At 35.3% G+C, this 72,089-nt stretch overlaps 1 protein-coding gene across 4 annotated transcripts; it reads right to left on the reverse strand.

Annotated features, from left to right (window-relative positions):
- Positions 1-25,022: 25,022 nt before the first annotated feature.
- On the reverse strand, positions 25,023-51,438 carry LOC149571848 (2-oxoglutarate (2OG) and Fe(II)-dependent oxygenase superfamily protein). Of its 4 annotated transcripts, none has more exons than XR_016359878.1 (5): positions 51,182-51,438; positions 26,253-27,597; positions 25,776-26,159; positions 25,629-25,687; positions 25,023-25,509 (listed from the first exon to the last, which is right to left on the reverse strand). XR_016359878.1 is itself a non-coding variant. In XM_089813263.1 (5 exons), the coding sequence occupies exons 3-4, from the start codon at positions 27,307-27,309 to the stop codon at positions 25,810-25,812; spliced, it is 1,407 nt and encodes a 468-aa protein (XP_089669389.1). In that variant the 5' UTR covers positions 27,310-27,597; positions 49,981-50,202; positions 50,382-51,164; the 3' UTR covers positions 25,023-25,687; positions 25,776-25,809. The 4 variants fall into 4 exon arrangements, 3 of the variants coding, with proteins under 3 accessions (XP_089669389.1, XP_089669387.1, XP_089669388.1); XM_089813263.1 differs by lacking the exon at positions 51,182-51,438 and adding exons at positions 49,981-50,202; positions 50,382-51,164 and having other exon boundaries at positions 25,023-25,687; XM_089813261.1 differs by having other exon boundaries at positions 25,023-25,687.
- Between the last annotated feature and the right edge of the window lie 20,651 nt (positions 51,439-72,089).

A 72,089-nucleotide genomic window follows, 5' to 3' on the forward strand; every position in this document is an offset into this window, starting at 1 on the left:
TCTCTATACTTAATACTTTGTCCCTTGGCTCTTCAACTAGGGTCAACCCTTGCATAAGGATTGAAATGAAGAACATTACAAATGAAAAGAATGTAATTCTTAAGGTCCTTAAGATTTTTGCAGTCTTCCACCTAAAACCATGTAAAAGAATAAAACTCTAGCTTGAGCCTTCATCCCCTTATGATGCCCCTCCCCCTAATTCCCCTGTTCACTTTCCTAGAGTTAAATTACCTAGAGTGTGTCTTGTATAGGGATTTTCTTCAACATATCAAAGTTCATAAACCTAGCAAATGCCTACTTTGCAAAGTTTGCAAACAAAAATAATCATCTCCTTAATAATTGTCCTTAATATATGAAATTTTGGAACATTTGAAATGTTGGCCAAGACTATATCAACTACATTATAGGCTAAGATCTAGTATTTGTCTCCATCCAAAATAGTTTGGTAACTCTATAAAGAGAAAAACAAAAGGATCTTTATTATGTAGAAACCACAATGGATATTATGATCAAAAGGATTGAGTTTATAATCCTACAAACGTTGAATGCAAAAAGAAGGTTAAATCCTAGTTCATACTTCACATGTTGGAACAAGGAAATACAAATAAGATTAAAAGGCCTTAGTGTTAAAGGAAGCTAATGTGGCAATTAAGGGAAATAATGAAATTGGCAAAATAGGCAAGTGTGCATGGACACCCAAAGTCAAATTACATAAAATAGAATATTTCAACATGAAGCATCAAAGAAGAAAATTGTATTTCCACTTCCAAGCTAGATACCAAAATGAAAGATTCCTAGAGTATTCCTTATAATGTTTTCAACATGTGTCAATCTCTTATAGAAGTTACTATGTTAGGACATAGCTAAATATTTTCTAAAATAGACCCTAAACACATTAAATTTATTTTCAAAACATTATTTGACATTGCATTAAATTAAATACCATTTTTTTGGTAGATGCAAGTTGCCCTTACACCGCTCTTCCTTCATTATTATCCCAAGATGCAAAAGAGGTCATGGAATGTTGCTTGAATGCATGGCACAGTTGAGATGATATTCTCAATAAGGAGTGAAAGGTGGGTAGATTGGGGTTGATAAGTTTAATCTTTCTCACAAGTTATGGGACTTGTTGACAATGCTCCTTATGCTTTGTGAATCACCATAAAGGCAAGCTAATTGAACAATGGTCCATGCAGCTAACCACTTCCACTTATGGTTGGCCTAATTGGGAGTGTCATGGAAGGATTGAGATAAATTATTCGTCTTCCATGATTCTTATCATCTGGTAGAGAAACCATTCTTGGATGGCATCATGTTTTTCCTTTTTTATTAGCTCTTTCAAATCTTCCCCATTTGTGGATGTATACATATGGGAAAGGTGGTTGATGAAAGAAAGGAAAGTATGGTAAGACTGAAAAATTCCAAAGAAAAGGGCATTTGTAGAAAAGATTCCAAGGAGGACCAAGTGTGGGTGCTTTTAAAGTTGGATACGGATACAATGCTCCATGACTTTATTGAGATTCCTTAAAAGGTTGAATGGGATTTCTCACACTCCATGATGGTTGTGTATGAGCTTTTCTGCTCCAACATTGCAAAAGTGATGGGCTCAAAGATGTGGGGGGTAGATGGCCATGCACAAAAAAGTATCAAAAACTAATGCAAATCTATTGTGGTTGCAAGCCAAAAGATAAATAAAACTCCATTTGTTAGAGTTCTTGACACAAATGTTGTAAAATAAGTTTTCCAAAAAATCTCTTATCTTATATAGATAAGGTCTGGAAAGAAAATATCTTGGCACATTTAGAAGTTATATCAGTCAATTTGGAGACTTCTTGTCCCTAGTACAAATCGAGCAAATTCATAAATTCACTAAAGGGATGTATTGGATGCAAATCAGAGATCCATGAGGTTGGTCTTTCTTAAAAATATGTAAATCTATTTTCTTAAAATAGAATGGAGTTTCCTCCTACAGTGGTACTTATCAAAACAAAATAAGCACTGTGCAAAGAAAAATCAAGAAAACCATCACATATGTTCTACCCACTAAAACAAATTAAAACAAGTATGTTTCATACTACACATACTAAAAATGCATACAAAAATATTAGTCCTCAACCACGATGTACAATCATGTCTTGACACCAATAGATCCAAATGACCAATGAAAGGCAAGTTGTGATGGATAGATCTATAAAACCACAATATTAAAAGTAAGAAGTAATGTCTCTCTCAATTTTCTAATTGATCAGCATTATGTCATTTTAAAGGTATGACAAAAATACAAAGCACTTAATTTGAGCAATATAATAAGATAGGTTTTCCTTCCATAATTTTTCTCTTTCTATCTAAATTAGATCACAAGGTTTTCCTTCCATAATTTTTCTCTTTCTATCTAAATTAGATCACAAGACAAATGTTCAAAGAGTGTATGATTTGCACTCTAGTTGAGAGGAAGTCATTCTGGAAACTAACTACTTTTTAATATTATTTAAATTTCAACTAGTGCACAATTAATAAAGAGGTCAAACCTATGGGTACTCACAAAACTTTGTCAAGTGTGTGTGTCTCTCCTCTTGCAGTGTGATATTATCGTTACGCTCTATCCAAATGCCAATTGTGAAGGCCATTTCACTGGATCCTTATAGAAAATGAAAACACAAAAATTGAATATTAAAAATATATGGTTGTTTTAACCAATATCAGTCTTGTTGTTTTATGCATGTGGTCTTGTGATGGCACAATATAAACATGTTGAATTATAATGTCTTGGTCTTATGGATTTAACTATACCAACCATTTTATCATCAACATTTTGGATCATGCTCCTTGATCCATCATCAAGATGAAAAAGCTTAATTCTCCTTTCAAGCTTTCTATCTCAATGATGGATCATATGGAATGATCGAGTCCACATACAATGCAGCCTACTAGATGTCATTCAATAAATTTACACGACAGACAAGGAAAGGAGATTCAATCCTTTAAAGATTTTATTGTCGTTGGAAGTTGCAAAACAAAAATGTATCATTGTTGCTAATGACAACAAAGTGTTTGATATTTGAGCCCATTTGGAAAAACAAAAATTCAATTGGTACCATAATGGTCCCAAATATCAAGGTCTAAACAATAAATTTTGTCAAATAAAAAATTCCCTCAACGCAAGTGCAAAATGAGCACACTACACAAAAAAGAACAAAACAGTGTCACCTTACACACTGACAATTAATGTTTGAGTTCTGATAATTTGTTTGACTTCCACTCTCATGCGTACTCTCAATTTGTTGCCTTAAGATTAACCGAAACCAAATTTCAAAATTTAAAATGAAATGAAGAAAGAAAATCAAAGTTGAACCTTTCTTACACTCTCTCCCCAAACCAACGTTTACTCTCTCCCGAAACCATAACCTTTCAAATAACTACCGGCTAGAAATAAAGTTGAAAGATATAATCTAAGACTGATTCTTGACAGAGGTTGTGGAAATCATTGCATAGAGAAAATGTGCAGTGAAGTTGTTAATGGGTTCCAAGAAGTTTAAAATATCTATGTGTGGCACATGAAAGAAGTATAATAAGAAAAGGTGTCTAATGTCAGCAAACCCATAAGATTCCATTGAAAGCTTGAATGTCGAGTGGTTCTTGAAAATGGTACCATGTATAGAGAACCAAATATATTATATGAGATTTTCTAAGAGCTCTGCCGCTTTCCCTAGTCGTAAAACCCATTATGAGGTTTGATAATATGCCTTCAACGAATGCAAAGAAACCGAAAGTAGCACCAGCACTATGAAGAAAGCATGATATAAAGACAACTTTCCATCTTAGGGATGAATCAAGAGGCATGGTTGGAAAAGCTTGATAGAAACTCTTGTGATCCATTATATCGACAATGCTCTTGCAGACGTACGCATTGGGTTTGGGAGAGTTCACGAAGCACACGAACTTCTTGACAAAATGTCAAACAACGCCTTTCACAACGTAATGAATGATGGATTTCACACCACAACTGAGGCAGAAAGGATGACAACCAAATGAGTAGCTTGCATCCGATTGCACATGTGACAAATCTGATAAATCATGTTCAACCGGCTACTAAAGTTGATTCTGTAATCCCCATGAGTACTTTTCAACATAAACTACTTCAAACAGAGAATAGGTGGCTGACGATACAATGGGACTGTGTTTTGGTTGTGAACACCATGGTTGATATGGGAGAAAAACATAGAAGTTGTTGGATGTATGTAATGAACCATAAAACATGATATCATAGAGGTTCATGTTGAAACAGTGATATTGAAAAATATGAAGAAAATATGGATTATAAATCGGTTGATCGAGTGCCATAGGAACAAGCAATGGCTCTGACTCTACCAGTTTAGCCAAGTATTGAATCAAGCATCTATTTTTTTTATGAATACAGAACTGTGGGAGCAGAGACCGAGCATGTGAATAGTTTGACAGAATGCCAAGAAGATATTTTGAAGCCACACAAACCAATTCATTGAAAAAGCTTTGTGAATATCAATTCAAGTGCAATACGACAAGTGTGAGGCCGACTCTAACAACTATTACTAGCATACTTCCGGTCCCAGCCAATACAAGAGCTCTATAATATAGAAAGATGATACAAGTTTCAAATTTAACAGAGAATGTATGGGACGGGTAATCGTGTATGGAGAATATGGATGTGCCAATGGAGCACGTGTTCTATCCAAAGCGTAGACAAGGCAATGAAAGTACAAGTGAGGAATTTCTAGATATTTTGCAGGCCGAAGAGGGTGATCTTGATACAGTTTGCAATTATGCATCAACAAGTTCCCCTCTATGTCCGGTATTAATTAAGTTTGAGGAAGCCTACAAATGCAAGGCAACTTGTAATGTTAGGTGGGGGACACATTTTAGCAAAGGGAAAACTCTAGAGAAATTCTGGAACTTTAAGTAAATTTTAGTTTCATATGATGCGTAAAGATTTTTGAGTTTGTATATTCTTGAATTTGTATATTCTCAAGAAGATGATGAAGAATACTTCATTTGTATGTCCAAAAGGTTCCTCTGATTGAAATCATTAATTCGTCGTATGTTAAATTGGTTATTGTTCTTATGCATTTATGTGTAGCATTTACCTTTGTGTAAAGAAATACATTCATTCCATGGTTTCTTGATTCAAAAGAATTATATAGCTTATCACTTTGTATGTTGTGATCTATTGTATTAATTTCAGCATCATTACATTTATATTCTCAAAACCCCTTTGTAAATTGTCATCTTTTGTGAGTCTCAGTTAGCAGTCATATGTCTACTATTGGGATTTATATTCACATCTACTTTTAGTTTTGTTTTCTCTCCTTTCGTGCTTTCAGGTGAAAAGTACACCAAAAAAAACCCCAAAAAACCCACATCAAACGAGGGAGTTGCCCCTCTCAAACACAGAGGAAGATTGTAAGTTGATAGTGATCACTTGTGGTCTCTCCAATTGTTGGCACAGTTGTCACTTGTTCACAAGGTGAACAGGGTAAGATTTGAAGATTATTTCACAGGGACAAATCTATTTACCAATAGATTTTTGGCAATTATGTTGGGGATTGAACAAGAAAGATTAATCAGTCGCCTATGATGAAGCAAGATATTGCCGCATGAGAATGTGTTTTCAGTTCTCTAGCCAAATATTGGTTTCCAAGACACACAAGAAGACATTATTTTGGATCTGAACACTGTCGCCTTGAGGTTTAGATGAAACACTCAGCAATATCATTAGGTGAATTGAGTTTTTGAAGAAGAAGAATTTAGGGAAATCTTGTGGAGAGCTCCTATCAGTCAAAATGTTGTGGTTGTTGAAAGGATAGTTGCTATTCCAAGAAGGAATTGGCAAAATCTTGCTCACATCCAAGGTCAAGTAAACAATAATTAGTGAGTTGGTTGATAGCAAGTACCTTCCTTGAACTGAAGGTTGGTGACTCTGTTTCAAAGATTGAATATTGGCAACTCTATCTGAAAGTGTGAATTCAAAATCATGGTTTGGTACATGGGGAAAAGTTGAAAGTGATAGTGATAGTGATAGTGATTATTATGCATATCAGAAGAAACAAACTCCTAATGAACTAATACAGGTTAACTTTTATAAGAGTTTTTAAGGTGGTGTGCAACTTGTTCGAACAAATATATATCCATCTTTGCTTCGGACACTACAAAAGATTGATGAAGAGGATGGAAGAGAAAACCAATTTTTCTCACTCACAAGTATCTTTTCCAGGAAGAAATTTCAAATGTAAAGATCAAAAAGAAATTGTTTAGAAGCATGATTTATGTGAGTCCATATTAGAGAATGGTAGCCAAGAAAATATTAAAGCACCTACACTTGTCACTCAACTAAATGAAACTTCTAATGACCTTGATCAAATTTAGTTTTTGAAAAGCTTCTATGGTAATGCATGTCATGACCCTAACAAAATACATCATTCATTGCTTCAAAAATTGTAAAATATTAACAAGAAGATAAAGGTGAGAATCATTTTCTCGCTAATGAAATATCTTATGAGAATAATGTTGAATGAAATTCATCAAGATATGTGTGCCAAGAAAATGATACAGAAGAAGTGGGTGAAATGAGAAAAGAAGTTTCTAATGAACCTCTTCATAAGCATTGCAAAGATCTTGAGAAGGAAATAGAAGTCATTCATGAATCTGAAAACAAGGATCTTGATGAAGGGCCATCATAGTCTCTACATATGTGCTTGCACCTACAATTTGAAAAGAATGACGAAGAGAGAGTTTCTGAAGATGAATCTCAAGTAGTAATTATTCCAAGTTGGTGTCTTGACACTCGAGATGATGACCTCCTAGGTGGAGATCTTTCCACTCCTCCATCACTGCTCATTGAAGAGGAAACAAATGATGGGAAAAATCAAGAACTTTCCCAAGTTCCTAGTCTTGATCATGATTCATCAGAGGCCTCATCTCAACTTGTACAAAGGTCAAGGTTTTAGGAAGTATGTTTGAATCAGGAAACAAAGAGATGTGAAAATGAAGTAGATGAGAACCCTACCCTACCACATTCACAATTGATATGCCAGGAGAGAAATCTTGTCCTAGGTACATATGATCATGAATGCCAACAAATGCAAGTTATGTACAAGGAATTTGTACTGTCAGATACAAAACATTGCCCAGGATTTGCAACAAGGACCATGATAAGTGAAGAAGAAGACCTCTACGTATTAGAAAAGAGCCAAAGGCTTTATGATGATTGATCATGAGAAATTCAAGTAGAGATCTTTCCAAATAAAGCAAATGTCTAGAATTGCATTCAAAAGCTTTAGACTCTAGTACTACAACTCTTTCCAAATGAAGTCATTAATGACACGCGACTGGAAGTAAAGTTGATTCTAACATCAGAGACATTTGATGAAGCATGGTTATTTGAATATGTTTCCTTGTCTAGAGTAGTAGACCAGGTTAGAAAACTTAGAATTGAAATTCAAGGAGCGAGCTCGTATTTGAGTTTCCAGGAACTTGGGAGTTGCCACATGTTAAGTCGCCACGACATTTACTTTTCTCAGCCAGTTAATGGATTTTCCTGAATCATTTGGAGTTGGAGCTATCTGAGGTAAGGGTTTCCTACCATGTAGATATGTTTGTTAGAAGTTTTGTTGTGTTGGTCTCATTTTTGGCTTTGTCTCCATTTTCTTTTGAGAATTATGATTTTTGGATTTGATTGTGTAAAGTTTTTTTTGCACCGTCAACGTTTATGGTTCTTCTTGTTTCTCTTGCATCTTAATGATGGAACATGTAGTATGATCTGAAACGTTGATGGTGGAAAAAAAAATTACACAATCAAATCCAGAAATAATTATTCTCATTAAATGGATTGTGGAAATCTAATAGATCCATTTTCTCCTGTCGATTCCTATGTTTTCTCCTTGTCGACTCTATGCCCCTATAATAAAGCATTGGTTTTCCAATTTGTTTGGTTCATCCTATGTCTTGCATAGTCCTTGTCCCCAGATAGAGCCAGTTGTTGCCTTGACATTAGCCAGGACCAAATTTCAAAATTTAAAATTAAATAGGGAAAGAAAATCAAAGTCAAACCTTTCTTATTCTCTCTCTGCGAACCAACTTTTACTCTCTCCCCTAACCATACTTTCAAATAACTACTGGCTAGAAATAAAGTTGAAAGCTATAATCTAAGACTGGTTTTCCAAAGGTTTGACATACAGAGAATGTGCAGTGAAGTTGTTGATGGGTTATAAAAAGCTTAAAACATCCATGTGTGGCACAAGAAAGCAGTAGAATTGGAAAAGGTGTCTAATATCATGAAATGTCCCCTTTCTAATTTTATATGATATTTAAAGCCTCTAATTAGATTTTAAAATCAAACAACCAATATTTCAAGAGATCAACCAATTTCTCAATAAACCCAAATCGGTATGCCCGAATTAGTGTCAAAACTTTACAGCTTCACATATTATTAATAAATATAAAAGTAGACATTTTTACAAAAAAAATTCTAGCATAACGGCCCACAAAAATGACATTTCTAGATCTGTATAAAGTTTATACAACAGCGCCCAAATGGAGGACAAAAACAATGCTCATCGGGCTCCTAAAAACAACACAAAATAGCCCAGAGACACCACAAAACACTAATAATCTATTACAGAAGTATAACCGCAACCCAATACCTATATTCAGATCTATTTTAATATCTAAATGTCTGCAATAAAGCAGCAAATCAAACTGATATGAAATATTGAACCAGAAACACCAAACTCTTACAATAAACACACTCAAAAACTCACAAATTTACACTATTCAGCACAAGGGCAAACTCTGCATGAGCTTGCACATGGAATGGCCTCAAACTCCCATCCTTAGCCTCCTTGGAAACCTACAAACTCTTGTCCTTGGGTCCCCTTCTCCATAGTTTTGGTAGCCTCTAAAGAACAACAAAGCAATGAGCAAAAATCAAGTTCTAGAATGAGCCCGAAATGCCTCCAAATCCCTTTAAAAGAGGGCACAACCCTAACTCATGACCAAGAGGGGTCAATAATATATATTTTAATAATAATTTTTATTTATTAATCTATTGCTTTCCAAAGATTAGCCCCTTTTGCCGAAACTTCACTTTTTTTAGTCTGCTTGTCTTGGCAATAAAAAAAATTAATTAATTATTTGAAAAGGCGACATGACAAGTGCTCCCCTCTTAAATATTGCTTGTCCTCAAGCAATGAAGGGTGGGATTCTCAAGAATATGTGCTCCTTCCCAAGTTGCATCCTCCAATGGCAATCCTTTCCATTTGACCAAATGCTCTATGATGCTCCTATTTCTCAATCTTTGCTCTCTTGTATCCAAAACCTCCTCTAGTATCAAAACTAATTTACCTTTATCATCAAGAGGTGGTAATTCTATAGATACTATGGTTTTCTGGCCTAGAACCTTCTTCAAGCAAGAGACATGGAAAATATTATGTATTTTGCTGCTTGGTGGAAGCTCCAATTCATGAGCTACCTCTCCTACCTTCATGACAATCTTATAAGGCCCATAGAACCTTGGCTTGAGCTTCTCTACCTCACTCCTCTTCAAAGTGTTTTGCTTATATGGATACAACCTAACAAATACCAAATCTCCCACCTCAAAAGATCTTTCAGTCCTTTTCCTATCAACATACAACTTCTGTTGGTTCTGTGCATGTTGTAGATTATCCTTGACGGACCTTATTATGTCTTGGCTTTGCTTGACAAAATCACTTGTTGTAGGTACTCTGCTATCTAAAAGTACTAGATCAACAAAGGAAAGGGCATCATAACCATAAAGAGCATGAAAGGAGACATACCAATAGACATGTGATGAGATATATTGTAACAATGCTCCCTTAGGTGCAACCATTTCACCCAAGCATGTTGTTGATTTGAAATATAGTTCCTCAAATATCCCTCTATCCATTTATTAACTATCTTTTTTTGTCCATGTGTTTGAGGATGATAACTAGTATTGGGAGTGAGTTCAGTTCCTGCTAAATGAAAGAGCTCCTTCCAAAAAGAGGTAAAGAATCTACTGTCCCGGTCACTGACAATGTTTCTAGGCAAGCCATGTAATATAAAAATTTCCTTGAAGAACAATTTGGCCACTTGCGATACCTTGAAATCAGATGTGATGGGAAAGAAATGTGCATACTTAGTTAGTCTATCTACCACCACATACATGTAATCCTCACCTTGAACCTTGGGCAACCCAGTGATGAAATCCATGGAAATACTTTCCCATTTTTGTTTAGGAATAGGAAGTGGTTGTAACAACCCTGCAGGAAAAATTTGCTCACTCTTGTTTTGTTGGCATACCATACATTCCTTAATGTGTTTAAGGACATCCTCCTTTATACCCTTCCATGCAAACCACTCTCGAAGTTGCCTATATGTCTTGAAGTATCCTTGATGACTAGCCAAAGGTGTGTCATAAAAGGCCCTCAATATCCTCTTCTTAATTTTTGATCCTGGCACTAAGAAGATCTTGCTCTTGTAATAAATCAATTCACCAACAACCTTGTACCTGTTATCATCCACTAACTTATCCAAAATCTTGGTTGCAAAGGAATCTTTAGCATATTCAAAGATTATGGAGACTTTCCAATTAGCAGAGATAGATGTTAAGGAACACAAAGTGGGCTTTCTTGAGAGAGCATCAGCAACCACATTATTCTTTCCTTTCATGTATTCAATATCAAAATCATAAGCTTGCAATTTGCTTACCCATTTTTGTTGACGATCATTCAAATCCCTTTGGTTCAAGAACCTGAGGCTATTATGGTCTGTCTTTACAATGAATCTCCCACATACTAAATATTGTCTAAACTTATGAAGTGCATGCATGATTGCCAACATTTCCTTATCATAGATGGAGTAACCTTTCTCTAATTGATTTAATTTTCTACTCTCAAATGCTATTGGATGTCCCCTTTGAGTTAGGACAGCCCCTATACCTTCTCCAGAAGAATCACATTCAACAAAAAAAGGTAAAGAGAAATCTAGAATTGCAAGCATAGGGCATGAACTCATTACCTCCTTAAGCTTATCAAATGTTTTTTGTGCCTCTTCTGTCCAAAAAAAAGCCCCTTTCTTTGTCAAATTAGTCAAAGGGGAAGAAAGTTTAGAAAATCCCTTGGCAAATCTCCTATAGTAGCTACACAACCCAAAGAAACCTCTCAACTGTGCAAGATTAGTGGGTGGAGGCCAATCCAAAATTGCCTAGATTTTTTGTTGATAAATCTATACTCCTTTAGAACTTATAATGTGTCCTAAATATAGGATCTCTATCATACCAAAATCATATTTAGATAGCTTAGCATAGAAGGATTGCTACTCCAAGATTCCCAAAATAGTGTCTATGTGTTTTAGATGCTCTTCCCATGTTTTACTGTAAATCAAGATATCATCACAAAATACCAAAACAAATTTTCGAATATGCTTTTTGAATACCTTATTCATAGAAGATTGGAATGTTGCTAGTGCATTAGTGAGGCCAAATGGCATAACAAGAAATTCAAAAAGCCCATAGTGACATCTGAAAGTGGTCTTCTCCACATCTTCCCTCCTCATTTGGATTTGATGGTACCCTGATCTTAAATCAATTTTTGAGAAGTATACAGCACCATGTAACTCATCAATGAGTTCATCTATGCATGGTATGGGATACCTATTTTTAATGTCTTATTGTTTAGAGCCTTGTAGTCTATACACATTCTCATTGTACCATCCTTTTTCTTGACAAGTACCATAGATGATGCAAATGGACTAGAGCTAGGCCTTATGAATCCCATGTCCAAGAGTTCCTTAATAGTTTTTTTCTATTTATTCCTTATAACCTCTTGGATGGCAATATAGAGTTGTTATAATTGGTTTGGCACCCTGTTCTAACTCTATAACATGCCCAAAACCTCTATCTGGTGGTAATCCCGGAGGCAAATCATTGAAAACTATACTATGCTTATCAAGAATATTTTGAATTTCAAAATGGAAATTACCTTGATTCTTTGGAGAGCTTATTAGATGGATTATGACTCATGCTGCCCATGCTACTTGTCCTCTTCAAAAAGTCCTCTCCATCCTCTTTGTAGTGACCATTTTAGGTGCTCCATTCGATAAGCCTCTCAATAAGACTTCTTTCCCATTGGAATGAGATTTAAACTCCATAGTTTGATGGTTCATGTAATAGCCTCCAATAGAGTGCAACCACTGAACACCCAATACAAGATATGTCTCCCCAATGCCAACAACATAGAAGTCATCACATAACTAATAATCTCCTAAGGTCATCTTGAATTGTTTCACCACCCATGTACAAGGCATAGTGAATCCATCAGCTACAATAACATTGAATCCCTCAAAATCTTCCGCTTTAAGCCCTCTTTTCATGACAAATCCCTCATCAATAAAATTGTGAGTTGTCCCACGACCAAGAAGAACTGTCAACCTTTGCCCTGCTAATACCCCTCGAATTCAAAAGGGATAGTATCTTGGGACTCCTGATAATGTTGCTAAAGTGCTATCCTTGCTGATTTATTTTTCCTTCCCTTCTTCTTCCTCCTCCTTAGTGTCATGAAATTCCTGATGCTCATCTGAATCAAATTCTGAAACAACTTCAATATAGTGCACTTGACCTTTCCCCAAACATTTGTGTCTTGGAACCCATGGTTCTCTACAAGTGGAACAAAGCTTTTTCTTTCGTAATTCACTTCTAGTCTCTTCATCTACCTTCTTTTTTTCTACATTTATCACATTCTTTGGTGGTAGTGCTGAAAAAGTTTTTTTCTGAAAATTCTCCTTATGTTGCCAAAGATTTGGGGCTTTTTGATTAGTGACTGGTTTCATAGGGACACAAGTTTCAAGTTGCAAGCTTCTTTTGATAGCTTCCTGTAAGGTTGAGGGTGAGAAAGCCTTAACCAGACCCTTAACAGAATCTTCCAAACCATCAAGGAAAAGATAAACAATCCTATTTTCACTCATATCAAGTACCATAACAGCCACTTTTTGAAACTCTTCTATGTACTCATTGACTGATTTGGTTTGCTTCAACTTTGACAATTCTTTAAAATACTCTTCATCATCCTTAACATCAAATCTATCTATCTCTCTTTGACTAAAATCATCAAATGTAGTTACCTGATCATGACCTTGAGTAGTCATTCCATGATACCACCAATCATAGGCTACATCTTCCAAGTGTAGACTTGTGAATTGAACGACATCAGTCTCCTTCATGGGGTTAAGTGTGAAGAAGATCTATAATTTTTGTATCCATGCTCTTGCTAAAATTTTATTTGTTTCATCAAATGTAGATGTTGTAAACTTGCTTATTTTACTTTTGAGCTCTCTTCCACTTATGTCATGCTCCCTCCTATACTCTTTCTTGGACATCAAAGTGTTCATCATATCCACATATTCTCTAAAAGGAACCGAACTGCGAAAGTCATCATCTAAGCCATTATAAGTAGCTCTTAATGCAATCAAGTTACCTGTAACCTCTTCCATAGGACTAAGGGTTGGATTTGGTACTGTGGCTCATCTGTAGGTAGGAAAATAGTTTTTGTTGATTTAGATGGTGTGGGTTTCAAATTTATTGGCTCCTCTGAAGTGCTCCCTTTCTCATTAGTAGATGCAACTCTTTGCATTGTTTCTATCGATATCCGCAAAGCCTCTCTAGTTTTTGTCAAACTATCCACTGTTTGCTTATGAGTATTCTGGATATCCTGAAAGAATTACTTTGCCATCTCATCTAGGTCAACTATACTTTTTCCTTCCTTGAATTTTGTACTTTTACTTTTAACTGTAAGTTTGATCAAATTTTCTTTATTATTTTCTTACTGCGAATATCTCTTTTCTCTTTCACTTAGTTGCATGCAAACTTCTACAAACCCTCAGGTTGGCAAGATCATAGCTCTAATATCACTAAAATGTCCCCTTTCTGATTTTATATGATATTTAAAGCCTCTAATCAGATTTTAAAATCAAACAACCAATATTTCAAAAGATCAACCAATTTCTCAATAAACCCAAATCGGGTATGCCCAAATTAGTGTCAAAACTTTACAGCTTCACATATTATTAATAAATATGAAAGTAGACTTTTTACAGAAATATTGCCAGCATAATGGCCCACAAAAATGACATTTCCATATCTATATAGAGTTTACGCAGCAGCTCCCAAATGGAGGACAAAAACAATGCTCATCAGGCTCTCGAAAACAATACAAAATAGCCCAGCAACACCACAAAACACTAATAATCTATTACAAAAGTATAACCACGACCCAATACCTATATTCAACTCTATTTTAACATCTGAATGTCTACAATATAGCAACAAACCAAACTGATATGAAATACTCAATCGGAAACATCAAACTCTTACAATAAACACACTCAAAAACTCACAAATTTACACTATTCAACACAAGGGCAAACTCTGCGTGATCTTGCACATGGAATGGCCTCAAACTCCCATCCTTAGCCTCCCTAGAAACCTGCAAACTCTTGTCCTTGGGTCCCCTTCTCCAGAGTTTTGGCACCCTTTAAAGAACAACAAAGCAATGAGCAAAAATCAAGTTCTAGAATGAGCCTGAAATGCCTCCAAATCCCTTTAAAAGAGGGCACAACCCTAACACACGACCAAGAGGGGTCAATAATACATATTTTAATAATAATTTTTATTTATTAATCCATTGGTTTCCAAATATTAGCCCCTTTTGCTGAAACATCACTTTTTTGAGTCTGCCTATCTTAGCAAAAAAATTATTATTATTATTTGAAAAGGGGACATGACATATCAACAAACCCATAGGACTCCATTGAAAGCTTGGATGTTGAGTGGTTCTTGAAAATGGTACCATGCACAGAGAACCAAAAGTATTTTATGAGGTTTTCTCAGGGCTCTGTCGCTTTCCCCAATCATAAAACCCATTATAAATTTTGATAGGATGCCTTCAATGAATGTAGAGAGACCAAAACTAGCACCAACAATTTGAACTAATTATGGATGGCTATGAAGGCACGATATAAAGACAACTTTCCATCTTAGGGATGAACCAAGAGGCGTGGTTGGCAAAAGCTTGATAGAAACTCTTGTGATCCATTATATCAACAATGCTCTTGTAGATGTATGTGCAAGGTTTGGGAGAGTTCATGAAGCACACAAACTGCTTGACAAAATGTCAAACAATGCCTCTCAAAAGGTGATGAATGATGGATTTCACACTACAACTGAGGCAAAGTGGACGACAACCAAATGAGTGGCTTACATCTGATTATACATATCACAAATATGGTAAATCATGTTCAATCGACCACTAAAGTCAATTTCGTAAGCTCCATGGGTACCTCTCAACATAAAGGACTTCAAATAGAGAATAGGTGGCTAATGATGCAATGGGATAGTGTTTTGGTTGTGAACACCATGGTTGATATGGAAGAAAAACATAGGAGTTGCAAGATGTATGTAATGAACCATAAAACATGCTATCGTCAAGGCCTTTGATAAAACAAGGATATTTATAATATGAAGAAAAGGATTATGAATCGACAGATGGAGTGCCACAAGAACAAGCAATGGTTCTAACTCTGCTAGTTTAGCCAAATACTAAATCAAGCATCTATTTTTTTTATGCATACAAATTTGTGGGAGCACAAACTGGGCACATGAATCATTTGATAGAATGCCATGAAGATATTTGAAGCCACACAAACCAATTCATTGAAAAAGCTTTGTGAATATGAATTCAAGTGCAAAACAACACATGTGAGGCCAACTCTAACAAATATTACAAGCATGCGTGCAGTCCCAGCCAATACAAGAGCTCTATAACATAGAAAAATGATACAAGTTTCAGATTGAACAAAGAATGTATGGGACAGGTAATCGTGTATGGAGAATGTGGACATGTCAATGGGGGAAGTGTTCTATTTAACAAAATACCAAAGCATAGACAATACAATGAAAGTATAGGTGAAGAATTTCTAGAAATTTTGTGGGCTAAAGAGGGCAATCTTGATATAGTTTGCAATTATACATCAACAAGTTCCCCTCTATGTTTGGTATTAATTAAGCTAGAGGAGGCCTATAAATGCAAGGCAACTTGTAATGTTAAGGGAGGAGACACTTTTTAGCAAAGGGAAAACTCTAGAGAAATTCTGGAACTTTGAATAAATTTCAGTTTCATATGATGTGTAAGGATTTTTGAGTTTGTATATTCTCAAGAAGATAATGAAGAATACTTTGTTCATATGTCCAAAAGGTTCTTCTAATGGCAATCATTAATTCATCGTATGTTGAATTGGTGATTTTTCTTATGCTTTGTGTGTAGCATTTACCTTGGTGTAAAGAAATACATTCATTCCATGGTATCTTGATTCGAATGTATTCTATGGAAAGTTTCTACAAATTCTTTGAACTGAATATAGATTTATTTCTACCTTCTCTATTTTCTTATAACTTGTAGTGAGTAACTTCAGATTATTGTCTTTAACTAGATTAGAAATGTAAATCAGAATTTTGTCTTTTACTTCTTCAATCCGTATGAGGGCACTAATGACTAAGGAGCAGACGTGTATTGATCTTGTGTGCTCTTAGACTTCATCCTTACCCTCTATAAGTATAGGGATTAAGAGACATGTCCTTGGAAAGGACATGTCTCTTCCAAAAAAATGATTTGCTTAACCTCTAGAAGTCGGCGACTTTCTAGGAATAATTAGATATTAATCACAAACCAAACAATGGTGTTAGGTTAGTATTAAACTAAACCTCTAAGGATAGACATCGATCTTGCAAAGGAAATAATGCAAAGACTTAAACCTTTACTTATCATGCTATATCAAATCTAATCGATCTATTATCAAGTCAGTATGTTTTAACAAGTTACAGAGTTAACACTCCCTCTTAACTTGATAATCATACTGAGAGATATCATATCTAGCAACATCAATAAAGATGACCAAGCAAGAATTGATACTCTATATCTATCTAAACCTCCTTAGCATGCGGTATCATAGAACACATGATACAATGTCATATTACTAAGCCTGTAGTATGACATAGCACTACTACTAACGATAACAGTATTGGAAAGAATACAATGTACAGGATAAATCTGAAGAGTAATTTAATTTCTTCATTTATCCAAGTTGTGACTCATAGATACTGGTATTTCTATATCACAACATGATCTTGAGTTTAAGACCTTCCAGAATACAAGATAAACCTGGAGAATACTAAAATTATTCCTTTATCCAAATTGTGACTCATAGACATAGCAATGTCTACATCACAATATGATCTTGAACTCATCTAGATCTTACAGTAGAACTCTATTATTTAGCTCATTATCTAATAGATCGTCATCTCTCATAATGTCTTTTATACAAGTGTTCATTATCTCAGAGATCGTCACCTCTTAAATAATGAATACAAATGGTGGAGCCCATAACAGTCAATAGCCTGACAAATAAAAATATTTTATTACTAATTTGAAGAATACAAATGGATTACAATTCAACCATACCAAGTCTTCTCCTGAAGTGGTCTATCTTTACTCTAGATAGAGGTTTGGTGAGAATGTTTGTTTTCTGATCTGTAGTGAAAACGTATTCTAATTTTACAGAATTCCTGTCTACCATATCTCTTACATAATGGTAAGAAATTTCAATATGCTTGGACCTGTCATGAAAAACAGGATTCACTGAAAGCTTGATGAAACTCTAATTATCACGATGAATAATCATAGGATTCATGGCTTGCCCAAATAATCACACAAGTAACTTCCTTAGCCAAACTGCTTCTCGAGAGGTCATTGCAGCTACAATGTATTCAGCTTCTGTGGAGCTTTGAGCTATAGAAGACTGCTTTCTGCATATCCAAGATATCATTGTTGATCCTAAACTGAAACATCCTGAAGTATTTTTCCTGTCTTTAGCACTTCCACCCCAATCTGAGTCAGTGAATCCATGTAAATCTAAGCCAACATTCTCGTATTTGAGTCTAAAATTAAGAGTGCCTTGTAAGTATCTCATTACGTGTTTAACCGCAACTAGGTGAATCTCCTTTGGCTCACACATAAACTAGCTTAAGGCATTAACACCATAGAAAATATCACGTCTTGTATTTACTAAGTACATAAGGGACCCAATCATCTATCTGTAGACAGTAGAATCTATGGAAGGTGATTCTACAGCTGCTTCTTTAAGTTTATGTAGATTAGTCTCCACTGGAGAAGACATAGATTTGCAATTCCACATTCCAAATCTCTTCAAAATGTCTGATGTATACTTCCCTTAATTAAGTATGACACTGTCAAAACTCAGTCATACTTCTAACCCTAGGAAGTAATAAAGGAGTCCCAAGTCTTTCATCTCGAATTCTCTAATTAGATCTTTCTTGCATTGATCTATACAATGATCATCACCTATTATTAATAAATCATCAACATTTAGTATCAGAATTACCATATCATCGTTATCTCTTTTATGATATAAATTTGGATTAGTTACATTCTTGGAGAATCCTAAACTAGTGAGATATTTATCAATTCTTTCATACCAAGCCCTTGGATCCTGTTTAAGCCCATAGAGAGTTTTCTTAGGCCTACAAACAAAAATTGTTAGGATCATGAGTTTTAAATCCTTCTGGTTGCTCCAGATATACTTCTTCTGTAATCTTTCCAGTTAGGAATGTTTTTTTTACATCCATCTGATGTACTGTCCATCCCTTTGATGTGGCAATTGCTAAAACTACTCTTACGGAGGTATATCTAGCAACTGGAGCAAAGGTTTCTTCATAATCAATCCCTTCTTTCTGAGAAAATCCTTTGGCTACAAATCTAGCTTTATACTTCTCAATGCTATCGTCAACAACATGCTTTATTTTAAATATCCACTTGGAAGAAACAACAGATTTTCCTTTATGTCTTGGAATAATTTTCCAAACAGCATTCTTCATAATAGATTGGTATTTTTATGGCATAGCTTCTTTCCAAGCTGTATGTTTAATAGCATCAAAAAGATTGGTTGGTTCTGTTTTGGATAAATCACTCATGTTTGTTGTACAACTAGAGAATCTTTTAGGTCTTTTGCTTTCTTTAACTATTTCGGAAGGTGCAACAAAGTCTTGAGTTGCCTCGACTATTTTAATGGCCCAAAGTGGTCTTTTCTTAGAGTTTTGAGTTTCTTCATGATTCAGATTTTGAATTTCATCTTCAATTTCTTCTAAGTTCTCCCTCTAGGACCCATATTCACTATTTTTTTCAGAACTAGATAAAGGAGAAGGTTCTCCAGAACTTAGGGCTCTTTTGAATGCTAGATCTTCTTCAAAAATTACATCCCTAATAAATTCAATACTTTTCTGTCTAGGTATGAAAATCCTATATGCCTTGGATGTTTCACTATACCCTAAAAAAATACCTTTCTTCCTAGAGGGTTCCAACTTGATTCTCTTTTCTTTTGAAACATGGATATATACAAGGCACCCAAAACACCTAAGATGACTTATATTGGGTTTAACCTTAGCAAATACTTCTTCAGAAGTTTTATCTCTAAGCTAAGAGTGAGGGCTTCTATTTTGAATATAGACAACAGTACAAGAGGCTTCTGCCCAAAGATAACATTCTAGATTTTGATCAAAAAGCATAGCTCTAGTAGCTTTTATAATTGTTCTATTCTTTCTTTCTGCTACTCTGTTTTGTTCTAGATTATAAAGAACGGTGTACTCCCTCTTAATCCATGATTCTTTACAAAACTTTTTAAACAAGTCTAAGGTATATTCCCCTCCGTTATCAATTCTAAGGGTTTTAATTTTATGTCCTAAAAAGTTTTCAGTTAATGTTTTGAATTCTTTACATCTCTTTAAGATATCTTCTGATTCTTTGCATTTTAAGAAGTAAATCTATGTTTTCCTAAAGAAGTCATCTATGAACAAAATATAATACCAGAATCCACCAAGAGAAGGAACAGACATAGGTCCACATAAATCTGAATTAATTAATTCTAAAACATTTTTTTTTCTTCTAGTGCTATCATGAAATGGACTTCTAGTGTTCTTAACTAGAGTGCACCTTTTGCATATGCTTGAGTGTTCTTTATTTAGTTTAGGTCCAGTAACCATCATCTCCATAGTTGATAAGGTTTTGAAATTTAGATGCCCCAATCTTCTGTGCCATATTTCATTTATGTTTGTAGCTTCATGAATTAAGGCTTGAATAGGTCGACTAGATTCTGTATTCAATTCATACAAATATCTTTTTTTCTAACCAATCAACTTCACTTTCTTGATTAAGGAGTTCTTTGCCCGAGTTAATACTTTGTTGTCCACTAATGCAACATTGTGCCCATCATCTTCAAACATTGTAATTGAGATTAGATTTCTTTTAATTCCTGGTACATAGAGTACACCTTTGAGAAGAAGAGAAATTCTTGATTTTAGTTTCAAAGTGCAATTTCCAATTCCTTCAACAGAATGTGTTGAATTATCACCAATGGTAACTTCACTGTTAACCTTTTCTGATAAAGAGTCTAGTGTTTCTTTGTATCTTGTTATATGTCTAGAAGATCCACTATCAATTACCCATGCTTTACTTGAAATTTCATTTGATAGTGAAGAGTACAATACACAATTCTCAAGATCATAGGTATCTTTTTTCCTAGTAACATTTGTACAGTTTGCTTGTTATTTAGAATTTTTAAGACAATTAGATCTGTAGTGTCCAAACTTTTCACATTTGAAACACTTTATTTTGGATAGATCTTTCTTGGGTTTTCCATTATTTTGATTTCCTCTTTTCCTCTTGAAATGTTTCTTCTTGCCCTTATAAGAGTTTGTATTAAGAACATGAAGTTCTTCATCTTCTGTTTTCAATTTCTCTCCTTTTTTCAATTTTTTGGATTCTTCTTGAAGACAATCGTTCTTACGTCTATTGAAATCAGGAAGTTAATCTCTGTCACTTATTCCTTGTGAAAAAGTCTCCCATGAATCTAGTAAAATCCATCTATAGCCATTAGTGTTAATTTTGTATCACTAATAATGGTTCCTATACTTGACAGTTCATCTCTAATGTGGACAACCCTTAGGAAGTAAGAATTTATTGATTCTCCTTTCTTTATCTAAATGTGATTTAGTTGCCTTTTCAGTGCGAGAACCCTACTTGCATTGTTGGCCTCATGCATTTCGTAATGCATTCATCATATCAAATGCAGTTTGATGTTTTGTAAGCATAGGTACGATATCATTTTTTACTCCATCTAATATGATTTGAATGGTTTTTCTATTTCCTCTGCTCCAAATAGATTTATGAGGTTCAACTGGAGGTTGTTTGGATGCTCTATCAACAAATTGTTTTGCATCATTCTCTTCAAGAATCATCATGATTTTGAATTTCCAAACATCAAAGTGTTATTTCCCATCAAACCAGTCCTTGGGTCTGATTATGTATGCCATTGAACATAGGAGATAGTTGTTATATATATATATATATATATATATATATATATATATATATATATATATATATATATATATATATATATATATATATATAAAGTCTGATTACTGAATTTTGCAAAGCCTAAGTTCGACTACCAGAGCTCTGATACCATGTAAAGTTTCTACAAATTCTTTCAACTGAATATAGATTTATTTCGACCTTCTCTATATTCTTATAATGTGCAATGAGTAACTTCAAATTATTGCCTTTAACTGGATTAAAAATGTAAATCAGAATTTTGTCTTTTACTTTTGCAATTCGTATAAGGGCATTAATGACTAAGGAGCAGACTTGTATTGATCTTGTGTGCTCTTAGACTTCATCCTTACCCTCTATAAGTATAGGGATTAAGAGACATGTCCTTCTCTTCCAAAAAAATCATTTGCTTAACCTCTAGAAGTCCGCAACTTTCTAGGAATAATTAGATATTAATTACAAACCAAACAATGGTGTTAGATTAGTATTAAACTAAACCTCTAAGGATAGACACCGATCTTGCAAAGGAAATAATGCAAAGACTTAAACCTAACCTTATCATGCTATATCAGATTTGATCAATCTTTTATCATATCAGTATGTTTTAACAAGTTACAAATTTAACATTCTATAGCTTATCACTTTGTATGTTGCGATCTGCAGTATTGCTTTCACCATCATTACATTTATATTCTCAAAACCCTCTTGTAAATTGTTGTCTTTTGTGAGTCATATGTCTACTATTGGGATTTATATTCACATCTACTTTTTGATTTGTTTTCTTTCCTTCCAGGTGAAAAGTAGACAAAAATCCCAAAAACCCATATCATACAAGGAGCTGCCCCTCTCAAACGCAAAGGAAGATTGTAAGTTGATAGTGATCGCTTGCGATCTCTCCAACTATTGGCACAGTTGTCACTGTTAGCAAGGTTAATAGGGTAAGATTTGAACATTATTTCACAGTGACAAATCTGTTTACCAAAAAAATTTAAATTAATTAACAAGTGTTATATGTTAAGGTTGTTAAGGATCAGCAATGTATACAAGCACGCTTTATCCACGTTTTCATAGGAATATTTACAATCTCTATAAATTATATAATTTTCCTATCCATTGCCATCCCCTGCAATAAGGAAAAAAATCCCTCTTGGAAACCCACGCCCCTGCCTCAAAAGCCCAGGGTAACATTGGGAAAAGCTTATCTTTATTAATCTGCAATAGCCACTAGCCAAAAAGAAGCAAAATAAATGAAACAATTACATTGAATAGGGATATGTTAACAAACAGTTTTAAAAACCAAAAATTATGTAAACAATGAGGTGGTATACCATCACAATCATCCCTACCTCATTTAGATATTTTTTAATACTTTTTCCAAGAGCATTTATGACAATGTTGGCCTCATTTCACAAAGAAAATAAAAAGAGCATATATTTCATAAATATAAATACCCCAAGCTTGCCATAAATCTACCTTGCACACTAAATTTTTTAGCTAGCCCTTTCATTAAAAATACATATCCCTATTGTCTTTCTGCCTGACTACCTGTTATTTTAGGAAGAGGAGTTTTCCTACAGAATATCTTGCAATCTGCAAAGAAGTATTCACTTGGATGTGTAAATCCGCAAAAGCAAATATTTATTAAATCTGATCAAGGAAGCCAACCCCCACGAATATTTAAGCTTGAAATAAATATAAAAATTTGAGTGTTGCCACTTAAGTGACTTTAATAAGAGTGAAATGAAAGAAATTAAAAGAATGAGAGCGTATCTAGCTTATGAAGAAAAAGGAAAGGAAAATAAAGTTTGTTCCAATGCCAAGCCAGTGACAACTAAATCAAATCAAATCAAAAATAAAGATCTCAACTACATCTGCTCTTAGTCAAATTTCTGTAAAATAGAAACCACACTGTTTTTCGTAGACAAATTTATTGAAACTCTGGGCAGAATGCTGTTAAAGACATTGTCCAGGGTCAAAAAAAAACTATAACAGAGGATGCAAGCCAAAGTGTGCAGCTGTCACTGACATATGCCAATGTGAGGGAGGCTGTTGATCATGCCCATAAAGCAATCTATTAAATGAATTTTGTTTCTGGATAAACCATACAGATCAAATGAAGCCAATAACTCAACAATAAAATGCAAACAAATGAAAAGGCAGTTGCATCATGATCGATTAGGTAGTCTGCCAACAAGTTCAACTTTGGCCAATATGAGGGAAGTAGCAAGCAAGTATTTCTGATCGCACAGATTCATACTAATAGTGCAATAAACAGCACATACAGATGGATATCAGAAAACCTCTGTGCCCTGCATGAAGAAGTAGAGCATTCTAGCAAAGCGCAAAGCAACATAGCTAGAGATAATGAATCAGGTGAATAATTCTAACAAGGCCTTGGGTTTACCTTGCTTCATGCTAGACCAAAACACATCTGATGATAGACATGCAACCATTCATCACTGGTTTTCAGTTTTATTGAAACTGTCAATATCCTCCAGTCACTGCAACACCACATGGAGGAGCCATGCCAGTCACCTCAACAAACTTACCAACTATATGTTTAGGGTAATTGTACTTTTTTATTTTTTTCATCAGAAAAGTCACGATTCCCAGACATGCAAAGTAGGGTCAGAGCACTTAATTCCCATTAAACAATTATGAATCGGGCCTTCTGGGCTTGTAACAAACATCATAAATATCTATTCTCGATGTGCTTGATGGTCATTCAACACTCCAAACGACCACCCAACTGTAAATAGGGGTCCTGTTGCTGGAGAGGTTAAAGATATATAACTACAAGGAATGCCTATGGTGTAAATATGTTTTTATGTTCCTTTTCAGCCAGTTTAAAGAAGATTTTTCCTATAATCAACCAACTTTATAAGGGCATAAAATTATCTTCAGAAAAATTGAAGCCTCTTAAAACCCAAAGAAGTTAAATCACACATAATCCCAGTGGGCTACACCCTTGTAACTACATACTAAAAATGAGAATATGCAGCAACCCAAAACACACCAATGCTTCTTCCAGTTGGAAGCTCTTGGCTTCACTAGGTCCAGCTGAGAAACCTGTTTGTAGATGCAAAGGTCAAACATCCTTTTTAAATTTACAAAAAAATTGTAACCCAATGTGTACTTACTTTCTATACTCATTCCCAATGACAACTTTAGTGCCTTCACAAAATTGATCCATGGAAGGAATCCATTGTAGCTATTTGTTTAAAATGAGGATATATTATCAGCCCAAAACAGAGCAATGCTTCTTTCAGTTGGAAGCTCTTAGCTTCACTACATCCAGGTGAGCAACCAATTTGTAGTGGCAAAATTCAATGTCCTTATTGATTTTACCAAAATTTTGTAACCGCATTTTAATTTCTTCCTATACTCATTCAAAATGATTGTCTAGTGCATTCACTAAAAGTTGTTCCTAGAAGGGAAAAAACAGTAATAGGATGAATCTGACTTGGAAAACAGAAAAGGAAAAAAAAATAAAGCAGACAATATGCATTGCCACATAAAGTGCTTTGGGTTGCAAAATTGTGGTGTAACTTAATTCCCCTGATATTTCAAGCTTTAACGCAATTTATTCATCATACCTTCTATACAATTTGCAAAAGATTATTCCTGCTAGCAGCAAAAGAGAATTTCAAGATTCCCTCTGGCAAACATGAGGAGGCCTGATCCACCTATAAAACCAAAGTCAATGTCTAACAAAAGAGGACATGAACTAAAACACCTCCTCTTTGAGGTCTTGAGATGCTAGTCAATATGATGGAACATCAAAGCAAAGTGAATGAAATTTTCTATCTTTAGTAACCACTAACTGTACAAAGCAAGAAACTGAAATAACCAATGGCTAGAAAAAATTGCATCAATGAAGAAAATGCACTTCATTGATAATCACAAACTTCTTCCCCCCTGAATGGACAGTATTTCTACCACTGTAGCCCTAGTAATGAGTTGTGAAACTATATTAGTTTGTTATCAACTTTGCAACTGATGTTACCTTCTCTGGTAGCAAAGTCTGCAAGAAGAAAAAATCATCGGATTGAACAAGCATCTCCAAGGTACATTGGGTATCCTCAAGTAACAAAACTATTGCCACTGATGATCTACATAGTTGCAAAGTTATCTAAAACTCACCATGTCCACTTAGGAGGTTCACTCAGAACAGAGGGTAATGTTAGTTGTACAGGGCGGTCCTGCATCAAATCAGATGTGAGCAAGTAAATTCTTCATGGAAGAAATCAATAGAAAAGAATAGAAATATTGAATAACAATAAGACTTACAAGCATATGTTCATGTGTGTGTGTCCGTTCTGATTCAATTATACCCAACCTCCATATCTTGTGAAGCTGTCCAACCTGGTTCATATGCTTCCAGAAAGGCTAGTTTGGCCTTGTTAGGAAGATCATGAGGATGCACAAATGGCACTCCATGAGGCCAACCAATTTCAGTGCGTACAACTCCACATGGGCTATCCAAAGACGGTATGTGTTGCTCTTCACATTCTCTCAGACCGCAGAAACGTAACTTGATGCCTTTTCTATCAGCAATCTCCTGGACCCTTTCCTTTAGAACCCTTTGAGCCTCTAGGCGCAATCTCTTAGATGGAGCCAGGGGCTTGCTCCTAGAAGTTTGCTTTCTCCTCTTGAAAACAGCTTTGACTGACACTGCACAGACAATGATGAATTAATAGTGCTACTGGACTAGATAATACATCAAGTTCAACAAGATTGTCATGTGTTCAGGGGTTTAATTCACACCATCAGAAGGAACTGGATAAGAAAAATTCATAAACCCCTGCCGACTCATAAGTTGATCCATGGGATGTGTCCTCAGCATGAAATCATGCACAGAAATGGGCTGTTGAAATGGGGTTCCAACACAATGTCCTGCTGATGTCATTGACGTGCAGTGTAGAATACCAGAGGCTCGTGGCATGAGCTTAAAAGATAACGAGCACCTCCCATACATATTCCCTTGCATACTTCCAGTATCTGTTCGATGGAGTGCTGGATTTATGTAACCTGCTGTGGCTTGATAAAGAGCAAGCCCTGGGTAAACAAGAATATCTTGCGGACCAAGTTCACCATCTACAAGAATCCAACGACTATGAATGTCTCGAATATGTAGACCTGGTTTATCAGATCGCATAAGAGTCAACAAACTTTTATCAACATCTGGGTCATGGCCCCCAAAAATAGGTATTTGAGTCTGTTCCTGTGCTGTCATTGTTATTGTAGCATGATGCCCACTCTGAAAACCTGGTCTTCCATGACAGCAAACTGACAAAACTGAACTTGACACTTCACCATTTCTTAAAGGCATATTGTCAAGAAGATCAGTGAAACAAAAGCTCCGAAGCTCAAGCGAGCATCCAATTGCATCTAAAATATCACGAGATGCTTTTCCAAGAAGAGAAAAGAGATCTGGTAAACCAACTGGGGCCAATTCTACACCACAAGTCGGTTCTATAGGAGTTTGACCAGGTCTGTAATCAAATGTTTCCTGCCAAATCTGTGGATCTGTAAAATAACCTGAAGTCTTGTTCCAGTCCTGTGCTTCCCCAGAATGAATCATTTCGGTTCCTTGGTAAGGTCTTTGATGGAAATACATTCGACCAGAATCTATAGCACACCTCAACATAACATCATCACCAACAGGTAGCTCGATAATTGCTGCATAATATCTTGTAAGGGACTGTGAAAGTGTGTTTACAGCAAGCTTGTATTTGTCAGAGGGCAGTCCATCTGTAGCAACCAAATCAATCAACCTAACACGGCCTAAAGATGGCGAACCAGCCCCTGCCATGGCACCCATCAAAATATTGTGCTATACTCCCATTTCCAAGTTATTACCAGCCATAGCTACTGCAGATCCAAAATGCCAAGTCAAAGAACTCCCTACTAAATAACCTGCAGCTATCTTGAATTCAGAATAATCTTGAATACTCATTTCTACCATATAGCAGTCTATAGCTTCCATTAATAAATAGCCATTGGGCATATTGCTGAAAAGACTGAACTGGTTGAACTTCAACGTATTATGCCATGTTTATGACACCAGAGCCTTGTCCATATACAAGTCAATAGCATCTAGAAGATTTACCTGAAATGTGATACAAAATTTATGTCAAATGATTTAAACTTTATATCACTACCATTTGAAATATTACTATAATGCGAAAATTATTGTGTAGCCTTAAGAAAGTAATCTAATTTTGCATAAAATCCAGCTCTTCATAATAATTACCATTGTAGATTTCAAGCTTCGATGATAAAACTCTACAAAACTGCTAATTAAATGTTAAGAACACTCAAACATTCAAGGGTTAAGTAGTACACTGTGCAAAGAAGTAAATATAAAACATTTGAAGGTTAATCAAAAGATATAGCCTAAAAAATTGTAAAGAAGTCATTATAAGTTATAACTTATAACTAATGCCCCTGTTTATTTCACACTACAGTAATGATTTGTTCAAAGTCAAACTTCAAATTTATGATTCCCCTTAAACTGAGCTTCATGTTAAGCATGACCTATTACCCTGACAATAACCAAGCAATATGAATGGATGCTACATTTTCCAATAACATTGAACTGAGATATGGATAGGTTCTTCAACAATGTTAAGTTCAGTAAGGGATTGTGTAATGTTTGTTACATTACTACCATGACCCCTTTGTTCTGGCAAATTGCTTGACACCATTGCTACCAGGAAATAGAGATACTTGGAGACTCCAGAGAGTGGTACTCATACCAGTACAGCTAATTTTCAATAATAGGATGGAGGTTCTACAAGATGTCAATCTTTTTAATATAATTTAATAATTTCTAGAAGATATCATGAGATAGAACATTGAAAACAAAATCAACATTTTTACATATGTAAATGCCAGATGTCACTGTGTCAAGGAGTCAAAGAGTTCTAATTTCATATTAGATTGTCATTACATATTGAAATTCAAAAATATTTATAGTTTGAACTTAATACACATGCCTAGTTATGAAAAATTTCATACTGTTCTTCTGAGACTGAAGAAGGTTTGCATGAATGTGTCCCTGTAAGATATTGAGAAAGCTGGAGATGCTCAGGGGCTTCCATTATTTCCAACAGTTGAATTGGTGTCACACAAGGAACTTTTATTATCATTCAGTGACCTCTTCAAAAGAACATCAGTTAGTAAATCATGACACTGCAAGAAAAGTGAATAATTTTACATTATTGATGAGCCTTTCTAGATAGGCAATTGAACAGATCGATCAGAAAACTATAGTGAGTACCGTTATCATTAAGCTAAGTTACCGATCCTATGTCTATCATGTTGAAGTTTGTAGCTGCGATAGAGAATTTTAGCTCTGATTTTATGAGATAGAAATATGTTTGTTATGCCCGTTATGATCATCTTCAGCTGAAAGAGATATATGTGATTATATTTAAGTTAATATTATGCAAAAAGACGTGTCATATGTCATGCGAAGAGGCATGCGTATGAGAATGTGAAGTGTTGAATATGTGGAAATATGAAGGGTCTTATTTTGAGACTCAAAGAGACCTTTGTGTTAAAGATGAAGAGTCTTATGCGATCTATTTATATGATTGCTTGGTATATGGTAAATCAAGAAAGTGACAGCCTTGTACTCAAACACTTTAATTATCAATAAAAGAGATATTTTTCTGGTGTGGCTGGGTTTATCCCTTCAAGTGGAAGGGTTTTCACACGATAAATTTGAGCTTTTCGTATATAGTTTTAGCTCTTCTTTGTTGTTGTTTATCTAATTTCTGGGCAAAAACATTTACATATCATTCCATTATCATTCAGTCTATATTGGCTCTTTATTTTTGTCTTTAAGCTAAGTTACTGATCTTGGTTCCGATACAAATTCCTATTCGGCAAAAAAAATGGGCCAGTTCGAGTTCCATGGATACATAGATAGACTTTTTCAATAAATGTATATATACACCTACAGATGGATATATTATAAAATTATAAATTTATATATATCATAGATTCATACATGTAACATGTTCAATGTTCATTCATAATTTGTTCAAAAATTCAAACATACGATAATAATAACTTAAAAGTGTGATAATCATAAATCCATAATTGCTGATAAAATTATACATAAAATCAATCATATGCATCCTTTATCATCGAAATTGGGGTTTTAGAAATTTTTTAGATTGGAACCAAAAACAAAAAATTAAAAATGGCCTGTGAGACCCATTTTTTGGCACCCACAGCCTTGGGTGCCTGTTGGCTCCTTCAGATTCTGCCTGGGTTCCTCCCAGGTCCCTCCCCAATGACTGGGTTCTCCAGGGGGAACCCTGACAGAACCCAGCAGGGATCTAGAAAGAACTGGAACCAGAAGAGAACTGGAATCGGATTCCTGGATATTTTAGAGGAATCCAGTATCTTAGTCTTTAACTGTAAATATGAGCATAAATATACATACATACATACATACACATATATATAGACCAACCACATTTTGAGAAACTCAGAAAATGATGTGGCAATCACAGTAGATCATGACTAGTCAGGATTGCCTGCAGGTTTTCAAGTGCAATGCTACTGCAGAGCCTTGAAATTATACGATTATTCCAGCAGAGACTGTCACTCAAAGTCAGAGATATGCAAAAAGAACAATCCTATAATTGAATTCATAGCTGCAGTTCTGGCCAGACATGCGGGACAAAAGGTTTTGGCCTAGAAAATCTGCTAGTATTTGCACCGTTCAAGGAAGAGAACTGCTATGATGCCAATATATAAAAGGTAGCAGATTAGACAGTCTTCAACTTTTGTGTCCATTACTAACATCTGGATGTGTAGGATCTGTTTGTGGTATCACTATCAATATTTATAGTCATTTGATTTCAGTCCATGTTAGTTGAGTTTAATTTTTTCTAAACACTTAGAATAACTGGCATGCAAAAGATTATAGAGAGCATCTTGGTCATGGAATAGGCTAAAATTTGGGGATAGATTATAATAGAATAAACAATGTTTTGGTCAAGACTCGGGAGAAGTGATTGTGCTTGGATGTAACTTGTTTTCACCTAGCACCTATACCTTGTCACAAAAGTTTATCATATGTATTGTGTGGAAATAGTAATTATAGTAGAGCTATAGTTCTGCTTCTTTTCCATTTCTGGAAATATTGATTATTATAATCTTCAAGTTAAAACAGAAGTTAGAATACATTATTTGTGAGCATTCAGAATTTCAGATTTTGTTTGCATGCACTGGATTCATATTTTACTTTCTCTGATACAGGTTTGTTCACTACTGTAATAAAAAGTTTTAGCTGGGTTTCTGACAGTGGTATCAGAATGCATTCTTAGCATAGTAAGTGAAGCCCTAGCCAAGATATAATTGCTTAAAGCACTTTGCGTGGAGGAACCTCTGAATGTACCAAAATTTCCTTGAGATATATAAGAAGCCCTAGCCCTAATTAAAACTATACGATGCTCTGAGAAATATGTAATTAGGAAACTCCTTAATACCTATCTTTTTCAGGATAATTTGAAAGATAATGAATATGACAAAAAGATATGAACCTTGGTTGGATGTTGGAACTCAAAAGCTATGAAGGCGTGGGATTGATTCAATGATCAATCACATTAAGATATGAAAATCCATTGCCTTAGTCACAGCTTGGATGTTTATAGAGATGATAACAAAGTTGTTGTTAAAGATTGCATTATTGTGGAGATATCATTCTTCTACAAAGACTACAGAAAAGAAAAGGGAAATGATCAAAAGAAACTTATTATTCCCTTATTTTAGTGCCGCAATCAAAAGAAAAGGAGAAGAATAAGAAGCTAGTGTATCCAGCTTTTCTGTGCTTAGCCTAGAGATCATGTTTTCACCATTAAAAAAAGATTGCCAGACTTTTTATTAGGCTCACTTGCTTTTAATCTATTGATGTACCTTAGCCATCTTACGTCTTACGTGTGTGTCCTAGAAAAGTATATTCTTCTATGGTAAAGCTACATCCTTTCAATAGTAATATGCATATTTACTGTAAATTACTGTTAGTTTAGGCATCAAGATCTGGCGGACATCTGTGCCAGTCATACAAGAGGCTAATTACTTGAGCTTGTCAAAGAAAGATCAATGCTGAGAGAAAAAAATCAATATTATGTGGTAAGCCTAGCTACAGTGTCCTTAGTGAGAAATATGTCATTTTCTAATGGTTTTATTCTATGTTACCTGTTTGTCTGTCCAGATCCCCAGATCTGTTTCCAGTTTCACCTTTGTTAGGGATCCGGCAAATCCAGCCATTGATTTGCACAGGGGATGGCCTTCAGATTGTGTTCAGCCTAGATGAACCCAGGTGAACCAAAACAAACCTGATGGAACCCTATCGAGCTAGAAACCAGCCTTTCTTCTTTTATCCACTTCCCACAAGTAATGCAGGGTAGTCCCATATTACTGTCACCCTAGGATACCAATTCATCCCCAAGATAGCTGGATGCGGAGGCGGAAGTGGGTGGATGCTGGATGCATCTGGATGCCCTGCGGATGCTGGCCAGAAGCCAGCCAAAGGCTTCCGGATGTGTCCGGAGGAATCTGTGGGCCCAGCGCCCAGAAAACTATTTTAAAATGCCCAAAACTTGAGTTGTTTCTATTTGCATGTGTCTAATTCATTTTTTTGGTCTCTATTTTTGCAAGGAACTTATAACTTATTGTCTAATACTAAACTCTAATGTTGAACAAGCACATATTGATATAAATTTTGAAATATCTTGAATTTTGATAAAAGGTGAAGTATCATAGTCATACAATCAAATGATTTGTTTTTGTATATTTCTTCCATTTCTTTGCATACACACACACACACACACACACATTTCCTCCCACATCCGCATCCACAAAAAGAAAATTCCCTGCATACCGAATCCGCTTCCGAATCTGCATCCGAATCGGTAACTTAGCTGTCACCATATGTAGACCCAAAAACAGATGGCTGGTATCATGGACTGCAAAAGTTCCTCGTTTTTTTTTAACTTCTGGCTTTTGACGTTGACTATTTTCCTCACATTGTTTTTCCAAGCATAAAGTACTGTTTTTTCCCAGAAGACATCAAAAAGTATTTTTTCCAGTAAGATCATCTTTCATTCCATAATGCCCTTCCAACAGGATCCCACGCTGCTTGTCAACCAGGGACACAGGTTCAGATAGTTGACCCCAATGGTGTAGAAAACACGATGACTGGTGCTAATAACTAGAACATGATCATTCATAGCTGTGCCCTACCTCTGACCATCCGCCAGACTCACCTTTTCTCGTGATTCTATTCTATCCTTTTTACTTCTGTTTGTATTTATGTTATAATCAAACGGCACTTGCATGAGTATCAGTAAACAAACAGCTATGTTTATGATTTTATATTTTATCCATTGCTTTAGAGTTTAGACTATAATATATTTAAGTTTTAATAAATTTAATATATGTAACATACTTCAATTTTAATTTCTATAATCTAGAATTTTTAAATCTATCATAATCATAAATATTAAAAATTGGTACAGTGAAAAATTAATGATTAGATTTATGGACTTAATTTTTATGTTTATGCTAATATATTTATGATTTTTATATTATTTTGTGTTGACAATCCCAACTCCAAGATTTGTTTCCCCAAATCTGTGACTCAAATAAACAAACCAGAACCAGCAACTTAAGTCTTATCTTCAATCCAGAAGTCCGGAAAAGTTAAAGATTTCTGGATACAAGTTGCATTAAAACAGAAAACATATCATACCACACCAAAGTTCATTTCTAGAGCTCTTTGCTGAGGCCCAACATTTTTTTGAAAAAAATAGTATCAATTTAAATTAGGTTTTTTATACCTGTTAGTTAGGATATACAAAACTACAAACATTTTCAATTTACAAATATGAAAGACCAGGTTAAAATACAAATTTTAAGTCTTTTTATTAGAGTGCAAGATCCATGAATGCTACAAGACCTATAATGTATATTAAACTTCCAATACTCAATAATAGCATGTTCCTTCATTTAGATAGCAAGCTTGTACAACATCCATCCTCTATCAATTGCTCTTTGATTAATATGGGCTCAAGAGACAAAAAGAAGTTGACTTTTAAGCAGGGTTTAAAAGTCATCTTGTACCAGAAACATGTTGGTAAAGTTAATTATGATCTGTAGACCATATAAGTTGGTTAAAAATGTCCCATAATTAATCAAACTCAGCCAAGGAACTCAGACTTGAGTCTTAGTCTGGCACAAGAATGAAGATACTATTGCAAATGTTTGATGTACAGTTGTAACATCTCTTTTTAAGAATCATTTTCAGGAACACAACGCCATTTAAATACGACTGTACAATACTTACTTTACAAATCCAAATACACCCTATATTATGTGAAGAAATGAATCTCCATAGGGTATCACCTGAAACTGACAAAACCCAACACTTCTATGCATATAGAAGAATTGTTATGGATTTGGCAATTGCATTTTTCTGTGTTAACAACTGAAGTAGAATACAAAAAGAAGATTTGAACAACCGTTGGTGATGGCTGCCAGATACATCATTTCTACTGTGTATATAAAAGCTTTAGTTTCTTATATAGATATGCTTGTTGCAAGAAAAGCATTAAAAGGGGAAATTTGTAGACATCTTAGGGTACAATATGCAACCAAAATCAACAGTTATTTCCTCTCTGAAGTAATGACATGGTATGTACTATGAACTACAATCAACCTGCACCAAGATTGATTTCTACTGGAATGCAAGGACTTGATACTGCATGCCTTAAATATCAAACTTTCCACTTGTGTGGAAGTAATTTCCACTATAAAGGACACTAGTGTGTGCTGCTTACAGTAATTTTCACTAAAATCCCTCAAGGTGCTCATCTCTATGTGTTCACCTCCACATGACGTAGTTACTTTGGGTATCAGGCTGTCTCACTCAAATGATCAGCCATAGTAGCAATAATCCAGGAAAAAACTAGGAGGGAACAAATTTCTGGGAAATCAGGTCAGAATATATTTTTAAATTTTTTCCTCAAAAAAACATGATACTTTCATAAATCATCCCGTAAAATTTTTTCCCAATTATAAACATTGAATTCTTTGGGGAAAAGAATTACATATTCTAGGTTATTCCCAATGTATCCTTGTTTTATGGCCATTTTTTCACTATTCAAAGGTTTCATCAAGTTTTTGAAGTTTGAATACAAATTTCAGACAAATTTTCCCTGTATTCAAATCTGTAGCAGAGTTTCAACCACAGCCAATTAATCTTCAGCCTCCAGCAGATTTTTCTAAAATTACCGCATTTGTAAAAATGACCTAAACCTGAAAGTTCAAAATAAACACAGTATTTAACGTTAAGGTAAGGGCATATACAAACCCTAATACTAACTGCTGCAACTATTTTGTATTTATAAACTGAGTAATTTGAAAATTCAGGTTTTGGGAGTCGAGAATTTTGTTTTTTGCTAGTAAAAATGACCTAATCCTAATAAAAATGCTAAAGATTTAGAGTTTAGGATAAGGGATTTTAATTAAAAAACCATAGTGCTAACTCAATAAGCATTTTGGGTTTAGGGTCATAATTGGCATTTCTTTTACATTTTTGCTTGCAAATACACACTAACCCTAACCTCAAATTCTAAAGAAACTATCATTTGTGTAGGATTAAGGTTATGGCATATGTTCTAGCAAAAAAAACAAGAACATTAACCCTAACCCTGAAAAGGGTTGGGTTAGGCCTTTTTGGGTTTTTTTTCAGGGCTTAGAATCAGGAATATTATATAACAAACCTAATGCAAAACTGACCTCTGTAGAAAATTTTAGATATGGGGTTATGATTAGGAATTTTTTGCTACCATATAAACCGTAACTCTAACCAAAAACACACTACCCCAAACCCTATTTTTTTTTACGATTTAAAGTTATGGTTAAAAGGTCTTTGGCTAGCAAATACACCCTAGCCATCTCACTGAATACAAGGTGTGGAGTTAGCATTACAGTTTTCTTGATGGCAAATACGCTATAACCCTAGCATTAAATGCTAAAGAAATTGTCACTTGGAGGATTAAGGTTAGGGCATATTTGCTAGCAAAAAGTACTATGACTAAGCCTGAACCCTAAGAAGGGTAAGGTTAGTTTCATTTTCAAGGTTAAGGGTTATGGTTAGAACATATTTACCAAACCAAACAAATGCAAATATTTAGTTATAAAGTCACATTATAAATGTTTAACTTTATTTTATTGTCTAACGCTAAATCCACCTCCAAGCCAGAGTGCATTAAGCATGGCATTAAACAAGATTATTCTCTCACAACCTAGAAACTGTCCACCCACAGGTATATTTCATGATATAAGTGTCCACCCAAAGGTATATTTCATGATATAAGATTGGAATGATAAGGATTCTGCAAATACTTTTTTCTGCAATTAACTTCTCTAAGTATACTTCTCTCTCTTCCTCCACTCTTTCTTCTAGTGACAATCTATCACTCAGTTGTAAATATAATGAAAGGGAATCACAATATCATATAAGTAATAGTGCATTCATGCCCTAAACTGTGCCTTCTAAGAAAATATGCCATTTAAGAGACTCAGGGCTTTTCTACACCATCAAATTTGGTGCCAATCTACTCTCCTATAGCACTTTTCTCTCACTTACACCTCTACATCCACATAACATCACTCCAAAAACCTTCAAGTAAACAGGGAAGTGAAGTATACTGAAAGAATTGCTTTTCAATACTAATAACCTTCCGCATACTTTTAGACATATAACGAAGTCGAGTATATTGGGTAATTCGGTATTGAAGATATAGCTATATCAGCAAGCAAGAGTGATAAGGTTGGAGCAATAAGAGTTTCTATTAGCAGTGATAAGTTAAAACCTTGAAACATATGAAAATCTAACTCTAATACTTTGTGCGGATTTGGTCATCATAATATATGAGAAATTTTTCGTGGACATACGGCACATAAATCTTGGGTAGAGACAAGATGAAATGTAACTTTTGGAGACTTGTAGAGTGATAAGTATGGAATCATAAGAGTTTCCTTTGCGAGTGATAAGCAGAAGTTAAAACCTTGAAACATGCAAAAGCCTAGAATCCATTTGTTAGTGCAAATTTGTTGATGATATACGACTTTTGATGGACATATAGCATGTCAATCTTTGGTAGAGACAAGATGGAATGCAATTTTTGGAAGATTATGTGCAACAAAGGCATAGTCTACTTTAGGTAGCATTTGGGCAGGGTGTCATCCATTTGACGCAATTGACTTTGAAGCCATATTTTGAGGGTAAGGCTGAAAAGGCAAGGATTGCCACTTAAGTGATATTCAAATTCTCCAAAAGCTTACTTACCGAATCGTGAAACAAATCTGATTCGGGTACACGAATCGGATCTGTGGATTCGTAAAAAAAAATTTAAAAATTCCCAATTATGATTCGTGGAGGATTCGTGTATATATATATTTATGCATTATATATACTAAGAAATGAGAGAAATATATACATAATTCTACAACTAAATCATTTCAAAGTATGAATCTATGATTCTAAATCATTTCATAGTATGAATCTACATATCAAATCCATTATAATTATAAGAAAATAATAGAAAAAATAAATAAATAATTTTTTTATTCTTTTTTAGATTTTAATTTGGAAGACTCCGGACGAATCCAGCCACAAATCCGGATCCAGATCGGATCCGAATCCTGATCCAGCCTCTAGGGCACAAATCCAATAACTAAGTCCAAACGTCAAGATTGATCCTTTTAATGAGCTAAAACTACCATAATAGACCATGAAATACAATCAATCTACACCTAATTCTACACTTGCAAGCGAAACATAATGGGAAACATCAATGGCTTGTTTGCACCTCATATCATAGTAGGATCATAGCCCACTTTATAGAGTATGAGGTGGAGAAAGAATATTCCTGAAAAACATGAACAGCATTTTCAGTATTATCCGATCTTAATATTCATCGTTGCCAAGTTCCCATGCTGGAAAAGTATAGTGGATGTCATTGCATTTGGACATTTTGAGTTCAAATCCCATCATATGAAGCTCTAAGGATTGATACACTAAAGTACGCATAGAAGACATGAGCAATGTTGTTGAAGATTTGCAAAGAGTAGGCAAAGACTAGATGCATTCTCATGTCAAATGGATGGGTGGATAGGAAGAATACACTCTCATCAACTTCCTTGTATTATGGTAAATTGATGTTGTATTAAATAGAGGAGACGAAAGCTCTTTAAATAGATTTAACAAGACGATGTTTCTTAAAAAAACAATAATAAACTAAAGACAAACTAAGATGACCATTAATGAAACATTGCAATATTATAACTACCCTATAAAAGTTGGTACATATCTTGTGCTCTTATATTCTTCAAAAGACTTTGCAACAAGAGACAAGAGTTTGTCACTGAGACGAATCTGCCACTAACCCTCCCAGAATCAACAAAACTTCTAACCATAAATCATCACAAATCTCCAACCTGATGTTGGATAATAGAGTTGTCCTTTTTTGTAGCCAAAGACATATTGAGAACAATTGCCACAATTTTGATGAAAATTTGGCAAACCCGCCAATTTTTTGCAGAAGAGCACAATGCCCCAAAAAAGACTGCAAAATGTCACAATATTTGAGGGAAAAAGTTGGAAAATCTGGAAAATAGAATCAGGAACACGAATTAAAAAATACAAAATGTTGTTTTTGAGGAAAAGTGGTAAAACCCAACAAATAAATTTTGAGGAAAAAATTATTAAAACCCAAAAGATGACTTTTGAGGGAAAATTTATTAAAACCCAACAAACAATTTTTGAGGAAAAATTTATTAAAACCAAACAGATAATTTTTGAGGAAAATATTTATTAAAACCCAACAGAGAATTTCTTCAGAGAAAATTTATGAAAACCCATCAGAATATTTTTAAAGGAAAGAATTATGAAAACCCATCAAAGAAACTTTAGTACAACAAAACAGGGGACTTTGCATGGTAAAACAGCACATGCAAGTAACAAAATTGCACATGCAAATACATGCAACCTTTGAAGATCAGAGACTTTTGCTCAAACCAGAAAATTGCGCGATCAAAACCCTTGACCAGCCTCAATTTTCAACAAAAAATCTTTGAAGACAACCCACAAAATCTTCATAAAACACCTCCGACAATTTTTATTTCAGAAAATTGAAAAACAAATTTCCTGACAAAAAATCAGATGAGAAGAGGCTCAATTTTTTCTTAAAATTTTTGCCAAAGTCTATGAAATCCCATCGACCCAATCTAATACATTGTTATGGTAAATCAATGTTGTTTTATAAAACTGAGGAGATGAAAGCTCCTTAAATAAATTTACAAAGACGGCATTTCTAAGAGAAACAATCGTGAACTAAAGACGAAAAACAAAAACTTCCTAATAAACTAAAGACTAACTAATATGACCACTAAAGAAACATTATAATATTCTAATACCTTGTCCCATGTGATATTGGCACAATTTTGTAAACATCCATGACTGTATCAAATAGGGTAAAACTTGCAGATGCTTTATTTGAACTATTTGGTGAGGTGATTATAAACTTAAGGCCACAATATGTGGGCGGACTAATTACAAACAATGTTCTTCCTTGTGTTGGTACTAGAAGACTTCTGAGGGAGAAGTATCCCACTATGTCTAGGAACTTGGTGCAGGAGCACCTAATTAAAACAAAGGGACCTATGAAGGCACCGGGGCATGAAGGGTACGACAAAGGGTCTACAAGTCCAAATTATGCTGTAATGAGGCCAATTATGGCATTTGGGTATCATGACAAATGTATATGTCCTAATAGTCATGATAAGGACCATAGGACCAATATGTGTAATCAGGGCATAATTATCAGAGCAGTGGATAGGACTAGCGTCTTAACATAAATATTGTAACACGGCCAAATAATAAGTCTTTACATTGGTTTAAAGGTCTTCATAGTCAGTTTGTTAGTGTTAACAAGTTTAAATTAAAAGTTGTAACGGTTAGTTCTTCTTGGCGGGTAATGGTCATTTAAGGGGTTAAGGAAGCTGTACGGATTTCAGAGCCCATGGATGGCTTGAGACTAATATATTTGTGCTAAAGAAGGCATGAGACTGTGTGTGTGTGTGTGTGGAGGGAAGTTTTCAACATTCTACAATAAAACCACTTTTCTGTAATAATTGTTTCAAATTTCATGTTTCTTTGCAAATAGCCTAGTTACTCTTCATTTGATGATCTGATGAAATAGCATAGAAGTTCAGATGTTGTTCTGACATATTCCAAATCATCTGAAGGGACCAATATTTTCGTTTTACTGGTTACATAACAATCGAATCAGTAACTATACTGTGCAAAATCAAAATTTGATAGTCTAATGGAATGAATGACCTATTTCATATGTATCCACTGTATTTTGTGGGATGGATCACAATAAATGTATTATGATGTCTACTAACATGATCTAATGCATGAAGTGATCTGTGGAGAGTTGAAACCCTGGGGTAAAAGTTGCATAAAGTTGCATGGTGGAAATGCATGCATAACACGGCTAAGGTATTGGATCTGAAGATTTCCCTTCATAGGGACAAGTTTTTATGGTAAAAGGAGTTAGTAGATGGTGAGTGTACAATGGAACAACCGTTGTTTGTCTTAGAAAGTATTGGAAGGCATAGATTGAGGGAGCCCTAGCTATAAGGATTTAATTGTGAGGGTTTATGAGTTAACCCATCAGAAGAAAGTGGCTAATCAAATAGGTGTTAAAATCTGTGGTTTGGGATCATTAGAAAACTCTGTGCAAAGTTACAGAATCAGATTCCAAGTCTATAGAGTGTTTGCTTTGGAAAAGTGGCTAATTAGGCTTTCAAGGTGTGTAGCAGGGTGTTGGACAGAGGACCTGGTCCAAAGGAGTGATAGGTGAAATTCGGATATGTTAAGCCTGAAAAGGGTAATTGAATCTACTTTTTGTTTACAAAGTACTTTGGGAAAGTTTGGAGAAAAGTCCAGAAAACAGGTCTGGTAGGGCTAGTAGCAAGATTTAACCAGTTCGCAACTTGCAAGTTTCAGTACCTACAAAATAGCAAAATTTCAAAGTTTCGCAATCATCCTAACTGAATACCTGCAAGATAGTGAATTTTCTTAAGTCTTGGATGTGTTTGAGTCATTTGGAAGGTTGGGTGAACTTGGAGGAATGAAGTTTATAGTTGAAGGGTTATTGAGTCCGGGTGAAGAGCAGTTTTTAAAACTGAATGTGGAACTTGAAAGGATTTGGTGTGTGAAAAGATCAGAGGCCAATATCTACCTCTGCGTCAGAACCCATGTGCAAGACAATCTTGATCTAACCTCAAAGAACATTAGAAATTTTGAATCAATCAAGGATATGTACAGCAAAGTGATGCACAATTGTCAAGTTCATTTACAATTGCACAAAGATATTGAATATGTTGTGCATCTTCAAAAAGGATAAGGAACTTCTTCAGCCAAAGGTGGCAAGACTTGCAACCAACTTTCTTGGATTGTAAACTCTTTGCAAGAAAAATAATAATTTGAAATGAATGTTTATTTCAACTTACATGTTAGTGTAGCATTGCCAATCAGATGAATGGAAGAACTAACATATTATGTTTTTGGGATGAAGTAAAGTTGTACAATTTTTGGCACCTGCTTTATGCCTTGGGATTAATCAATAAGGATGAGTCCCCTTAGGCTATTTGTATGAGGCCATAGTTAGGGCAAAGGTAATCACAAGTAGCATGACAAACAATGATGACAAGTACATGCTATAGTTCAATTAGAATTGGGATTAGTAGATGGATTCCCCACTGAATGTAACTAGCTACCATATGAATCAATTGTTGTTCTACATGTTAGAATGATAGAATAACTTAGAGGGTAAGTGAATCAGTTATCCTCAAGTCCAGATGTACCAATTCAACTTTTAATAACTTCAAGCAACTTATTCAAACTCTTAAATCCACCCAACCACTATGGCAACTCATTAACAACTCAACTTATTCATCTCATCACTAGTTCTTTGTTTAGTATATGCCGAATAACAAAAATAAACAAATAGCATGCATCATCAAAACAACATTCACACATGTATGACACCCAGATTTAACATGGACACCCAATTTGGGAAAAACTGTCAAGTAACATGCTACCAATTTTCACTCTTCTGAAATGAGCTCAGTTAAGAGTCAACCCTGTTTAAGGTTAGAAAACACACTGTTAAATCATTTAATCAACCTGTTAGGAGTGACCTGGTTAGAGGTATTTAGATCATTCCATTAGAATGTCACCTTGATTAAAGAATTTACAATATGACCGTTAGGTCAACTTTGATTAAAGGATATTATTGTCACAATGGTTAGAAAGTAACAACTAGGTTTGATCTGATAAAATACAACTCACTTTGCAAATTCAGATCTCCATTCAACTCATTCCTGGTTCATTGACTGGACATCATTATATACACCATCTCTGATCTGCTTGACAACACTTCAAGCAATCACTCTTCACCAATTTCTCACTTTTCCTCTGCTACTCTATTCTTCACAGGTTCTTCACAAATTCGCCAATCAACAACCATAAAACATCTCGTATGCCTCCTTAAATAGGTAGCTTTGAACTTTTGCCACTTAAGCATCACCGTAAATCTTAAGGTTAGATCAGATTCATTGATTATGTCCATCATTTTGTCCTCCTTTCTTACAACTTCTAGAAACTTCTCTTCAAATCTTCGCCTTAGATCGCTTAAAAAACTCAATTCATGCATTACATATGTCATCTCATCAATTCTTATCATTTACATGTTTTGACCAATTCATAAATTCAACTATCTACCTCAAAACTTGACTCTTTCACAAACTATTAATTTGTTGGCACTTGGTCATCACTAAGTTCTTCAGCTCGGCCACCACTATGTAGCTCGATCTCTACTGTTTTGTCTCGCTTAGCTTACACTGGCTCGCTTGGTCTTCACTACGCTCGCTTACTACTTCAGTTTTATTTTTCAACTTGCTCAGCCATAACTAACACTCGATTATAACTATTTTCTCGACTAACTTTTAAGTTTCTGCTTCAACTTCTTCATTGACCTAGTAAAATTCTCTCTCGGTCAAGCTTAGTGTTTTACTCAACAACTCTTCTACACTTAATATAATGATCAAACAACACATTATCTTGTCAAAGACTAACTGATCAGGTGTCCATTGTAATTCCAACATGCTTACTCCTCTTTACTCAACAACTTTACTAGTTCACCTTGATATCTCTTCTTTTCAAATCCTCTTCATCGATCAACTGATATGGCACTCTACACTATTAGCAAATGTCTTACCAATAAGGTTTGACATCAATGAGAACATAACAATTGTGTTCCAATTGTAGTTTCCAACACTACAGTGTTACACTCCCTTTCTAGGGCTAAAAGAATTAATAATATTATTTTAAATTGAGCCCACTAGTTTTATTTTGTTGGGCAACTTAATTATATTAGTTTAATAAGATTTTTTTTAAAAGTGTTACCAAACACTTAATTATAATAAGTATTTTGTATATTTTGAAGGCAATAAAATCCAAGGGCCCAATTTGGAAACGAATAAAAGAGTGGCACTTGGCTTCATTTCTACCTCTAGATTTCATTAGGCACTTTCCACTTTGTAATATCTGCGTTCAAACTCACAACCAAGGACGAAAACCCTTGGCTATTTAATGATCCTGGAGAACAGAAAACGCCATTTTCTTCTGCAGCATCCTCACACAAGGGTTACGTTTGAGCTCAATTGCGGCATTAATTCCAAATTTCAATTTAAGCAATTATTCCATGCAAGTTTCAGATTTGGGTAAATTGAAATTGCAAGGAAACATTCAAGGTGTCCCAAATTTCAGAGGCTTCATTACTGGTGGGCCTCAACAATCTTTTGCTCATCTGCAGCTTTCATAAGCGTGTTTCCAGCTGTAGAGGAAGGTCATACATGTATTTGCAGCATTTATGTTCACCATCTGAAGGTGATTGCCGCATAATAGTAGTGTACAGATCTGATTCATACCTCAGAGAAGTTCACTGAAGTATGCAGATCAGATTGTCAGCTTGCGCAAACAAAGGTTAATATTTCGGGAGCAATTTACCAGCAGATCTTACTAGTGGCCCCTTGCTGGATGTCTGTGGAGAGTATTCTGGAGTTTATATGATGTTCACAGCATCAATCCAAGCTGATACTACCACTCATATTCAGAGATTGTAACAACTGTTATTCTTGCAAAGACTGGCACAGCATTTCCATTCTTTCTTCCAGTCGTTTATGGTAAAAAAATCTACACTAAAGAGAATGCACAACATTTGAAAAAGGGATTGCATCTTAGGAAGACAATGACATTATTTTGAGGATGCTACAAGTTTCCTAGAGGGAAACACATAGTTTCAGCTGAGAACATCAGAAGGAAGAGTTATAGGATCATTGTGGGCAGCCATACCATTGGCTGGGAATTGATTTCCATTCATAAGTAAATTGTATGCTGCAAGAAACTCCTGTGTATCCCCAATCTGTAAGTTTTAACACAGTCAATCAATTTTTGGGTGCAAATTTGTAAAAGGGTTGTGCTTCTTCATTTTAACGTTCATGCAACATTGCTTACCAGTATAAGTAATTGTTAAGTCTGGTTAATAAGTAATTACGAGGAGTTTTGGATTGCTATTGCTATCTACAATTTATTTTTATTTTTTAATATTTTGTCCACGAACTGGAAAAATACAAAAATGTCAAGTATTCTATAAGAGTTCAGTTTGGGGATATTACAGATAGCGCCTCACTCGGAGATGAGGCCAAGGTCACCAAGGCCTACTCAAATGCATCAGAAGATTGTCTTGTCCGCCAAAGAAGAGACATGCATATATGGGCTAGTTGAGTAAAGGATTTTTCTCCAATATGTTTCTTATGGAAGGCAGAACCACCTTCAAACCAAATAGACTCCATGAATTTTTCAGAATTTATCTTTGTTGTTCATGCATACTAATACAAGAGCATCCTGGGTAGTGAGCAATCTTGTATGTAGGAGCATCGAGCTCAGATTTGTGGGCCTATGGTTCACGCAGTTGGGGATGTGTTTGAGGCACATTGGGGAACCTTGTCTTAAGTGCTCATAAAGTTTGGAGTAATCGTGTTGGAGTTAGAACCATTTTGGTAGCTGCTTGTAATGTGTTCTTGATTTACTGGCAGACTTTGGAGATTGTATTCGCAAGCTTCGATCCAAGGGAGTTGGCGTGTGCGCTCTTGGATTTGGATCATTGGATGGCACTTGGACCTATGTCTAAGGGCACATACTTTTATGTCGTCATTTGAATTAGTTATGCATTGCAAACTTGAGGCTTGTCCTAAGTATGTATTTAATTTAGTCTGTCAGGCCGACTTATGGCTTGAGTGTTTATTTAATGTAACTTGCTAGGCCAACCTGTGGCTTGGTTTATTGTAATAGAGGGTCTTGTGTTGTCTAGATTCATTCAGTTTAACATGGAGAACATGGAGTAGTTGAGAGGAGTGAAGTTTGGCAGAGCTAGTAGCTAAGTGTGGGCTTGGCTTGGTAGCTTACGAGCACAAGTTTAGATTCTTCTCGAGGTTTTGTACCGTATTGTGGATTTGAGCTAGCTAAGGCTTGGATCTTGTGAGGTCTTGCAAAATTGTTATTATGATATTGCTATCATGATTTAACTGTGTAGTTTTTGAGTCAAACTCATTGACCCATATCTCCTACTTATCAAAGAATTGTTATTGTAATTGCTTATGTATTTGGCTATAACCCGGAAGATCTTACAACCAGGCATGTTGGATGTAAATCTTATGAATCTATTGTGAGACTATATGTTGCAATTGATCTGAATATCTGTGTTATTGTTGGGGGATAGGTCATCTCCTTTGGGGATACACCTACCTTGTATTGCATCAAGTGGTATTAGAGTTGGTTGATCTAGTGGATTTGTTGCTTTGGGTTTTCAAATATCTTGGAAGATGCCTCTGAAAAGATTGGATCCTAAGGTAATTACACATCTCTGTGATGCTGTGGAGACTAAGATTTCAGAGAAGCTTAAAGCGGATTTCAAACCTGAGATGGAGTTGAAGAAGAGTGATATGGTCGTTGAGATCATGACTATAGCTGGTGTACCAAGAAATGTGAGTATAGAGGATGGTTATGAAGAAATCGTTGAATGCTTTGAGGTTGTTGGATCTAGTGGAGAAGACAAAACTTGTCGCATGGAGAGATCTATGCAGGACAGAACTAGTCGATTAGTAGATCTAGGGCTTAGTTGAAATAGAAGCACACGATGGATATTTCTAATTTCTTAGGTACTTTGAATCCTGAAGACCTGATTGATTGGATTGGTGAGCTAGAAGACTACTTTGAGTTTGAGGATATTGGTGATCCGCTCAAAGTGAGGTTAGCACAAACTAAGCTGAAAGAACATGTTGCTTTATGGTGGAAAGAATTGTAAAGAGATAGAGAAGAAGGTGGTGAAATGAAGATCACTAGGTGGAGATTGGTGGTGACAAAATTGAAGGCTAAGTTCATTCATGCTAATTATGAACGTCAATTGTTTAAGAGATTATAGAATTTGAAGCAGAAGGATGTCACAGTGAAGGATTACACCGAGGAGTTTTACAAGTTAACTATGTGGTCTAGACATAGAGAGTTGTCTGAGGAAAAGGTGGCTAGATATATTAATGGCTTGAGATTCAATATTCGGGATAAGATTGGCATGCTAAAGATTGATTCAGTTGAGGATGCTTATCTGTATGCTCTAAGGGCAAAAGATAAGTTGAAGAAAAGACATCAAGGTAATTCCCGAGGGAAGGAGAAGAAGGTACACTCTGTGAAGGATAAACAAATTGTTGAGGATGAACCAAAACTTGTTGAACAAAGGAAGAGAACTGGCAGAGGCACATTTAAAGGTACTTGTTTCAGATGTGGTGAAGGGCATAGATCTTTTGAGTGTCCCAATGAGGTTGGTGATAGAAGAGTTGGTGTGGTATAAGAGAATGTACTTCATTGAATGAACCCAAGCAGGGGGAGGAGAACTTGTTGGTTCAGCGAGTGTTGCTTGGTAAGAAAGTGTTGGAACCTTGTCAAAGGAAGAATTCATTCAGTACTTGTTGTAAGTCTAGAGGCAAATGTTGGAATGTAATTGTGGATGGTGCTAGTACTGATAACCTAAGTCACAAGATTCGAGTTCGACAACTATGAAATTCGGATGAAGTTCGACAAGTCAAAAAAATCCAAAAAAAAATCGACATTAAATTCGCCTAAAGTAATTTTCAAAACATATATATATACTAGTTTTTATTATTATATATTTTAATAATTGATAAAATAATATAAGCATTGACATATTTAATTATTATATAATATAAAATATTATTAACATGTTTTAATATTTAATAAATAATATAAAATTAATAACAGAAATACTAATGACAATAACAAAACATTTGATAATAAAAAATTATAATTATTAAGTAAATCATTAAACATACTATAATAAAAATTTAAAACTATGAACCAAAACCTAAAATTAAATAATCTTTGAACATTGAAAAATTATATAATCCTGCCCAAATTGTCGAGGGAGAGGAATGGACGGGAATGCTAGACGCCATTGTCGATGGAGAAGAGCGAAAGAAGCCAAGTTCACAAATTTCGTTTGTTGCAAGAACGACCACAACCTGCAACCTGCACTCACCTGCGACCACGAACTGCAACTTGCAACCCATGACCATGACCACGACTTGAGATTTGTAACCCACGACCACGACCACGAACTGCAACCCGCACTCACTTGCGACTTGCACAAACACGACAACCTACGACCTACAATACAATGACCTGCGACGTAAGACGGATTTGAGCCGAATTTATACGAATTTTTTATTTATTTTTTAGGTTCGCCAAATTCCAAACCTGGAGCCGAAAATTCAGCGAACCTTGTGACATAGCTGATAACCTAGTTGTTGAGGAGATGGTTTAGAAACTTGGTTTGAAGAGAGTGAGACGTCCTTGTCCTTATAGGATCAATTGGTTACAAGATGAGCATGCTTTAGAAGTGAGGGAGCAGTGTCTTGTTAATTTTCAGATTGGGTAGTATGTTAATCAAGTGTTGTGTGATAGTGGACATGAGCAGTTGTCACATATTACTTGGTAGACCTTGGCAATATGATTGCAAAGCGGTGCATGATTGTGTCAAGAATGTGTTTACTATTGAGGGTGGCAGGAAGTTTTCATTGATTCCTTTGCAAAAAGAAGAATTTGGTAGGAGGAACCTGAGTTTTGGTAGGTAAGTTGAGTTGAAGACTTCTCCAAGGGTTAGTAATCAGCATGGGAAACAGAATTGTTGCACACCGAAGACAAATGTAAAGTTTGTTGCAGATTTGCAAAAGTAAAACAAAGGCAAGAGTGTACAAGTTGATAACTTGGAGGACATATATGTGAAGAACCAGTTCAGGGTTTATGTGTTGAACCCTGGAAGTCGTTCTTCCAGCTGTTAAGAACATATTTTCTTCCCACCTAGGGTGTCTAATGCAGGAGCAGCCTAGGGTAGTCAGCAATCTTGTATGCAGGAGCATCGAGCTCGAATTTGTGGACCTATGGTTCGCACAGTTGGGGATGTGTTTGAGGCACATTGGGGAACCTTGTCATAAGTGTGCAAAAAGTTTGGAGTAATCGTGTTGGAGCTAGAGCTGTTTTGGTGGTTGATGGTAATGTGTTCCTGATTTACTGGTAAACTTTGGAGATTGTATTCATGAGTTTCGATCCGAGGGAGTGGGCGTGTCCCTCTTAAATTTGGATCGTTGGATGGCACTTGGACCTATGTCTAAGGGTGCATACTTTTATGTTGTAATTTGAGTTAGTTATGCATTGCAAACTCGGGGCTTGTCCTAAGTATGTATTTAATTTAATCTGTTAGGCCAACTTATGGCTTGAAAGTTTATTTATTGGGAGTGTTTATTTAATGTAACTTCCTAGGCCTGTCTATGGCTTGGTTTAGTATAAGTAGAGAGTCTTGTGATGTCTAGATTCATTCAGTTTAACATGGAGAACATGAAGTAGCTGAGAGGAGTGAAGTTTGACAAAGCTAGTAGCTAAGTGTGGGCTTGGGAAACAAGAATGTTGCTTGGTGGCCTATGAGCACAAGCTCAAATCCTTCTTGGGGTTTTCTACCAAATTGTGGATCTAGGCTAGCTAGGGTTTGGATCTTGTGAAATCTTGAAGAATAGTTATTGTAATTGCTTATGTATTTGGTCATAACCTAGAAGACATTACAACCGGGCATGTTGGATGTAAATCTTATGAATCTATTGTGAGAATATATGTTGCAATTGATTTGAATATGTGTTATTGTTTATCTTCCACTGTGTGGTTACTTGCTATGGGCTAGGTCACCTCCTTTGGGGATACACCTGCCTTGTATTGTATCACATACATTATAGGTCTCAAGTTTTGACTAGATCGTAGATGATTGAATCATGATATATTTTGTGTTTTTACAACACAATGATGGAATATTTTGCAAGAAAGCCAGAAGAAAAAGTTCCAGGTTTAAAAAGTTACTATTGATAATTACTTTCTAGATTGCAATCTTTGTTTTGATACATTTTCAAAATTTAATTCCGATTTACTATCATTCTAAAACTTAATCTTATTTGTAACTACCTCTCTAACATCAAGTTGACAATATCAAATAGCATCAAGGAAGATCAGATGATTAACCTTGAGGAGATAAATCCAGACTTTGAATGGATCACAAATGATGAGAAGATACTTTTTTATGAGTAAGAGCTTAGTATCTTGGAGAATGTCATATTTGATCTTTGACAACATTAATCAAATTGGGAGCACTTTCCTAGAAGCCTAATCTCCGGGACTGAGTGTAGCAAACTTCTAGCAACAAGAATCATTGGCTTACTCCATTTTTGTTACTTTATTGGGTAGATTCAAGATTGTAATGCATTTTTAGGTTTGAACTTCAAAGTTGACCTATCATAGTGTAAACTGTTGTTTTTCTTCTCTATCTATCTCTATGTAATTATATTGACTTTATATATTTAATCAACAGCATTTTTTTCTTTTTTCTGCATGTTTTGGATTCCCCATTATATCCCTATTTTTGAAAAAAAAACTTTGGTTTGCCAAATTATTCCAGAGAAAGATCTGTGCTACAATGTTTCCACTCACGTGAAAAATAAGTATCATATCATTCATACAAAAAAACCTGAGAACAGTGACACACACTACAAGGAATACACCACACCCGAGCTGTAAACTGCACTCTACAAGCAAATTACAAAAAAATGAATAAAAAATAAAGGATATCGGGTTCTACCATCAGACTTTTCTTAATCTTCTGTTTTATGCTCCTGTCTATGCTCTTAAAACTAACTACTTCAGCTACAAATTCAGACTTACCCAATAGTTGAGTATGAATTAAACCAACTCAGGGACCATGCACAAGCTAATCACTTTCCTTGTAGGATATCAACAGGAGTCTTCAGATAATTTAAGACCAAGCATCACCTGTGCAAATTGCAATAGCAGAACATGGAATAGCATGTGTGTGTTTTAAAAGCATTTCAAATGCTCGGCCTTAAATCCTTCCGTTCAAGCACATCAATCAAGACTGAATGCAACCTTAAAAATACAAAACCCAAACCAAATCAGATTAAAAAATACAATACCCAAACCAAATCAGATTAATTGAAACAAATGAATCTTGAAGGGCTTTGGTAGAATATTATCTTTCTTTAATTGCCATTACTTTTTACTATGTTTTCCCCAATTCAAGGCTGTGTAAATGAAAGAAAACTTACACTCTAGACTCGCTGTGGCGTTTCCCTGAAAGTGTCACCCCCGGAAACTTCAACCATAGTTGCATTGTTTGAATTATTTGAATTTTGCAGTTCAAAAAGGTAGGATGATTCCTAGGCGCAATTGCTGGATTGTGAAGATACCTTGGACATTATCACCCATATGAATGATTCAAGAACCATTCCATAGCGAAGTCAGACTCGGGTATCTTGATAAGCCTGGGTTAGAGATTCAACCCAAGCCTCGCCAGCTCAAATCACTACTTATATTATTGCTAACTTAGAACTTCGAAACTCACTCTATAAAATTAAATGCAACTCCTATTTAAAAGAGCCACGCTCTCTACCATAACCATTATCGCTGGTAAAAATCAGTTTATTAATTCAATCTTCCCAGATTTATTTCCCTAAAACCCACATGTACGTCTATCCCACTCAGACCAAATCTGCTAAACCAATCCAAAAGTCAGCACTGCAAACTGCAACCGCTGGTAATTAATTAAATCACCATCCAGTATTGAAGATGCCCTAATTCCAAGGTTGTTGCAAATCAAACCGGTAAAGTCGATATTGGACCAAAGTAAAACATCGAGTTATGATGTGATGGAACAAAATTGCATTACAGACATTGAAACGCAACCGGTGGTGATTAATGAAACCTGTCACTCGGTAGAAATGATGCCCTGAATTCATAGTGTTTTCTCCCGCAAAACTCTAAAGTGGGTCAACCTTAAACAATGAATTATGTACTGAAACAGAACAGTGCATTTAAACATTAACATCGATATGGTACTGAATGGTACCTGAAAGTTCAGAGATTTAGAAATGCAAATTGCTGTTTCGCCTTTGTCCTACGTAAATTATGTATATCGAAACAGGAAATTATTGTGCCACTTTAACCACTGAAATAGCAAATACAGAGGATGCACCGCCACTTTAACCACTGAAATAGCAAATACAGAGGATGCACCAATCACGTTTCAAGATTCCCAACAATAACATCTTAAATTATTAAGAATACAGCCATTCGAACACCCGATCCCGAATCTTAAAATTTCAATGCCGTTACCTAGGTGACAGGACGGCTAACGAAATGGTCCCGTGAGCCCGCGTCAAACGAACTATTTTTTGTGGAAAAGAAAGAAGAGGAGAAGAAAAAGGCATTTTTCATGTTCACAATGCTAAATATAGTCTAAGATTGAGTAAATCAGCTCTTTTCCTATGCAAATTAATGATGAGGACCTTCAACTTCTCAATGTTCTCATAAGTTATGCCAAGATCATGAATTTCAACCTTTGCCTAAAGAAACAATAGGCAGGTGGTGAAGTGACAAGTTATGAACTTGGTATTCCTTTTTTCTTTCCTAACCTTCTCGAAATCATTGGTTGGTGTCAAAGAGGTCAGTAGTTCTTTGCCTCCCATCCCTTTACAAGTAGTATATATGTATATGTTCATGTTGTCCTTGTAAGCAATAGATTCAACAATAAATGGCATTCAAATTCCATAGTCTCAAATTTGCAAAAAAAGAAAAACATATTCTTCCCGCACCTCTTTTGGTCTTTTCCAATGATGTGAGTTAGTCCTAAGTTGAGCAATAAGAAGGTTTTGCTTTCCAAGCAATATTGGCTCCTATGCAAAGTTTTTGAAGTTGGTGACGAAGGGGATTAAACTTGTTGATATAGTATTTTTTCTTCTAGCCTATCCCATTACTTGAATTCCTCTTATAAAGCTTATCCATAAAAAAATCGTTATTTCTTGTTATTTGTGAGACACTTATTGAAATAAATATTTCATTTACCCATTCCCTTAATGTGTTTGTTGCATCCATGTATTCTTTCTTTTGCACTATACATCATTAAAGATAACCTTGGGTCATCTACTATTTTTCTTTTGTTGGGTTCTGTAGTGCCTCTCCCATTTGACTTCTATAAGTCATCCCAATGGATGCAACTTTGTTGATCTCTCCTTGTGATGGGATCATGTTTGGGACCATGAGTGGTCTACACCCTTGTGGTGATTGGATTTATGTTACTGTATCAGTTGCTTTGATTATGCTTATGGCTGATTTATGAGAGTATGATGTGATTTATGGTTCACTAAGGTTTGTGCCAGTGGTTACCAAGATCGATGTGGTATCATGAGGTTGTTTCGTGATTACCCTGAGATGTGTACAGAGATTACATTGTGTGCTATTACTGTGCTACGTTGGACTAGGTTCCTATAGCAATGGTTAGTCATGTTTATGACTGTGTTCGCTTATGTGTTTTAAGTGCCTTTTCATGTTGTTTAAACTACCTTTATTTAGTGCTTAAATAATTAGAAACGGATTGTCCATGTTGGATTCATTGGTTATGTGTTGTGGATAGTTACCTTGTTGTATATTGATCCGAGAGATATTTTGTTACTCATGTTATGTTTTACATTTGAGATAACTTGAGGTTCAAATGTTATACTTTGATTTCAGTATCATAGATGTTAGACTACTATGTTGTTTAGTTGATCATATTGCATGGTGATGCCATTTTGAGATGATAGTGTGTTTTATGATGATATCTAGTTATCCAGTATTTGGACATATCTCTGATTATGTTATGTGAAGGATTTAATGCTATGGTTATTTACTTCATTCTTGTGTTGTTATGCTTTATGCGAATGTGAGTGATGTAAATAGATTATTTCAGTATAATTAAATAAATGGCTAAATTAGGTGATGTAATGCATTTATTGCTTCAACTATGTTATTATATGCAATTGCACTTGATTGTGTTGTTTAGTGTGCAGGATTTATTTCCCTAGCAGTGGCACATGGAGTTAGTGATTCAGTTATTCATATTTTACCAATATCGTTCCTATATGGTCGATGTATCCTTATTTTAATTGTTTAATTAAACCTTTCGGTGAGTATTAAATCTGAATTTATTTGCATTATGTGATTAGACCAGTGAGTGTGCCTGTGCATTTAGAGTTTAGCATTGTCACAAAAGGTGTTAAGGAGATTTTGGTGGTTTTGGGTTTTTGGGCTTTAAATTTTATTGAATTTAATTTCTGGCAGGTTTGCCATAGATGAATGCCTATTTCTAGGAATAGTTTGTTTTCATTTGGATCGATTCGGGTTTAACTAGGTTGGCTAGTTAATTGCCCTAATCAATTATTCACTCAAAAAGTGAATAAGTATCCAAAAAGGAATTTAATTCCTCACTTCTCACTTTTGAATTGGAAAATTAGAGAGTAAAACCCAAAATCCTCTTCATGAGGATTTATTGTTTTGTTCATTGTGGGAGCTACGGGCATGGGATCATTGTGAGGTTGATCTTGTTGGATCCAGCTTGGAGAGACCTTGGATTGCAGTGGTTTTTAGCTACTTCTGTGGGCTTTTTATTTTCTGGTTCAGATTTTTGTTTTGCCCTTTTGGCTGTGAGGTAGGGTTCTCCCGTTTTATTGTTTCTACTCTATTTCAGCTTCTATTTTTGGCAATCGTTTGCTAGGAGGCTGAGAACTAGTGTCCCCCTTTGTTTCTATTTCCTAGTTCTGCCCAGTTGGTTAGGTATGAGCATTTCCTTATTTTTTAGGATGAGGGTTTGGGGTTTTGCACCGTTATGCTGGTTATTTTTGCATATGGTGTTCAAACTCAATTATTTTTAGATTTTTGAGGTTTTTGTACCCAAGGGCCAAATGGGTTTTAATTTTGGAATTTTTTCAAAATTTTGAGTTTTTACCTTATTTTGCGTGCCACCCTATTTTCTCAAGTTTTCTTGGCATGAGATTGGTCATGGACTTGGATCATTTGTTTGGATGTCGATAAGACCTTTATTGCACTTTTATGTTTGCATTGGGATGTGTGTCTCATCCATACTCCCAACATCATGTTTGGTTGAGTGATTTTATACTTGGTGTTATGGTTTCTCTTGGACCTTGTTTTTGTTTTGTGGACACTAGGATTTGTGTAGAATCCATACTCTCGAATTGAGGCCAGTTGAGTGAGTTCATGATGTTTGGTCTTGTTTCACCATTAGGATTTGTGTAGAATCCATACTCTTGGATTGAGGCTGGTTGAGTGATTTTATGATGTCTAGTTTTATTGTTCTTGAGATTCGTGTAGAATATGTCCTCTCGAGACTATTTTTTATTGAGTGATATTTTTCTTGTGTTCTCATCCAATCCTTGTTTTATGATCTTCGTGATGGTGGTGCACCACACACAAGTACGTGTGCATACATTTATCAGGTAACTTGCAAGGCTCGATCTTCTATGGTACTTCTGGAAGTTATGATCATTGGGGTTGGGTTAGAAATTTTCATGCCTACGAGAACTCATCATTGGATGAGCAGGGTTAGGGTAGGGTAGCATATGGAGGGGCTTCTCTCTCGCAGCCTGGCGATCATGGTGTCATAGGTTGGCAGAGGAAGTTTTAAGTAAGTGATAACTAAATAAAACGTGTGAGTGGTAATAAAACTTAAGATCATAAAACAAGGACACACGCTTAAGTTTGAGGACACACAACCCAAGCTTGGGTTGGTTGATGCCAAGCGACTCTCCATGATGTCAGCCCATACTTTGTAGCCTTTGAGTTGTCTGACTAGGACCTATAGTTTATGCATTGTCTTTGTTTTGGGTTTCAGTCATCATACTATCTGGCATGAGTGTAAGGCATGGACGTTTATTTTATGTGTATTTGTGGTTGGATCATCATCTCCATCAACACAGCGAGAGTGGACCTACGGGTGCCATGTGGTTGGGAGGCATAGCTACCTATACCACTACTAGGGACTAGTGTACAGAGATGGTCTTTTGTCCTAGTGCGACTATTGCTGGATGTTTTCACTTGATACTTTAGGTTCCAGAATATGCTTTCTTGTGATTTATGCTTTCATTGGAATGCTTAGATATCATGTTTTGATGATGCTAGTTTATTTGACGCATTCCTATATTATGATGTTTAGCATATGATTAGATGATGTGAAGTGCTTCGTTGGCGTATCTATTGCTTATAGGTTTAGCATGTTAGATTTCCTATTCGTATGATGTTTAGCATATGATAGATGATGTGGTTGACTTATTAGATTATCTAATGCTTTATTGTTAGCATGTTAGATTTCCTTAATCTTATGTTGTAGCACGTTTTAGTAGTGACATCCTCATAAGATAACATCGGCAATCTAGTTGGTAGGTTGGGATGTTACGTGTGGGGGATGGCTAGGGCCCACAATGGTCTTATGATGCTATTGACAGTTGGGAGGAACCACATACTAAGTTTGGTTGTTCAGATATTACGATGTTATTTCTGTACATTGTGATGCTACTTCTATTCACTACGATGTTGCTTTTAGTACATTCTTTTACTGTTGTAGTTTAGATGGATAGATGTTTCTCTTTCTTGTTTCATGGCATCTTGTTGTTCATGCACTTGAGTGTTCGTTCCTCAATCTATGTGGATTTGGTACTCCCCGGTGTGGAGGAAACTTATTTACTTAACTTTTTACCTTTATGTTTTCTGGTTTGTTGATTTGTATCCTCACGCGAAATTGTGCTTCTTGTGTGAGAATGCAATTGTTTACATGTTGTGTTGGGTTTCTTCGTGTAGCTTGGTGAATCCTCACCCAAAACCCCACACCAGTTTGGGTGTTTTGGCTATTGAACCAAGCATGTCCTCACACGAGATGGTGTTTCCTTGTGTGGTTCAATGTACTTTATCATGTGAAGAGGTACCTCCTCGCGCGAGACTATCAATTGTTATTCTTTTGCGCAAAAAATAGGACGCCTCTTTGTTGTCTTTTGGAGAATGCAATTTGGACTTTTGAGTACCCTTTAGGATTGCTAGTGGTTCCATACCTCAATAGATCAGAGATTTTGGTGTTCTGATGTCATCTTTGGTTTTCGTTCTTGAGTTTGTGTGTCAGTTGGTAGTGGCATTTGGAGATTCATTGGTTGCTTGGATTGTTAGTGAAGTCTTTCATTGCGATCTTTGTGATCCTTGTATGATGTCGTCATGTGCATTCATACTTGTAAAAAATAAATCTTGACTTGAATTGAATCCTTGTTCCAAGGATCTCTGGGCAGGGGATTACAAGTTCTATTTAGGTAACTTAGGAGATGCACCACAGTCATTGCTTCAATAGGGGCAACTCTTGTTTCACTGAATATGACATCACATGGAACAATGCTATTGATTTCAAATTTGCTTGTGTTCAAATGATTTTGAATTCCCTCAATTTGTTTCCATTGAGAAATGGATGTTTTGTTAGCTCACACCTCCCAACTATAAAAAACAAGTGGCAAAACTAAAATACCAAAAAAGGTTTGAGTAGTTTTTCAATCCCAAACCTCTACCTCTTTACATATGTTTTGGAGAGCATATTGTTAGCATGAATGTTGATGGTATTCATTTGGGAAAGTATGTTAGCATGTTTGAAAAGATTATTTAAGTACTTATGTGTTGTATTCATGACTTGGTTTGTCATTAATGTCAACATATATAATTTATGGTTATGACAGTCAGCATTGCAGAGAGATTTTTGGTTAGCACGGTCAGAGGATGCAGAATTATACTTTATGGGGTTATATTCATGTTGTTGGATATGTCTTTATGATGTATTTATGTTCATGGAAATTAATGTGATGATTTGAGTGAGTTATGGCATTTTTGTGGAAGATTGGTTGGAATGTGGTTTGCAGGGAACAATGTACTAGTAATTGGATTGTATCTATTCAGTGAGGTGAAATTTGGTTAAGTGAGCTTGGATTTGGGCTGAAGACATGTTCATGGTAATATGTTTTAGGTAGAAGATACAAGTGATCATTCAGTGAAGATTGTTGAAGGATAATGTGTGGAATATTCCCTAGATGTCATGTTATTTTAAGAAGAAGTAATTCTAATGTAACGTGTAAATGTAATATCTTAATGAGGTCCTATATTATTCATTTTACATTGGGGAAGTTTTAAGGCTGACTAAATTAGTTATTAGGATTCGATATAAAGGAAAGATGTTTTCCTTGGTTGTAAGTCTCATAAATATGTTGTAATGATATGATCATTGTATTATGCAAATTTTTGATGTGAATTTGATGAGATCAAAGTAGATGTTGATGATGTGTTGAGAACTTCAAGGTAACTGCATTGGCAAATAAGTTGTTGTATCAGTCAGACTGCCCTTAGATATGTTATCTTGAGAATTGTTTTCTAAAGACAACTCTGAAGCAATTTGGAAAGTGGGTTCAGTTGTCTCTTGATCAGCTCCTAACAGGGTTGAAATCTTCTAGAAGGGATTCTAAGTCTCGTGACAAGGACTACGTGTATTAATTGTATGCAATTGGCTCCTAACAAAGTCTTACCCTTTCACAAGAAATATTTATATTAGTACACATCTTGTGGGAATCATTCCCACCTAGATTTTCCCTCTAATCAAGGGTTTCCCTAGTTAACAAATCTTGGGTTATTGTGCATAGTTGTTGTTGGCTTATGATTTGACAGAATTTCAACAACCTTTTGGATAATCAAAAAACCTAGGAATTAGCTATAGACCATGATGGGCATTCACAGATATAAACCTAAAGGACCAACTGACAAGACTCTAATGTCTTCTCCACTTTGAACTTTGCAAGATTCAAGCAGGTATACCTAGGAATTCACTTTTTACTTATTTAAAACTCAAAACTCATTATGAATTCCAATATAACAAATGATTTTAGCCCTAATTCTTCTAATTATGTAACATCAAAAGAGATGATAAATGACTATCTTATCAAACCCTAGAACTCCATGAATCAAGTGCAAGCTGATGTTTCTAAACTTTAATTCAGAACATTAAAAGATTGATTTATATGAATTTCTACATAATATAAGATATTCCAACTAGATCAACTTCAGAGGATGACCAATGCCTTATCTATTGGGACATAAACTCACATGAATTGGACATCTACTTCTAGATCTTATCTTAACACTTTTTAATAAGATTATCAGTGTTCATCTCCATATCTTATACTTATCAAAATCTTCAATGAAAACCATAAAGTTCTTCCAATTTATATTAAGAATTTACATAACCCATTATATTATCAGAAAAAGAAAATTGAAATATAATTAAAAGCAAATTACAACTAAAATTTAATAAACTTTGTCATTAAATCTCAGAGAACAAAATAGAGATAAAAGAAGAGACAAGATCTAGGATGAACAACTAGCTTTCTGCATTTTCTATTAACTTCTTTGAAATTTGATGACCATCACTATTAGTAAACAACTCAAATAGACCGGCAATTGTTAACTTTCTATTCAATTTTGGAACAAAATTACAGTATGCATGGACCTACTCAAAACTTGAACAAAACCTAGTTCAGGAAAATGAATCTCAGACCCTCACTCCACATCTTGGAAATCCTTTTATAGAAACAAGGATTGCAACAAACTTCAGATGGTAGGACACATGATCAAAATCCAGTTATAATAACTTTTTAATATGAGACTAAACAATTACAAATAAAACATTGGAGATAGCCAAAATTTGAATAAATGTCAATTCAAATGTTCAAGATCAACTCTATTAATTTGTAATGAGAGCACACCCACAACAAATGAACCACAAAGATAAGGTGTCTCTATCATATAGGTGTCCCTCCTTTTGATGGTATTTGACCTTTTTCTGCATGCTCATTCTCGATCTCCAGATGGAATTGCCTTTATGTCAACTATCACCTCCCAAATGGTAATATTTGATTCTTCATATGGCCAGGTGGCTACACTAGCTATATTCAATTCATTAAGGCACTTATTCTACTTTGCATCAATTAAAGCTCTAACCTTTGCAACTATCTTGTTCATGTCTGCCTCCAGCTTGCACAAAAGATCAACAATGTCAAAAATTGTTGCAATATCTATTTCTCTATTATTATAGGCAATAAACCTCTCATGCTTCAAAATGCCATCAAAAGAATTTGGCCATTCTTTCAAATCACTTATCTTATTCTCATCATCAGTTTCTTCTGGATAAAACCAAGCATGCCATTGGCGATGATATTCATTTTATTGCTTATTAAATGCAATTTCCTAGAAAAGAATACATTTAATTATTTCACTTTGTTTACCATTTTCCTTGTGGAAATAGTGGTTTCTTTGGGTAATTCTTTCTTTTGGAGAAAATTGAGAGTAATTTATCAAAGAATTGTATGTAAGGGCCCCATTTAGTAAACAAGGGGGAAGGAATGGATAGTGCTTCTGTACACTAGTATTCTACTCCCTGTAGTGTGATGAAGCTGCTATGAAGATTCTGGGAAGCCAGTTTTAAAACACTTATCTTGTGTGAGATTATGCTCTCCATTGTTATGATCTCAATTTCTTTCCTTGCTTCTAGCTCATCTAGCTCCATTGGTTGGTCTGTACCCACATTCAGCTTCAGCTTGGGTCTCTTGATCCTTGACCTCTGTGACAAGCCTGGTTACATTTCTCAAATTCCTTATCTCATCCTTGAGGGTAGCCACTCTTTTCTCCAATACATATATTCTTTTGAGTTCTTCCTCATATTTCTTCCTGGTATCAATGGATATGTTATAATTTTGATATAATTTCTCTTCTAGCATATCCATTTTACTCTTCCTTGTGAGATATGCAATGTTCATTAAATTATGAATCTGGCCACTTGAAATAGTAGTGACATTCTAGAATATCACATTACCCTGGGGTAAGTCTTTGATTTCCATGAGAGTGGTCTTATCTAATTTAGGAGCCATTCTCCATACTGCCATTGTCTTGTAATCCACATTGAATCCAAACCCCTACAACTCTCTTGCAATATTTGTCTCCTCAAATGAGACAACTTTGTCTTGCCTTCTAGTCTAGTCCAACATGAAGAATGAGTTAAGATCCCATCCTTGAAAGAGTAACATCCCACTCCTTTGCATTAGCTCCCGGGCCTTATCCACAGTAAGATTATCATTGTTTGAGTCATACTCTTGCAATTTATGCTCCAATTCAGTTTTTTTTTTTCTAGTGAATCTCCTAGTTGTAGTTGGAGAGTAAGCTCATTTTGTTTAATCTTAAATGGGAATTATTTGAGTTCCTCAAAATTCATTAATTCATCATTCCTCATAAATTCTTGAACTTCGATGACTCTCTCATCCAAAATTCTCGTTTGAAGTTCAAGTTTGTAAGGGATTCATTCATTCTGGCTTGCCTGCCTTATTAGGAAATTGTGCCTAATATCATCAAAGTATTTTGTACCCCTTATCAGGATCTACAGTGCTTTCTCCCTTACCTTAGCTAGGATTTCTATCACTTTTTGTTTTTTTCTACCTCCTTGGGCCCATGATGAACTCTTAGTTTGATCATCTTCCACATCAATTTCTATACATCATCCTATTGTGGAGATTGAGGCTCTGCTCTGTCTCTTATTTTAGCGGGTACTTAAGACATTATGGCATCAAAATTGTCTAGGCATTTATTGTACCTATCCAAGTATCTCTCCTCATGGTAAAAACCCTTAAATGAGGGATCAGTTCTTTTTCATTTCCTCTTCCACCCTCATGATCTCTTTCCATCTCCGATTCTTGTCCCTGCAATCCTCTATCTCTAGGTAGTTCATAATCACATCTTCCTCCTAATAGGCTTTACTACTTGGCAGGGTATATTTCTTCATCTGCTTCAAGGCATGCCTAACCAAGTCAGTAGGATCATAAGTCCTAACAGGAGCAACAAGCAATATGAATTCACTTATGAATCCATCTATCTCTTCTGTCACATCCTTCCCTATGACAAATCCCCTATTTTGATATTTCTAAGGACAAATGAACCCTTTTTTACTACAAGCCCCAGATATTCCCTATTCATCATTATTAGTTGCCAAAAGAATTCTATTGTCCCCAACCTTTCTGGAATATATCTAGGTAAAACATGAGGGGGTTGGGGGCATCCATAAACCATTATTAAAGAAAAAATGTCAAAAAGGAAAAGGTTCGCCCAATCATGGCCCAACCTTCTATCTCCATTAGAGCATATAGAGGGTTTGATTAGCATTCTAACTCCCCTAGGAACCCTCTATGTTATATTAGCAAGCATGCTTGAAAATGGAAAACACAAATCATTTTAAAAAGAAACAAAATTGGAGTAAGGGTAAAACCTTTGCCATAACCTTGTCCACATTTGCACCGACAAATTTTATCCATTCTCTTATGTCCCTTCAATGAAATCAGGGTTGATGTGCCCTATATTTTTGTAGAGGATGATGTGCATCAATAATGAGTAATGGTGGAATTTTAAATTCCCCATCTCTCCCCTTGGAGCAATAGTAATCTCATTGTGCATAACATTTATAATGCAAGTCACAAAGTCATACCCTACATTGTGGTGCAAATCTTGAATATCTAGGGCAATGATATAGACGTTGCCAAGAGCATTCATTGTTCCATCTAGTCCAATTACCTCATCCACTCCAAACACAATATACTAGAATTATCTGTTGAAGGATTCTAGAGGCATGAGGTCTCCTACCTTCTTTGGGAGCTCACTCTTCTCCTTCTTGGATTTGGGGATATGTCTTTGCATGACCTTTCTAGTGAAGAAACTCTTCTGATTCTTGAATGTCTCATTCATCTTCTCTATCTCAATGGGCTTTGTCATTGGTCCTCAAAGGTTGAAGACTTCAATGAAAATTTTGCTATCCAATGTGCATAGCAAACTCATGTCCTTCCTATGGAATCCATGAGTTGTAGGATTGTAGGACTTTATGAGGGCCTTTACCAAATCCACATCAATAATTACCTTTGGCATGATCAACTTTTCCAGGTTTTTGTTCCAAGGGTTGTAGATTGGTGGCTTTTCAAACCTATTATTGTAGAAATAACAAAAAATAGCATTTCCATTAAGTCTCTGGCATGGTTGCATCTCTACAAAAGTTGTATGTGTCTTTGAAAATATGGGAATTCACTACTTGAGCATGAGATGATCCTAGTAAAAAATAAACCCACTCTTCTGCATAGAGGCTAGCTAGCTTTTTTTTGGGTTGCTCGACCCCTTGAGTGACTTCTTCCATGTTGATTTGAGCTATTATCTTTCCTTCTTCATGTGCCATTTACTCTGAATTCAAATTCTTCAACACTTTTTCTGCAACTGGAATCTCTGAAAAACAACTTGGCACCCAATTCGCTTTGGACTTTAAAATTTTGTGAATATTGTAATTATAAATCCATTGCATCACCTCTTTAATAGTAGTTGAGAAAACAAATAGCATAAAAGGTATCTTTAAGTCATCATGCATGAGAAAATTCAAAAACTCAAAAAGCATCACAATTTGGCTTTATGACACTTGTACTACCAGCTTTCAAAATCTCTTTTTGCCTTTTTTAGAGAGTACACATCTTTTTAGTAATCATGAATGTTCAATAGTCATTTTACCATTAAACTATCATGTTGTGACGATGCGAATAGTATAGACTGCTTGGTTGTTCGAATGATTTATCTGCTAACTTTCATTTCTCCTTGCGACCATGTGAAACCCTTGGTCGTTGCTTCATTGTTTATCTTTATGTTTAATGCCTTAGCCTTGTGACCAAGTGAACACTGTTCAAATGCCTTGTCACTTCTTCACAACTTTCTTTTTGCATCATGCTCTTAACTATGTGATTGGGTGACCACATAAATCTTTACAGCCTTCTAACTGCACATGATCACCACTTGATTCTGACTTTAACATTTAAAGTTGATGCCCATGTGAAACCTTCTTGGTTTGAGTGGTCACTTGGTTGCTGCCTTTATTTCCTTTTACTACTTTAGATGTATGACCATGTGATCATTGAGTTTTAAAAAAGAAATTAACTATTATGCTCAATTGCACTTCCTCTTCAAATTAAAGTTTCAACTTCACAACTGCACAATCCAAGAATTATTCAAAGGTTCTCAACCCTCTTTGCCAGTTCACAGTCTCTAAGTTAACTACAACTTTAGACATGTGACTATGTGATCAAAGAGTTTGCTAGGTCACAACTTCACTTTACCTTTCACCACTTAACTATGCAACTGCATGACTAAGCATATCTTCCACCATACTTAACTACGTTGATAGGTCACAAATTTTTTTTATTTCATGTTTTCTAATTGTGCAACCGCACAACCAGACAAAACTTCACAACCTCTTAACCATGTCACTTATTCATGATTCATATTCTTGGTTACCTTTTAGGCCTTGCGACTATGTAATCAAGCATTTTAGTTATCTTCCTTGACACTTTCACACCATCACTACTATATTAGAACATTGTGCCTTTAAGCCTTCAAACGTGCAATCATAGCTAGTCATTGAGTCACTCTATTATCTTGACTATTTGAAATTTAGGTAGTGAAATGATGATTGACATTTCTTTAACCTTAGTCACACTATTGCACCATAATCTTGATGTTATGACAAGCCAGTCTTCTTAGATACCTCCACATATCAAATTCTTTAAACTACTAAGAGGGTTATGACTAAGCAATAACCCATTTTTGCACAATCACTGCTTGAAATTCTAACCTCATTTTTTACCATATGACCATGCAATAGTTTCCTTTTTAATTGTTTTGCACTTTTGTTGTCTAAAAGGATCTTCTGCAACAAACCACTACAACCAAGTGAACATTAAGCTTTTTATCTATTTCACATAGTTGCACCATAAAATTTTTAAAAGCTTAACCACGTAACGACCTGGTCATGCTTTGAATTTTCATAAGTCTTTTAAAAGCACGAAAATATATTTTAAGATAAGGAGGATTTTTAATGAAAGCAAGCATACATATTATGAACTAGGGTTTTCTAGGGTAATTTTGCACATGCAAATTTCAAACCCTAATTGCACATAATGATTAAGCTATATTTTTACACCATAATTTTGAGGATTCAAACAAGGTGAAAATATAGGCCAATAGTTGTAACCGTATGATTTTTGTATCTATTAGTTATATGTTGTTTAAGCACACAACTGATTCACCCCCCTCCACCCTCCCTCAATTGTGTTGCTGGTCTTTATTTTCTAACAATTGGTATTAGAGCATTAGGTCCTTGAACAAAAATTTTAATAGCTTAAGGAGATCCATGGCTACATTCATGAAAGAAAGTTTGAAATTTGATGGAGGGAACTATGATAGTTTGAAGGAGAAGATGAAGATTCATTTGCTATACATGGGAGTTGACTAGCAGATGATTACAATGGAAAGAAATGTAGTGATAGATGAATCAAAGCAAGAATCATGTACAAAAAAAGAGAAATATATATTCATGTCCAACATGTATGTTAGAGAAGCATTGCTATCAACTCTTCCATAATCAGAATATGTTGAGGTAAGAAGATTACAACTTGCACATTAAATTTGGACTAGATTATAAGGTCTATTTGAAGGTGATAAATGTTCAAAGAAATCTAAACTTCAAAATTGGAAAGATATGGTTCATCGTGCTAAGATGTAGGAAGATGGACTGGTAAGGGGATATTTTGCTACGATATCTATGATTGTTGCAAGAATTAAGAGTTCTAATGGAACTATTATTAAAGATGATATTGTGTGGAAGTTTCTAAAATATTTATTGTTAGCCCCAAATGATATGTTGTAAATGTATGTGAAAGAGTCATATCAGTTGTTGTGTTGTCATTGATGTCAAGCCATAATTGATGAGACATTATGTTAATTCAGTGATGAAGAGGATTTGTAGAAAGTATAATGATGTTAGTGATGGTAAGTGTATGGTATTCGATAGGCACTTGAATGAGTTGGTCTATGATAATATAATGTTGATTTGATTATTTTACATGACCTAATTAGGTGTTGAAATTATGTGTAAACAAGTTATGAAGTATTGAAAAGAGAAACCAGTTTATTTGGTGAAAGAAGAATCCCAGTATTAATCAAGCTACTATAGTTTTTACCGAGCACATCATGAAATGAGAAGCAAGTGTAGTATTAACCAAGAAAAGTTAGTGTTAACTGAGCCTAGTATTGGTCGAGCAGAACATAGTGTTAATTAAGCATGGAAAGAACAAACATAAAAGTAAAGATGGAATCCAAGGTCAGCATTTGATGAAAATTATGTAAGTTTGAGAAGTCTAAATGATAAGGATAAAGCTAGTGAGATCAATGATTAGAGAAATTAAAGAGAGACCTGATGAAGGAGATTTACTATTTTTAAAGTAAGCATAAACTTCAAGGTAGAGGAGCATTAACCAAGTGACTAGATTTAATGAACTTGGGTTAAAGGAAGATCTAATGGGTGTGTTTAAGTAGAAAAACAAATAGATTAGATTGAAAGATGAAACTGGAAGATTACTATTTACGGGAGGAATGTGAAGTTCATTATTGTCGATCAAGTTGAAGAAGTTGATAGCCAAAGGAGGAATGCCAAACAGTCCCTGTAGTAGCAGAGGTAGTTGATTCCAATCTTCCCCTAATGGCTCATTCCTAGGGGTGTCCCATATTTTCTCTCCTACCATCTTGGTGCCTATAGGCATGAAATCAAAATTTGAGAGGTAAAAAATGTCTTCCCCCTCGCCCTCCATTTCAGTAATCCATATTTGTTGCTCCTCTTCAAAGGTCTCAACTTAGATGGGCTCCCTAGGGATGGAATGTGGTGTTTGAGTCAAGCTTCTTCTCCTCTCTTCTTCAGCCATAGTAGTTGAGCAAGTTCTCTTATTCAACAATACAAACTCAATTTGTTCCCCTTCCTCCTCATCTTCCACCTTAGGGATGATTTTGACATTTTAGGTGAGGGAGTAGTCTTCTTCCTTCATCTCCTCCTCTTCACACCTACCACCATTATCTCTGTTCAAGCTCTTTTGGGCACCGATGGTGAGGCTTCTTTTGCTGAGGCTTGAGGTGACAAAATTCCTGTTGGAAATGATTAAAAAGATCATAAGGAAGATTGTTGGAATGATCATATGGAACTAGTAAAGAATGTTCTCAATCATTGTTTTGTCATTGATGTCAAACTTGCTACTTGTAGGAATGACAATTGCTTTAGTGATCCAAATACTATCAATTAGTTGATGAACAAGGAGGAGGAAATCAATAAGATGTAACTAGAACACCTAGAGAAAGGTTGAAGTTATGATGTTGGAATGAAGTAGAAGGATCAGTCAAGCCATTGATGAAATAATGTACTGATGACATACTCTAAGACAGAGAGAATGGGCACACTGAAACATATCAAAGATATAAGATTTTAACTAAGAAATCTATAAAGCCTAACTAAAGTTCATTAGAGAGAAGGAGTCGAGCAAGCTAGTAGGCGCCGAACAGATTCTTAGTTGAAGTCGAGCAAGTTCAACTTCAAGTGCCGAGTGAACTTCAGATGTTGAGTGATACAGAGTTTATCAAGTGCCGAGTGATCCAAAGTAATCAAGTGCTGAGTGATACAGTTTTATTTAGGTGCCGAGCTATCCAAAAAATAGATTCCGAGCATTAGAAAACCAGTAGTGCCGAGTAACACAAAGATGTCGAGCATCAGTAAACCAATAATGCCGAGTTGTTGCATTATTTTGATAATCGAAGATTTGCTAGATTTAGGCCGACAAGGTTGTTATCTAGAAGTCTATGAATTAAATGGAAGATAAGAATGATGAGCTGGTGGCATAGAACACCATGTAGAACATTTTTGAGGTTACAACTGGAACCTAGACAAAGTCTCTAGATAAGAACAAGATATGAGGTAGATACATTGTATCCTACCTAATCCATTTGAAACCCTACAAATTGGAGAGGGAGAATTGAGCAGAAAAGAAAAATTAGATTTCTATTTAAGGAGTCATAAGGTCATGAAGCAAAGAGAGAGAGGTGGTCAAGCATGAAAGCATAATTGTTGAAGAAGGTGCTAAGGAGAAGAAAGCACAGAAATACTGTTTGGATAGACAACCACAAGGATGATTGCATTGGCATAATGAGTAAGAAGACTCAAGGAGACAAAGCTTGAGAGGAAGACAAGCTATCAGAGTTGAAATGATTAAAGCCAAGCAATAGGATTGAACTGAAGAAGTGATCTGAAATCTGCAAAGTATGTTGTAAGTTGTATCAGATCAAAAAGCCATTATTGTTACTCTCTAGCAATTGTAACAAATAGTTTAAATCCTATGGACTTAGGTTGGTTTAATAGCCATGAGGTAAATCCTTTAACAGGGTGACATTCCAAGTGAATGTTCAGAAGTCCTTCAACTAGGCCCATTCCTAACAGTTTGGTGAAATCCTCTAACAAGGTCACATTTAACAGTGTGTTGTAAGCCTTTAACAGGGCATGCTTTTAACAGGGCATCACTTTAGAAGAGTGAAAATCAAGTAGCATGTTACTGGTGGTTTTTCCCAAATTGGATTTCCACGTAAATCATTGTGTCATGTGTTGATCTTGCATGTTTTATCTCTGCATGTTGATTTACTGTAACTTGCTAATATGGTTGATTTAAGTTTGGATGAATGAAAAGTGTATGGATTCATTAAAAGTAGTGAAAAAGTGTTATTGGGGCATTTGGACCTTGGATAACTGATTCACCCCCCCCTCCCCCCAGTTATTCTAAAAGAATTCTAACAATTGGTATCAGAGCTAAACTGTTGATTCAGTTTAAAGGGACTATAAGCAGAAAATATCAAAATGCCTAAGAGAGAAGTTCCCAAGCTCAACAAAGACAACTTTGTTGCATGACAAATTTTGATGAAGCTACATCTTGGATCCATAGGAGATTATGCCCAAAATTCAATTGTCACTGAACATGTTGATCCAATAGGTACTCTTACTGCAGAAGATATGAAAAACAAACAAGAACATAATCAGACAATGCTGGAGATTGCTTCTGTACTCAACTATGCTGAATTTGATGATATCAAAGGATGTGAAACTGCATTCAAAATGTGGAAAGCCCTATCATACATCTATGGAGGAGATCAGAATGTACAAAGAGCAAAAAGAGAAAGTCTTAGAGGAAAGTTTGATGATATGAAAATGAAAGAAAATGAGAATGCTGCTCAGTATGGCGCAAGAATAAAGGAAGTGGTAAGTGCAATAAGATGCTTGAGTGGTCAATTGGATGAAGATATTGTTAATAGTAAGTTCTTAAGAACCTTTCTCCCTATCTATGCTATTAGAGTATCAGAAATACAAGAGTTAAGATGTGTACCAGGAAACAATCTAAGTTTTGAAGGTATAGTGGGTAGACTCACTGCATTTGAGTTATCTAATTTTGACAACTACAGACTTGAGAATGTTGAATCTGCATTCAATGCCAAGTTATCATTGAAAGATGCTGAACAGATGAAATCAAAGAAAGGAAGAAAGATGAAATATGTATCTAGTGATAGTAGCACTGATGAGGAAGATGTGGAAAAATTGGAAGCACTACTTGCGAGAAGATTTCACAGAGGTAAAGGAAAATTCAAAGTTAAGATGCCTATCATTTGTTTCAATTGCAATGAAATAGGTCATATTGTTGCCAGGTGTACACAGAAAAAAGATTACAAGGAAGGCAACAAATTCAAAAGAGAATATAACAAGAGAGATTACAAAGACAAAGGTAAGAAGTGTTATATTGTTGAAGAAAATTCTGATGATAATGATGATGAAGTTATTTATGTAGCCATGAAGGACCAATCTGATGAAGAAGAGCCCACAACACTGGTAACATGTATGAACAAGAATGACAGGTGGATCATAGACAGTGGATTCTCACATCACATGGCAGGAGACAAAAGTAAGTTTGTTAACTTTACTCAGTATGATGGAAATAGTGTTAGATTTGGTAATGATGCTCCATGTCAAATCAAAGGAAAAGGTTCCATTAAGCTCACAGAGAAAATTTTATGTGATAATGCATACTATGTTGAAGGATTGAACTACAATTTGCTGAGTGTCTCACAGTTAGGCAATATAGGATGCAAAGTAGAATTTGGAAACAAAACTATAAAAATCTATGATACTGATGGTAAACTGATAGGAAAAGGACATCAAACAAGACATAATTTGTTTTACCTTGATATGGATGATGTTTCTTGTCTCATTGCAAAATTTGATGATGAATGGTTATGACATAGAAGGCTATGTCATGTTAACTTTGAAAATCTGGTCAATATCAGTAAAATGAAGAAAGTCAGAGGTTTACCAAAATTGAAGAAGCTTGACAATATCATGTGCAAATAGTGTAAGCTAGGAAAGATGATAAGGTCAAGTTTCAAAAGCAAAAACTATACATCTAGAGAAGTACTTGAGTTAGTTCATACTGACTTATGTGGTCCAATGGAAGTACAAAGCTATAAAGGAGATAAGTACATAATGTTGTTTGTTGATGACTATTCCAGGATGATGACTGTTATGTTCTTAAAGCAAAAATTTGATACTTTTCAAATGTTTAAGTGGTATGTGGCTAGAGTTGAAAAGGAAACAGGAAAGAGCTTGAAATGCCTAAGATCAGACAGAGGTGGTGAATTCACATCAAATGAATTCAAGATATTTTGTAATGATAAAGGAATCAAAAGACAAACATCAGCTCCTAGAACTCCTCCACAGAATGCAATTGCTGAAAGAAGAAATAGATCTGTGATTAACTGTGCTAGAACATTAATGATGGAAAAGACTATTGGTCTAAAATACTGGAGAGAAGCTGTAAGTGTAGCTATTTATACACTGAACCGAGTACAAGTCAAGAAAGGTACAAATACAACACCTTTTGAATTATGGTATGGTCACTCACCCAATGTAAAACATTTCAAAGTATTTGGTTGCAAATGCTTTATCCTTAAAGATGCTAGAAATGGAAAATTTCATGCAAAAAGTGATGAAGGCATATTCTTTGGTTATTCCACTAGAAGTAAGGCATACAAGTGTTTGAATACTAACACTAACAAAATTGTGGAAAGTACAAATGTAAACTTTGATGAACAAGATACAAAAGTTTAAGCTGAAGAACCAAAGAGAATGGATGCATATAGAACCTTTGTGTATTCTTATGAAGGAATGACTGTTGATGAGGATGATGTCAATCAAATTGAAACTCAACAACAAGTTTCAGTTTTAGCCGACTCACAACTAGTGAATGCCGAGTTGCATTCAGAAGCTGAGTTGCAGAATATAGGAATTACACAATCTGATTCTGAAGTCACTACACATGAAAGAGATGAAGAACAACCTGACAACTCAGTACATAGTGACCCTGAATCAGAAAGATCAAACATGGAAACAAGGACAGAACCAAGATTATCCAAATATGTAAAAAGACATCACCCTACTGAATAGATAATTGGTGACAAAGATGCAAGACTAATGACAAGGAACAGACTGAGACATGAATAATGTCTGATTAGCAAATTTGAACCTAAGACAATATATGGTGCATTACAAGATGATGACTAGTATAAAGCTTTGGAAGAAGAGATTGATCAAATAAAGAAGAACAAAACTTGGAGTTTGGTTCCCAGACCAGTTGACAAAAATGTGATTCGCACCAAGTGGGTATTCAGAAATAAGCTAGATGAGAATGGTGAGATTACCATAAACAAAGCTAGACTAGTATGTAGGGGTTATGCTCAAGAAGAAGGACTAGACTATGGGGAAACATTCACCCCTGTTGCTAGAATGGAAGGAGTAAGAACTTTACTTGCATATGCTGCATATAAAGATTTTAAAGTCTATCAGATGGATGTAAAGTTTGCTTTTTTAAATGGAATACTAGAGGAAGAAGCTTACATTGAACAACCAGAGGGATTTGTTGATTAGAACAACAGGGATATGGTTTGTAAGCTACATAAAGCACTCTATGGTTTGAAACAAGCACCTGGAGCATGGTATGAGAGACTTCAGAAGTATCTAGTGCAAATAGGATTTGAAAGAACTAATGATAACAACAACATGTACATCAAAGCAGAAGAAGAGCAGGATATTATTGTATCTGAAATCTTTGTGGATGACATAGTGTTTGGTGGATAGGAAGTGCTTTGCAAAGGCTTTGCTGACAAAATGAAACATGAATTTGAGATGTCTATGTTTGGAGAAATCAAAATTTTTGTTGGATTGCAAGTACATCAACTCAAACATGGTTTATTTGTGACACAATCAAAGTACATCAAAGAGATTCTTAAAATGTTTGGATTGGAGGAGTCCAAACCAATCAGCACACCAATGGCAACAGGAAATAAGTTATCCAAAAATGATGAATCAGCTGAAGTCAATCAAACAATGTACAGATCCATGATTGGGAAACTACAATATGTTGTACATAGCAGACCAGACATAGCATTAGCAGTTGGAATAGTGGCTAGATTCTCTGCTAATCCCAAAGAAAATCATCTCATAGCAGTAAAAATAATAATGAGATATCTTAAAAGAACTGATAACTTTGGTCTATACTATAAAAAGAATGGAAAGTTTGAGCTCAATGCATATACAGATGCAGATTGGGGAGGCAACATTGATGACAGAAAAAACACAAGTGGAGGTGCATTATTTCTAGGCAAAAGGCTAGTTACCTGGACTAGCAAGAAACAAACATGCACATCCCAGTCCACTGTAGAATCAGAATATGTGGCAGCAGCAGTCAATTGCACAAACATTGTGTGACTCACACATCTATTGAAAGGAATGAAAGAAGAGGTAACAAAACCTGTGATATTGTATTGTGATAACACAAGTGCTATAAACATATCCAAAAATCTAGTAATGCATGCAAAAATCAAGTACATCACAATCAAGTATCATTACGTCAAAGAATTGGTAGAAGACAAACAAGTGA

This window comes from Cupressus sempervirens, chromosome 2 (genome assembly GCF_028749045.1).
Source record: "Cupressus sempervirens isolate cs-2001-9-10 chromosome 2, ASM2874904v1, whole genome shotgun sequence".
Lineage (NCBI taxonomy): Eukaryota > Viridiplantae > Streptophyta > Pinopsida > Cupressales > Cupressaceae > Cupressus > Cupressus sempervirens.

What these genes read in the sequence shown, in the direction of transcription:
- LOC149571848 (XM_089813261.1), bottom strand. Translation starts at nt 27,309, where the DNA reads ATGGGTGCCATGGCAGGGGCTGGTTCGCCATCTTTAGGCCGTGTTAGG. An exon ending in TTATCCAGTTCCTTCTGATG is followed by an intron (nt 26,160 to 26,252) that starts GTGTGAATTAAA and finishes TTGTCTGTGCAG; the next exon opens with TGTCAGTCAAAGCTGTTTTC.